Below are 72,089 nucleotides of genomic sequence, written 5' to 3' on the forward strand. Positions count from 1 at the left end.
AGAGAAAATATTTGTTAACCACATATCTGATAAAGGATTAATAGGCAAAACACATAAAAGACTCATATGACTCATAAAAAATAAATTAAAAATGGGCAGAGGAGCTGAATAAATATTTTTTTCAAAGAAAATCTCCAAATGACCAACAGATAAATGAAAAAAAAATGCTCAATATCACTAATTATCAGGGATTTGCAAATCAAAACCACAAGGAGATGTCACCTCACACTTGTTAGAATGACTATCATCGAGAAGACATGTGATAGGGCAGCCCGGGTGGCTCAGTGGTTTAGTGCTGCCTGCAGCCCAGGGCCTGATCCTGGAGACCTGGGATCAAGTCCCATGACGGGCTCCCTGAATGGAGCCTTCTCCCTCTGCCTGTGTCTCTGTCTCTGTCTCTCTCTCTCCCTCTCCCTATCTCTCTCTGTCTCATGAGTAAATAAATAAAATCTTAAAAAGAAAAAAAAGAAGACAAGTGATAAGTGTTGGTGAGGATGTAGAGAAAAGGGGACCCTTTTGCACTGTTGGTGGGAATGTAAATCAATTCTGTTACAGTAGAACAGAGTTAAAATGTTAAAAATTTTAAATTGAATTTTAAGTAAAATTAAAAAGAAAACTACCATATGGTCCAGCAATCCTGCTAATAGGCATATTTCCAAAGGAAATAGAAATAGAATATAAAAAGATACCTGAACTCCCATGGTCATTGAAGCATTTTTCATAATTGTCAAGATATGGAAACAATCAAAGTGTCTGTGGGTGAATGGATAAGAAGATGTAACATATACACACATCCCTGCGTGTGCGTGCAAACGCACATACATGTGCATGCACACAGGAATATCATTCAGTCATGGAAAAAGAAATCTTGCCATTTGCAACAATATGATGAAACTCAAGGACACTATGCCAAATGAGATAAGTCAGAGAGAGAAAGACAAATAAGGTATGGTATCACTTATGTGGAATCTAAATAAAACAAACTTTCAGAAACAGAGAGCAGAATCGTGGTTACCAGAGGCTGTGGGTGGAGGAAATAAGGATATGTTGGTCAGAGAGTACTAAACTCCAGTTAGAAGATGAATAAGTTCTCGAGATCTGATCTACACACATGTGGTTACACTCAACAATACCATATTATATTCTTCAAAGTTGCTAAGAGTCTAGATCTTAAGTGACTTGACCACAAACTTGGTGACTAATCATATTGCAATATATACATGTATCAAAGCAGCACATCTTATATCTTAGACTTACAATGTTGTATACCCATTGTATTTCAAAATTTTTTTTAAAAAGGTGTGTGATTTTTTATGATATAAAGGCAAGGCTGTTTACAGGGTAACTATATTAAATTTATTGGAGGTGGAATTAGGAAGAGCAACTAGTGACACCTACCTAGACAATGTACAAAAAGATTATTTGGAACATAGAGGAAATGGGATGTAAAGTGAGCCATGGTAGAGAATAGGGATCAGCCTGAGCCAATCTGAACTCCACACAAGGCCCCACTGTTGGCAGTTCATTAATGTGACCTGACATTGCCATTATTTTATTCTGCTAGAATGCAAGCCTCATGAGAGCAAGGAATGTGCCTGTTGTCCTCACTGCTTTTAATCTTATACCTACAACAGAGCTTAATTCTTGGTGCAAACATGAAGGAATGAATTGGACCTTCTCTGGAATGGTGGCTATATTTATTCATTCATCTGCATCCCTCACAGCTTTTAACACGATGTCTAGCTTATGCTAAGTGTTCATTAGTCTTCCTCTGAATTTGACTACTAAAGTCAAATTTAGATTTTATTGCTGTTTTGTTTTGTTTTGTTTCGGCTCTCATATATTATCTGCTTCACTGGCTCATTGATTTGCATGGGTAATTGAGAAGTGACTTATAAGAAAAACATTTTAACAGTTCAACCCCACTATAGGGTTTATTCATCATAAAATATAACAATCATTATTCCTTACTTTTCACCAACGTTGCATCGTTACTTACCTGGAGTCACTGGCACAGGTTCTGAACCTGACTGCTCTTTAGTCATGGACCCCTCTCCGTCCTCCGGACCAATCAAATAAAATGGTTTGGGGTATAGATAGATTCTGGATATACTTTAAAAGATCTCTAGGTTCTAAAAATGTTCAGCCACAATTGAGAACTGTAGATGTGTTACAGATATGTTATTGCTTTCATATTACTTTGCTTCTCTCTGGCTGGGACCTGGGCCATCTATCTAATCCTTCTGTTCACAATAAACTGATTCTACAGCAAGGTCAGGGGCCACCTTCATTAGCAAATAACAGAGGGGTACCCTTGATGTGTGTTTGCAGCTTCTCACCAGTTATTCCAAGATCCAGCTGTTTGTTCTAAGCATTTGCTTAGACTGACTTATTTAAGATCCATAATCCAAGAACCATAGCTGGGTTCGGTTCTGGGACATAGGCAACACGAGGGAGAAAAATTGGGGTAGCAGGATTCAGTGCAGCCATAAAGCAGTCTGCAATAATCCTGTGAAAGCTTTACTCCACCCTATTTGGGAGACAGGGAATAAAGAACATTTAGATAGAATTAATAAATGGAACATCGGGAAGAGCTAAAGTAAACACTTCACCTTGCACTGCCCTCAGTCCCAGACATATTGAGCTAGGGTGGGCAAGCCTGCCCAACGGTGTGGGCAGACTCCTAACAATCTCAGGGAATCATTCCATTGGAGACTAACATGAATAGTGATAGAGACATCATAATCATCAAATCTGCTGTGCTGAAGTGTGAATTGGTTCCTGGTAACTTCTATCCATGCGCCATCTTAGTTCTAACAGACACCTCAGTACCTTGGTCTGAGAAGGGCAGCTGGCAGTAATAATAACTTCTCCCTCTGTCTTCTTCTCCCTCTTCTGTTTCTTCTTCCCACAGTTTAGCAAGTGTGAGAACCCAATTCTCTAAAACCTTAAGGAAAATTCAGTTATCTACAGAACCACGTCCCATCTTATCCAAAAGCTTGTAGAGACAGAAGAAAGACTAGCAGGTGGCACTCTCAGTGTGGAGCCTGATGGGGAGGAGATATAGCTGGGGTGTTCCTGGGGACAGGGGGCGGTACCCAAACATCCCATTTTTTCCTAATATTGCTGCTTGGGAATTTAACATTCTAGGTGGTGGGGATCCGTTTGTTTTAAGAGCATCTTGCTTTTGTCCCACATCCCCAAACCCTGCCCTCGCCTGGACATCCACATCGAACAAACTGCTTGAAAGATCTTTCTGGAAATCTCAGTAGAGCAAAAGTCCCTTGACCTGCTACCAATGGTTTTCCTGAAGTGGAGCATGAACCCAGATCCCCCTTTTTCTTTTCATAAAGCTGCATGTTCTTTGGCACCTGCAGCCCCTTCCCCTTTGCGTCCTTCTCTCAGGTCTCCTGGAGGTCCCCTGTCTCCTCCCCCTGTCTTCCCGTGCTGTGTCTCAAGCCTCCTCTGCAAACCCCAGAGAAAGAGAGGCTTTCATGTCAGTCACATGCTTAGAAGTTACATTGTTGCTTCCCCTAAAAGCAGCCTTATCAAATGTGGAATCAAAGACATTAAGGAAGTCAAAAAAAAAAAAAAAAAACAAAGACATTAAGGAGATAAATTTGTCCAGATAAAAATTACAAAGCTGGAGATTTTCCCTGGGCTGAAGTAATAATCTCAACCACTGCTTTGTATAGAACGGCTCTGTTGCTGGATGGTGCTCCCCCACTGCCCGGAACAGTTACCTGGGTAAGCAACCTGATAGAAATTTCTGTATGTGTTGAATAAGATTAGACTTTGGGTAAATAAGTATTCTGATGATAGGAGAGTGGAATCTTTTGTTTATTTATTTTGCTTTGCTTTGCTTTATATTTATGCTCAAATGTCAGTTATTGCTTGCATGTCTTGCCAGCTGCCTAGGTGTTAACTTCTTAAAGCATACCTAGATTGTTGATGCCACCGTCATGTCCACATCGTGGTGAGACCTCAGAAAAATTAGATGGTAAGAAACAAACAAACAGAAGCCCCAACTTTATGATGGTTGGAGATTTTCTAGACTCTATATTATTGTTCAAAGTGCTTTCTACTTCTCTTAAAGAGTATGAAAAATCAATGTCCTTTCTTCTTTCCTCTCTCCCTTCCTGTCTCCTTCCTTTTTTCCTTTCCTAAACCATGCTGTAATTACTATATGCAAAGGCACTTTGGTAGGTGCTGGAGGAGAGAACACATGTCAGTCTTAGCATCCATGATGCTTCGTATGTCTTGACTGTCTTAACTGTTCTGCAAAGAAATAAAAATGCTTTGGTTTATTTCAGAAAGATCTCTGTATGTGTATGTGTGTGTATTTTGTGTATATGTACATGTATAAATATATATGTGTATAAATACATGAATGCATGCGTATATGTATGTGTGTGTATGTATATGTATATACCCTTCTTTTTATTTATTTATTTATTTATTTATTTATTTATTTATTTATTTATTTATTTATTTAAAAACTTTTCTTTATTTATTCATGAGAGACACAGAGTGAGACCAGAGACACAGGCAGAAGGAGAAGCAGGCTTCCTGTGGGGAGCCTGATGTGGGACTCAAATCCAGGACCCTGGGATCATGACCTGAACCGAAGGCAGATGCTCAAACACTGAGCCATCCAGGTCCCAGTTTTCTTATCTTTTTAAAGATTTTATTTATTTGTTTGAAAGAGAGCATGAGCAGGGAGTGGTAGGGAGAGAGGGAGAAGCAGCCCCCCCACCCCTGCCCCAGGACTCTGGGATCCTGACCTGAGCCAAACCAGCTTAACCAGCTGAGCCACCCAGGCACTGTGCAGTTTTCTTATTAAATTATTAAAAATAATTCAGTCTTATTATAGACATGAGAACAATAAACAAGCCAAATAAAAAGTGAAAATCACCCATGGCTCCACCATACACAGCTAAAGTGTAGTAATGATGTATTAATAATGTGTCTTTATACACTCCAGTGTATCAAAATATTCTAAGTCTCTCTTTTTACTTAATAGTATAGATTAAGGGGATCCCTGGGTGGAGCAGCGGTTTGGCGCCTGCCTTTGGCCCAGGGCGCGATCCTGGAGACCCGGGATCGAATCCCACGTCGGGCTCCCGGTGCATGGAGCCTGCTTCTCCCTCTGCCTGTGTCTCTGCCTCTCTCTCTTTCTCTCTCTGTGACTATCATAAATAATAATAAATAAAAATTAAAAAAAATAGTATAGATTAAGCAAAATAGTTCATTTCTGGTTTTTGAGTCAGGTGTTAAGTCTTAGACTAAGGTACAAAAATGGGATTAGAAGGTCCTTCTGAACCCCAGCTTAACCATCGACCTCCTAGGACATAAATCTCGTGTGTGGGTGACTCTCCTTGGAAGAGCTGACCTACCCCTTTTTATGATGAGCCCTATAAATATTACATGGAAAGGGCTTGCGTTTTTATCTCCCAAGTACTTTTTTAACATAGAGGGTGTATAAAGGCACATCATTAAGAACTCAGGGGAAACATTTCAGAGCTTGCCATGCCCACCAGATTAAAACTAAGGCTTTGAAAATCACCCCTCTCTGTAGGATATGACTAATCTCTCTCACACAGATGTACTGGGTGAAGCCTGCACAGAAGGAATTACTATATGTTGGTGTGTCTGATACAAAATTGCATTGAACATTTTTAAGATTTGGCAGGATACGGAAAACGCATTAATAATTCCCTTTGAATGAGCAATTCTCTCTCTCCTTATGAGCTGGCAATCATTCCTCCTCCTTTTGCCCCATTTTGGCTCAATAGCCTGAGCATTATTTTTTTTTCCCCCTCTTTCTGGCTCATATTAGGTCACAGCAGAGAGGAAATGTAGACTCAGAGTAGTCTTCAGTGATTTCCAGGGTGCCCTGGCTGCTCTTCCTCATTGTAAAAATGGGATTACATTTTTACAATGTGTTCTCTCCTTCTGGCTTTTGGTAAGCTACTCTTCCCTCTCAGCCTTTTGTCAACAGAGAGAGTAGCTCTAAAATGCACTTAACAGCTTCCTGGGTTCCTCCATGTTCTGTCTCTTCTCAAAGCCTCCCCTCTTTGACTGGCTTCTGTTTTTTCCCTTGTGCCTCCTAAGTAGCTGTCTTTCTTTCAATTCAGTTGGTTGACTACCCCTAAGGCCAGCTTTATGGACATGCAACCAGTGTAATCACATGGGGCCCTTCTCAGAAGGGACTCATTCTTGGATTGAATGCTCTGCAAGTCACCAACTTGAAATTATTTTTTTAATATTTTATTTATTTATTCATGAGAGACACACAGAGAGAGGCAGAGACATAGGCAGAGGGAGAAGCAGGCTTACTGTGGGGAGCCAATGCAGGACTCGATCCCGGGATATCAAGATCATGCCCTGAGCCAAAGGTAGACAGTCAACCACCGAGCCACCCAGGCATCCCACCAACTTGAAATTCTTAATAGTTTTCTCTTTGAATATGTGCTCTGAAGTGAGGTGCCTAGGGCAGTGGATGATGCACGTGGACATGGACCTTCAGCTCCTATGTTCCTGCCCTTACCTGCCTCCAAATCTTCTTGGATTGGGCTGTCCACTGTCTGCTACCTTTCCTTGGTTCTTGTGAACTGGTGACTCCTGCTACTCTCTGCTCTCCAAGGTGATGGTGGGGGTGGGAAAGGCACCAGATGTCTTGCCTGGTGCTTCCTGCAGGGGCTTGGATGCAAATATGAGGAAAGTCAGGTTTGGACATGTGTGCACCCTGCAGCATTTTAGGGTAGAGTAAGGCGGTGGCCATCCCCCTGGTTTGGCAGTATAGTGGGGTGTTTAATGACTCACTGAGGGCCATGAGGCCATGGAGTAACCCCTCTGCAGCAGCCATGGGGAAAGAAGATTGACTTCCTAAATTATTCACTGGTCCCACAAATTATGTAGTCATCCTGGGCTACCTGGCATCCATTCCTGTTTTCTTCCTTAAAAATAACTGTGCTTTCCTGCATCCATGAAACCATGTGCCTCAGGAGAAGCTGATTTTGACCATGGCTGCAAGAGTGAGTTTGATTTGCCGAAGTGTAACCCCATTCCTCCTGCCAAGATTATGGGTCCAAGAGGGATGCGTGATGCAATTATGACCACAGGGATTTGAGTGAATGTCTTTTGAGAAATTTTAGGAGGTTTTGTTGTTGTTGTTGTTTTTGTTGGCACAGCCACCAGAAGAGAGAGAGAGAGAGAGAGAGAGACAGAGAGAGACAGACAGAGACAGAGAGAGACAGAGAGAGAGAGAATGAGATTATTCTCTCTTTTTCCTTTGGATATTGTTGGGTTCAAATATTATGCATTGGCCTGATGTAGTCACAAGTACAATAGCCAGAGGATGAAGCCCTGCCTGCAGAGGGCAGAGCTGAAAGATGTAGAGAACCGGGCTTCTTGACCATGTTGTGGGAATCACTGACCTTGCCCTACCTCTGGAGTATCATTGCTTAAGACATACTGAATTTATTCTATTTAGAACTAAAATTACCCTAACTTGTAATACCCTTCCTTCCTTTTTTGCTTGACTTCTAGTTTCAGTCACTCAATACTATTTTTCCTATTGACAGGTGAGTTCTCGATTAAGTTTATAGAAATCTATATACCTACCACACATGATGCATTTTTTTAATTTGGATAATTGGCAGTTTCACCATAAAAACATCAGAAAATACACCCCAAGGAAATATATGTCAGTTTTCTTATATCCTTTCCTCTCTTGTTTCTATAAGCTGATGTAAACCATAGTGTTTGATGTGTCTGACATCTCTACCACTTGAAAAGAAGCTCTAAGAGGAAAAAACACAGTAACTCATAAGTATATACATACAAACTCTCTCGTTGGATTTTGCATGTGTGGAGGGGGGTTAAAAGGGAGCAGGTGATCCTCATATGTATGGAGCATATATGTCTGCCATATTTACCTTTTTAAAAACTCTTTCCCTCTCTACTAAATGTGACGTTTTGAAGGCTGAAATAATACCTTATTCATTTTTGTAACTCCAGTGCTCAAGAGATCTTTAGTACCTAGAAAGTACCCTGTAAGGATTTGTTGGCTAAATGGATGAATTAATGGAAAAGTAAATGAATAAATAAAATAGCAAGTGAATAAACATATACTGCATTTACTATTCATATGTTAGGATTTAACACTTTATTTTGTAATGACATTTTTAATAGCTAGGTTGTAGGTCTCCAATAAATCTTAAGTTCTTGGAGGGCTGAGGAAATTTTATACTGCTTCTTTATCATTCACTTAGAACAATTTGTCAAGCTCTTAGTGTATATTAAATATTGGGCATGTGGGTGTTTCTTATTGATTAGAAGCTTTTAAGAAAGCTGATAATTTCGTATTTATTAGTTTCATTAGATATAGGAGCCACTATGTTACCATGCCTATTTATTTGACAGATTTTTATTTTGCACCTGCTTTATACCAGGTACTGTTCTGGATTCCAGAGGCAAAATGATGAGCTAAATGTACAAGGTCCCTGTTCTCAAGAAAACTACAATCTAGCATGGCAACAAGCAAATAAATAAAGAGGATAATGTTGGATCTTTTGGTTTTGAGTTCCTGATTATAGAAGGGCAAAGCCAAAAATCTGACCAAGACAAGTGGGTGACCTGGGGGTGTAGTGTAGGGATAAAACTTCACACGTAAGTAAAAGAACTGAAGGCCAGAGAATAGATGGAGATATCCATATGGATGTTGAAATTCTCAGCATGATGATGAGAAGGAATGAAGGACAAAGACTATGAGCTAACATGGAAACTTCAATAAATGAAAGCAGCAATGGATTGTTGGTGGATGACAGACACAATGTGGCATTGAAGTGGCTTGAGTTTCAAGGGAGCAAGAGTGTGTGAAGGAAAATTGTGAACAGTGTGTTTGGATGGGGCCATGAGGAGCAAGACAAACCCACTCCAGTCTTCTGGCCCAGAGGTTTATGTCATTTGAGGGGAATTAGCTCTCTCAGGTGATAATCTTCATTTAAGACAAGACGTAAAGAGAACATTTAGGGAAAGGTTGAGTATATTAGAGAGTTTGCTAGTAGAAAAGTATAATTCCAGAAGGCACACTTCTGAATTATATAACCCCAATTCAGTATGTCTTCGGGAAGACCTAGCAGGATGGGAGGGTAGACAGTTGGGGCAGTTTCATGGATGTTCAGCATGGAGATGAATGCCCTGGTGATGGTGGTAATGTGGCGGGTATGGGTTTCTGAAGGTGCCCTAGGATAACAGCATGTGAGACAATTCTGAGCATTTACAGCAAGTGTGCCTGTCATTGTATACCAGAAGTTTTGGGGAGCCCAGGCCACTGATTCAGATTTTGTGTTCCTAACGACAATCCCATGTCTAAAGCAAATATATCTCTGCTTTGTTGTGAAGCAGAGTGATGCAATAGAAAGATTGTTATTGCAGAGGAATTCAGAAATTTGGATTCCAATTCCAGTTGTACTAACTAGCTGGGTTCACTTTGTCACATCACTTAACTTTTCCGGGCCTCAATTTCCTCACCTGTAAAATGAACAAGTTGGACTATCTCAGAGAGGAACCAAACTGGAAAATTGGTTGCCTCAGATTCCAAAGTAAATGGTTCTCTGAACTGGTTCCTCCGCCACAACATACTCATAAAGTATATACTCATTATGATTGCAGATTCAGCAGTTAGATGACGCTAGATTTTTATCTAAGTCCGAAATACTAGTTATGAGACTTAACTCTCTAAATCATTTGTAAACTCTAATTTTCTCATCTGGACAGTCTCAAGAGGTATTGTGAATAGTAAATGATTCAATGCCTGAAAAATAGTAAACACTTAATGTATTTTAGTTGTTTATTATTAAATGTGATTGATTCATTTAAACATTGAAAGTATGACACTTCCCATACACTCTAATGTTTCAATTTCAGTATAATGTTGATTGGTAAATGGCCTCTGGCACTTATGATCTTTTCAGGTCAAGAGTAGAATAACATCTAAATAGATGAAAAAGACTTTTCAGAGACATATGAACCTAATGTTTGAAGCTAAAGTTTTTTTTTGATCTTTATTTTGTCCAATTAATCATATTAATTAGAAATGTGGAAAAAATAGATGTCCCTAAGCACTGAGCTTCCCCCCTGTTTTCTATACTTAGAAAATAAATTTCGACCTGCCACTTTCTGGGTCAGAATACAGTACCTCTTTTACAGTGTTTATCTGTGGTTGTAGGCCAAAATGCATTCTTCCAACATTTCCTTTGGTTAGGACTTTAACTCTCCACAGGGAAACAACACCTATTATCATAGAAATAAATCTGGTAGGGCAGATAGAAAGATAGAGCCCTTTTGTATTAAAATGGGAAGCTACATTATTCATTATTTTCCAAATCAGTGAAATAAGGTTCATGGTATTTGTTCTCCCCTCCCAGTATTTACCCATCAATTCATATTTACCCCCAGATACATTGGGGGTCGTGGAATTTAACAGGCTCGAGAAGTTTTGAGAAAAAAAGAAAAGCAAAAATCAAACATATCATAAAATAACTACCCAGGCCCACATACCCTTGAAAAAATAAGAATCAAGCCATCCTCTTTCTATATAGGTGATAGAGAGATAGATAGATGACAGATAGATATGGATATATAGAGAAATAGATATTATATGTATATATCATATATAATACATATATAATACACATCATATCTATCATGTATTTTTTTTACTTTTCTTACTAGTATTTTGATGTTTTAACTAAAGAATAATAATAAATGTATTTAGAGATTAACTGGATTTAGTGCTGTGTTAAAAGGACCATGCTGATTATATATCTGCTTGATTGCCTGTTCATGGGTAAGGCACCCACATTCATCTAGAAAGCCTTGTCTGCCCTGCTGTAGCCTCTACCTGCTGGTGCCTGTCTCTTAGAATGTGCTTCCTTCAGGACCAGAAGAAATGGAAGCCCATTGCTATTCCCATTCTAAATGCATGGTTCTAACCCACTAGGGTTCACATGTACATAGAAATAATGATATGTTATTGGATCAGGACATGGACAGACTGAACATTAATGTGCTCGACGGTGCTGAGCCATCAACAGAAAATTCAAAGAAAAAGTTGCTCATTTGTTCCTTTGTTCAATACACAATCCTTCTGGTGCTTCCTGTGGCTGTTGCAGAAGGACCATGGTTATGAACAATGTGACATGATCTTTGTCCTTCTTGGTATGCGTAAACTTATGAAGCTGTGATTTGGAAGATGGATTGAATGTGTGTGTGTGTGTGTGTGTGTGTGTGTGTGTGTTCGTGCGTGTGTATAAGAGAGAGGGGAGCGGGATGGGATTGGAAATTTGGACTAGGTGGCCTACTTCCAGGTCTGTTATTAAATAGCTGTATAAGCATATAAATTGGGGCTATGTATATTCCCTTTCTCATTAGTCTCTGTGGAACAAAGGAGTTACTCTAAATGAAGTCCCTTTAGGTTTTTCAAAATTCTATGAGTCTCTGATTATTTGTATTTCTTGGGTAGCTCTGTGAATATATTACCAGGATAGGTATTGTGTGTCTGCCATTGGCTTCCTGGGAGCAGTGAGTTCTTCTAGGTATAGAAAAGGAAGAGTGCAGAAGGATGGAGCTTGGGAAACAAGCAGTACCAAAAGCAGCTCCAGGAGCAACAGCCTCTTGGACCTACCCTCAAAAGTCATGTGTAAGCCAAGGAAAGGAGAAACATGGTGGTTCCACTTTGATGGATACAGTTGACATGGTTTAGGAAAAAAGAAAAAAAGAAAAAAAGGAGCCATTGTCAATGTGCTGTGAAATATTAATGAATGTAATTTTGGAAATAAGATGTTTTAAGTGGTGTCATACCCATCAAAGTTTTCCAATATCTAACCAACAGATAAGTCATTTGCAATAAAAGTTAAAGAGGAAAAAGGAAACCAGATAAGCAAACAGTGTGAGGATAACATTATTTCATTACATAAATCAATACTTTTATTTTATTTGTTTTCAAAACTCATTCTTTTGTGCTTATACACATGTGTGTGTTTGTGGGTGTACACATGTGCCTTGGTTTTTAAAAAGCTCCTTCAAAGATTAAAATAGCAACATAGGGATGGATGCCAAAGCATTTAGGGATGAGTGTGGTCAAGGTCATAATCCCAGGCTTGCTGTACATTTCAAGGTCATCCGTGCTCCTGAAGATGCATGCAGGCAAGAGTGAGTACTAAAAGATAAGGGTTCCAGAAAGGTAGTAGGAAACAGCTGAAAATTTCTAGCTTTGCAGGATATGCAGTTGACATTCTTTAAAAAAAAAAAGAAAAAAAGAAAAAAAACAAATATGAGGCACCATTAATGCCTTCTAAGCTGTAGCTATACTCTGTTGTTTATCTAGATTGATGCTTAATGTTTAAATGGATTTTTTAAATGCGGATTCTGATTGAGTAGGTGTGGGGTAGGACCCAAGAGTTTGCATTTTAAACCGTGTGATGGCAAAACTGCTGATATACGGGATACACTTAGTAATAAGAATCCTGGAGTTCCTGTTGTTAGGGGGGCTTGCTTTAAAAGGACACTCTCTTAATGCTCTCCAGGAGAATTTTTTTAATTACATTTTTGTCATTTCTCCCACGTTCTCATAAACTTTATAGGAAGGAATGTCTAATATCCAATCTGAATTTTACAGACCATAGTCAGTCACATTTCTTCCCATGTCTTTCAAGGTGAAAGAAGGTTGGTTCTATTTATTTATTTATTTATTTATTCATTCATTCATTATTTTTAGTTTAGATTGATAACTATCACATTACTCCCCTGCCTCCTGCTCTGCCCAGTTTATATACCTCAAGCTTTCTTGATTCCTTTCTTTCTTTCCAATACATCTCCAAATTGATGTGGAGATATTTCTTTATTTTTTTTTTTAATTTCCCAAATTGGTTGCTTTCACTGTTTATCCCTTGACTGTCTTGGATACAGGACATTCCACTCCTGCAGAGATTCCCTGGTGGGCAGTAACACACTTCTGCATCCCCAGGCATCTACCATTTAAGGACAGAAGCATAGGAAGATACAGGGTTTCATTTATTAAGGGCACTGGGAACATGCCAACATGGGGATGCACTGGGGTAGCATTCTCCAGATGTTGAGAAGTCTGGCTTGGTTTGGGGGCTGCTGGTGACTATTTTCTATTCTAATGTAGTCACAGCACCTGAAGGGAATCTTGGGTCCCCAAGCATGAAAGATGCAAAGAAATGGTGAATTGAAAGGCCCTTGTGGGTACAAGTCTAAGTTGACTGGTTCTGACCGTGACGGTGACATTCATTTCCCGTCTGCTGCCAGCACTGAAATCATGGCTAGACAGAGGAGCAGAAGTTAATTGCCTCAGGGAAAAGGTCCTTGCGTTAATTGTCACGTTAAACTTCACACTGCATTAAAACTTGGAGCTCAGGTTTATCCTGGCAGCTGGGCTCAGAGGAGCCATGGAATCTCATGTGTGTACTTAATGACTCTTCTCCAGAGAAATTTTCCACTGCCATTGAGACTCAACTGGTAAAATGTTTAGCTTGAACTATAGTTTGAAAACTTCAGCAGGTCCAGGAAGCCTGGAGAAGGAGGAAACCGGATTTTGTCAATGGATGAGGAGTGTTGAGTGAGATGTATCAAGAAAGACTAGCCTCTAGACTCAGGTGGGCCAAAGTGATTGGTAAAGATGGTCCTGAGTTACATAATTAACACAAGACAATGACACAGATGGCAATGACACCCAGATTAATGAAGAAACTGCAAAACGCCAACATTTGATTGGTTGGCTGGGAGTAAAAGGGCTTGAAAACAGGAAGCTGCCGGTAACAAAATCTTGGGAGAGGTAGAGAACAGTGATCTTTCTACAAGCCCATAGCACACTGGAGCCATTCCCATCTTCTCTCCAGTTGATAGCCTTCCTTCCTTTCTTCGATATTACATTCACGAGGTGAATATGTAGAGTGAAAACTCACTGAAAATGCTGCCAGATAACCTGGGCACTAATTACGAGCTCAGGTTAATCCTTTAACAGCAATCATGTGACCTTGGGCAAATCATGTTGTAGCTTTGAACCTCAGATTCCCTGTCTTTAAGATGGAAATGGTATCACCCATCTTGCAATTTAGACATTTCTTTATAATTTCTAGTGTGCAGTGAAACATCGTGTATAAAGCAATCTTTAACATCAGGTAGATGGTAGGCGCTCAACAATTTTGGAAACCTGATACAAGTCTGAATGCATCATCCTAATTCATTTCCTCTGAGTGCTCCTAATTTTAAGTTGTTTAACTGTGTCTTGCTCAAGGTTTTTATATTTTGTTCTAAGTGTACAGAAGGTTTGTGGACCAAATAAGAAAGTCAAATCCTTAAGGAATGATATTATGCCATCTCCTGCTTTAAATTTCCACCAGAGACCCAGATAGCTCAGTTCAATTCGGTTTACATATATTGATCTTTCGCTAGTACCAAGGCGTCCTACTGGCTACCATGAAATGAACAACAATGAACAGGACATAGTAACTGTCATCAGGAGATATAGTATTTATTAGAGAACTAGCTAATTATATTAAAAGAGGACTGTGACAAGCACCCTAGGCAAGATGAGATTAATATCCATGGGAGTAATGAAGAAGAAGAAGAAGAGAAAAAAAAAAAAAAACCTCCTTCTCATGAGATAGGGGAACGTTTTTGGAAGAGGTGATATTTATGGCAGGCTTTAAAGAAAAGAAATGGTCCAGCCCCTGTTTCAACCTCTTGTCCTTCTGGAGGAGGTCAAAGGCAATAGCTCTTTGAATCATATTGAATTGCTGGTAGTCAAAGGTGAAGCCAATGCACAGCATTAGGTCCTGGTTTCTATATTATCACAGTATGGAAAAAGTATTGGACACTTAGTCCATACCCTTGTTTGCAAGGAAGGCATTCAATCTTTCAACACAAGTCGTTATTACTTGATTTTATACTTCCTTGCAACTTCTCACACTCGGTGTATTTGAAAACCAATTTCCTCTCACTGAGTAGGTTACTACCTGCTAAACCATTGAGATTCGAGAAGAAAATCAGCTTTTATTATTTTTTTTCATGTGGTTAATTACAGTTCCCTTTCACCTAATTTTAAAAACAAAACAGCAACAGAAAAAAAAAAAACCCTCATTAATCATCTTCCAGTGTCTTCCCTGAACCCTCTCAGCTCATCCAAATCTCCTATAAACTGAAGCATACGGAACCGGACTTGGGCACTAGGGAGGACATGGCCAGGATTTCCAAGAAAGACACTGACTACCCTCAGTGCCAGTCTACTCAAGACCTATCCATTGTTCATTTGAACACAGCAAAATGCTAGCTGCCTTAACAAAATATGACCCCGTGGATTCACGGTTTGCCTAAATTCCAAGTTGTTTCATTGAGAAAACTAAAGGATTGGGGTTGACATTTGAGATGAACATCAACAACTGGCTTTTTAAGTGTTTACCTAGGTCCCAAGATTGCATCTGAATGGATCTTCCAGCCTTCTGCGTTTTGTCTACCTGCCTCCACCGTCCCAACCCCCACACCCCTCCACAGTGGATGGAATGGGATTGAGCTGCATCAGAGCTCCCTGAGAAGTAAATCATACCTTGCTTCAATTCTGTAGGATTTCTCCCTCCCCAGTTAAATGTGTTTAACCTTTGGAGTAAAGCAGTATGATATTCAAACATCTTCTAATGAGGCTCTTAGACTCAGGGCTTTGAGATTTTATTCACCTGAGTGGTTTCCCTTAAGCCTGCAGAAAAGACAATTGCTAGGTTTAATAGCATCTCTCCTTTGTTAGGAAGCCAGAAACCAAGACTTGTCAGTCAGTTAAGAAGCCGTGATTGTGTTCGTGCTTTAGCCCCATGAAAGCCTGGACACATTACCACTTGGGCTCAGCTGGCTGTAGTCTAGGTCAACATCTCTGACAATATCACCAGCCTTTCACAGTCTCTACGAAGAACTATTTCCAGGATGTGCAGAGGGAAGTGGGAGGTTATTATCTCTGCTCATAGGTAATATTCATCATATTTATTATGCCTCTTACAGGAGTGGGGAAATCAACCACCAGAAATCAATCTTTCCTAAATAACTCCATAGGAATCTGGCTACATTTTAGGGTAAAGGCTAAAGGGGAAAAGCATCTGGGTCTGGGTAAAATATCCTGGGCTGGGGATAAAGAGACCTGCTGCTAATTAGCTAAATAACGTCTAGATGGGTTAGGTCATCCATTTGGGTCTTAGTTTTTCTTTCTGTGAAGAGGGATACTAATCTTCTAACAGTGAAGGTTACCATGAGCATTAGATGATGCAAATGATGAGGAACATCTTTGAACGTAGAAGTACTAGGAGAAATTATGTGTTTTCTTATTCACTGTTGCCCCGATGAAATGAATCAGACATATCTCTTCATCACCTTCTCCACACCCACATAAAGGTGTTTCAGGTTTTAAGATATCAGATATGGGACGCCTGGATGGCTCAGTGGTTGAGCGTCTGTGTTTGGTTCAGAACCTGGTCCTGGGGTCCTCAGATCAAGTCCTGCATCAGGCCCCCATAGTGAGCCTGCTTCTCCCTCTGCCTGTGTCTCTGTCTCTCTCATGAATAAATGAATAAAATCTTAAAAAAATATTCTAGAAGATACCTATATACCTAGGGGACTTGTCTCAAAACAGAATAATGCTTACAAAATTACTGGGCTGGGTATCCTGGACTTGGGAGGATCCAAAGACAGAACAAGTGCTTCTGCTAGCTAACCACCTCTCCAGGGATGTTGTTAGGATTAGAGACACAAGAAGAAACAATCATAGCACATGCTTCAGCCAAAGGAGACTTGGGGAGGAGAAAGTTTCTGGAATAAACCACATGGGGTCATGCATGACACGACAAGGAGCTTCTGTTTGAGAGGACTGAAGGGAAAAGTTGAGAAAGGTGATAGAATTGCAGATCAGTGTTGTTAGCATGAGGTATAAAGCTCCCTGCCCCAAATTTGACAAAGAATTGAACACTATCCTTGGTCTTCAGCATTACCCATATTTGGAGCATAATCAATGTTTCTTATGGGTCGGGGAGTTCATGAGCCTGGTTTCAGAAATCCCTGCAGGGTTTGGTTTGACAGTTCAGCTTGTTAAGTCCTACTGAAGCACACTGAACACAGGCACAGCCAACTAAGTGTTCACTGGTGCCTCAGAGGCAAGACTCTGTGCTTTTATTCCCGCTTCCATCTGATAGCAGTCCCAACCTGCAGAGGTCCTGGTTGAATGTGGATCTTTTCATACTGCAGAATTCAGAGAAATAGGGAATGGGTTGAGGATAGAATAGGGAATAGAGCCTGGGCTTTGAAGGCAGGCAAATGTAGGAACACAGTTTTACCAATTACGTAGCAAACTGCTCACTCTCTCTGTGCCTCAACGTGTCTATCTGTCTATTGGCAATAATCATATCTTTCCTCTATGGTCGTTGTGAGGATTGAAGGCACCCTGACATACATTCCAGCACAAGTAGGAGGTTTTGAGTTATAGCTCACTTCTCCCTCATGAAGTCTTTATGACTGTTTGGCACACAACGGGGCGCCTTTCTGGTGGGAACAGTGGTTATAGCTGCATTTGCACAGGTTAAAGAGAGAACATAATGTGTGCTTAATAAAATGATAGCTTGGAATATCCCTCCAGGGGCAGAAACCTGAATTTTCCCTACATGGGCAGCATTTTATTAAGCAACTTTTGGGAATCCACAACTTTGTTATTATGTTTTTATTCCTTTTTTTTTTTTTTGCTTGCTTGCTTGCTTGTTTATTTTTTTTTCTAGCTGTTAAAATAAAGATGATATTGGCATTATTATTTGGGAGACTTTGTTCACTGTGGCAAATATTGCCCAAGTATCTAAGGAGCCCCAGGTCTTTCAGGAAATTGCATATTTAATCAGCCCCAAACTATTCTTAAACGAGTTAAACAGTTAAGGTAACTGCTTAATCTGGGGAATTGTATTACATCTTTCTAGCAGAGCGCCCCCATTTTTAGAATTAGGAAAAGATGGTAATAAACTGGACCTGCAGTCCCTGTGTTGACACAGGGGTGGGAAGGAGGATTACCAAATGGATTACCACTAGTGACTACACCCCAAAACGCATCTTTTCTGGCAACCGCTTCTCTTTCCCGGTTCTAGGATTTTCTTCTCACCTCTTACTAGCTGATGATTCTTCCTCAACCCTGCCACCGGTCACCTGCATTCCTTCATCCTTTGTGGGTGAACAAGGAGCTTTAAATGCAATGCCTACTCCCATAAAGGTTGGGATCCTTCAGCTAGGCAAAGTCAAAGGTATCTATCAACTTTCAGATGACAAACTAGTATAAATAACAAGATCCAGCATGGGTGACTCTCAGATAAGTAATGATACCTCATTTGAGGAGTAGAAAAAAACTGTTCTAACCTGGGTCAGATTTAGATTTAAATTCTCTTTCTTCCAGTTAATGGTTGTGTGGATTTGGGCATGTCACTTAAGTCTCTGACACTCAGTTTCTTATTTCAGTTTAATGTGGAGATCAAAACAGTGTCATGATTATGATGGAATATATATATTTTATTATTATTATATTATATTAAATACTATATATATTGTGGTGCCCCCACAGCAAGCCTTTAATATGCCTTGGCTTATTTTTGTCTTTATTTACTAATACAGTTAATACTTTTTGTGATATGAGCATCTGTTGCTGGCAGTTGGAATGGAAAGTCAGTATGGTAGAAGTTCTACTGAAGAAGGAGGGGTTACAATGATGGTAGAGTCTAAGAAATCTCCCAAAGATTATAGGAGGGAGGTGAGGAGAGTAATAATGTATCTAAAGACTGATATGAGAGGATGCTTTCCATTGAGAGTTAAAGAAGGGGTGATGTATATATGAAATTCAGTGAATGTATGGGTTTCATGGACTAGAAAGTCCTGCTGATGACACTGAACCATTGTCACCTTCCAGACTTGGAGTCCTAAGAGCCTGAGGCACAGATTTTAAGACTCAGAGGTAAAGAGAGACCCTGTAAGATGTCTATTTTGGCTTTCCAGACGTGGGCTGAGTTGGTCTCTGGAGACCTTCCGAGATAATACACAGTTTCAAATCTTCTTGGATTTCCCATGTCAGGTTCTCCAATAGGGTGATGAGTTGAGAAGGGATGGAGGAAGGATAAATGGAGATTAGAACTGATAGGGCTTCAACCAAAAGCTCACCTTGCTATAGGTCCCAGTATTAAAGCAAGTCCTCTGATGTTCCCAGACTCAAACATACAGGTTGTCTCTGCATAACTCTGAGGGATCAGGAAGTTCCCCCACAGTATCTTGAGACTTTGGAAAATTTGCATAGCTTCCAATAATAAGTCTTCTTAACAATAAGTGCCCCTTGGAGATAGTTATACCTGGGATTTGGTATACTGGGTTCAAATCCCAGTTTTGCTCCTTGCAGCTGTGTAATCTCATACAATTTTTTTTAATTCTTATGGATTCTTTTTTTCCACCGAAAAATGGAGATAATGTTAAAATAATACATTGGGTCTTTGAGACAACAAAGAAGATAATACCCTTACTGTACTCTAGTGCCTAACACTCAATACACAGGAGCTGTTGTGGTTATTGTTAACTTGTTATTAGAATTGTCTTTAGTCTGGATCTAAAAGGAGCCAACCCATTGCAGAGATTAAATCTATTAAAGAGAATCAGAAACTGAGAAGCATAATGGGGAAAGAGAAAGTAAGGCTTAGGAAAGTTGAGTGGGGTAAGCTAGTCTACTGGTAGAGTTAGTGAAAGGCCTTGATAAAAAAAAAAGGGGGGGTGGTTAAATCCTGATGTATTTTGTGGGAAGTAGCGCCACAAGGCTTGGAGGGGGGATGAAGGGAAGAGATGTCTTTTAAACCATAAGCAAAGCAAGCTCCTTTAATATTTCCTACCTTCCTAGTCTCAGTGGAATTTGTAGAATTAATGAACTAATATCTACAAAGTACTTAGAGACTATCAAGTGAAATAAATATGGAAATCCCAAGTAGTATTATAATTTTATTAAACATTTATTGAACATGGTACAGAATATATAGGTAACTATACTTTCCACACAGAGGGCTTAGAATATAATTGCGATGTTTTTATTAATCATCTTGAGGGCAGAGGGAATTAGCTAAACAATACGTTTGAAATATCTCTGAAAAATTCAGATGGATATTGCATCTGGTCACCGTAATTTGCTCCCTGAATTTTTAGAAGGTAGTTGTAGTATGGTCATTATACAACAGTAATGTTGATACTGATATTCATGATAATAATAAAAGCCAAAAAAATAACATGCCAGACATTCTGGTAGTACTCCATATGTTATCTGTAAATTTGATAATGAATACTGAGAGTTAGGATTAATATCCCCATTATATATTTGAGTAAGTTGAGGCTTGGGAAAGCTATTCAATATTACGTGGCTCAGAAGTGGTGCATTTGACTTTATAAGCCATCAAAGACTTGCTCCTGTACCATGTTTTTCCCATCCTTATTTAAGAGAGTTGGATATTCTGGGAGTATAAGAGCACTGTGATGCCATCTGTGGTCTTAAGCCAAACATTCTTGACATAGACTCCATACACTCTCTCTGAAATGTTCATGGAATGCCATGAAATTCTTTACAGACTTATATATAATGTGTTTTGCATTTTTCTGGAGAGTAGGTCTAGAAACTTCCATCAGGTTCTAATTATAAACTCTAAGGAGTTTATAATCCAAATAAGGGTAAGTAAGTACCACTGGGCCCATCTTGGGCCAACTCTAGATGGTGGACAGGGTCTAGGAGCATGCTTAACATGAACCTAATCCTTAACTACTTAACTTAGAAATCACAGCACTCAAGAATATGTGTGTGTGTGTGTGTGTGTGTGTGTGCGCGCACGTGTGTGTGTATGGACAGGAGTGCCAGAAGTGGGTATGGGGTGGAAGATTCGGGATCTATTTTGTACTTTTCTTCTACTGATGTCTATACTCCCTGTTTTTTAGTCTTCTCTTATGAAGCAGAGATATTGTAGAAACTCCCAAGGTCTCTACCCAGCCTAGACCCAGGCCCATCTTAAGTGCTAGCTCTTCTGTTATATGTTCCCTGACTTTCACAGAAAAGTTAACTATACCTTCATTTGTGTACATCTCAGTACAAACTCCCATTCAAAACATTACGTTGCATAGTAATTACTTGTTTATGTATTCATTCCTTTTGTCAGACTTTGCATTTCTCTTGGGTAAGAACTATATAATATTCATCTTTTTATTTATTCTAGACATTATGTATGGCATAGTGCCTAGAATATAGTCAGTACTCAATGAAAGCCTAAGAAATAGACAACTTATTGGATACATAGATGGATAGATGGACGTACTGACAAGTGAATACCCTTGTTATAGTCTTGAAAGCTAGGATATTGAAGGGCATATATTAGTAGGTAAAGATTCACTAATTTTAGGCTAGCTTATACATAGACCTATGTTAGTTAAATTGGTGATGAGTCAGAGAAGGGGATCATACATGGATTCGTGCTTCTCTTATGCTTATGGCTTTAGAAGGATGATTTGGCATAATAGAATTTTGCAAAGAGTATAACTTTTCTATTTAGAATAAAGTTAGGTGATTGGAAAGCCATAGCATGCTGCAAAGCTTATATCAGTTTTCCAGCCTTCTGCAAAAGGTACTCTATAGCTGACTTTCCAGCTCCTGCTTTATGTAATTTGGCTTAATAGAGAGTGAAAGCTTTTCATGCTCACAAAAGCCTAATATTAGCATCTCAGTAATGTATTCAAGTTGCCACCTACCCATATGGGCTACATATCCTTGGAGGAGCCAAATAGGACAAGAGAATTCCTGCTATTTTAGAGTACCTTTGACAGCGAAGAGGATAATCATTTTAAACAATCTATCAGGCTTACATTGACTGAAAATTCCTGGCTTGTTAGCCTGGCTCATCTTCCTGGCTAGCCTGAGTTATCTGTGTTTGAACAGAAAATGCTGTTATCTCTTATCCCATCTATTCCTGTGGTGAGCAATGGGTCTGTACCCACTGCTGGAACCAGTCCTGATGATATCATGCTCATCACCATGGGAACACTGTCCTTTTTGCAAAGATGAGAGTTAAGCCCACCCTAAAAAAGTCCAAGGGCTCTCTTGGAGAAGTATAATCAGAATTCTCCAGTGGGATTTAGGTATAATCTGTGAGGGGTGCCATGAAAGAATAAGTATTTATGAATTTTACTGAAAGTCTCCTGAATTCGAAGACTTAAAAAAGAAAATCCTATCTTCAAATAAAGAGATAAAAGAAGTATCCTCTTGCAGAAGTAGTTGAGTATTTACCCAGTACGATAATCTGTGTTTTTGTACTTTCTAGGGTACACTAAAATATCCTCCCAACCCTCCAATAAGCCTTGGTCCCTGGCGTCTCGGGAGAATAAAACCCAAGGACAAAGAAAAGTTGTCTGTGATATTTTGGTATAACTCCCTTGATCCTCCTTGCTGTAAAACAAGAGTTGTACATTTGCTACTCTTTGGTAAAGCATACTGCCTTCATGAATATAAGGCTCATTTTCATTCCCCATTTGTTCTGTGAGGATTATAGAGGAAAGTTCTGAGATTTCCACCGAGGGGGGAAAAAAAAGATTTGTGGCGTGAAAGATAACACTTCAGTTCCTAAATGGACATTTTACACATTCCTTGAATCCAGTGGTCCCTAGAGAAAGCCCTGTCTGTGTCAACACTGAGGCTATAAAGATAATTATGTTTTTTTAAGGCATTAGTCTATCACTAAAGTTACATGTTTGTGGGGAGACTATTTGTCCTGTTTTTTTAAAAAAAATTATTATTATTATTCTGCAATGTCAGAAACCATGGCTAAATCCATGGGGACCTGTCAGTATTGATGTCACCATTTTCTTTTGTTTGTTTTTTGTTTTTTGTTTTGTATCCCAAGAAATTTCCTGGCAGGTGGTTTCAATAGCCAGTAGAATCCTGACAGAGATGACAGAGTGCTTGGATGGGGAGAGCCATGCTATTTTGCAGAAGCCAAAGAAAGGGAGAACAAAGGGAGACCTACACCTTCTGGATTACAGGATCCTGATTCTGAGTCAAGTATCAGGAAAAGCTGACCGTTTAAGGAAATAAAGGCACTTTTAAAAGGTAACATGTCATTGCCATCTTGTGTCTGCGAACATTGTCCCCCAGACTCAAGCTGAGAGAAGTGCAATAATTTACTTAGACACATAGAACCGATGGGTTTTGGAACTGGATGTAACTCTGTACTCTAAGATCCAGACTACAAAATTACTGTCATTTTTAGCAAAAAGACTAGAAGCTGTTTAGAGTTGTTCTTGAATTTATCCAGGTATCACTCACTTCTGTGGTTGCTTACTATACAGTTCCTTTACCCACCATCTGAACCACACCCTGTGCTATTCTTTTATCTTCCCAAAGAACATGACAAAGTCAGTGAAGCAAAAGTTCATCTTTTCTTTGGCAACATTTTTTTTGCAACATTAATAAGAGACAGTAAAGAGCAGTCAAGGTATATCCAGCAAACTCAATCCTAAGAAAACCTAAACTTAACTTCTACAGTGAATCCAGCTCAGTTTTTAAAACCATCTCATTTGGGGAAGCTTTTGAAATTTTGCACTTACTTGAAGATTATAGGGAATTGAATTAAGAGGCTCTTTGACCCTCTGCTAGCTGGGATATAGATCAGGGCTCAGCCTGGCTGCTGCCTTATGTTGGCAAAGTAATTTGGACAATTCATCCACAACCTGCCTTTTGATCTGTAACATAGAAGTATGAACCCATGATTGGTTTAGTCTCATTGATTGGGTGCTCAAGTGCATGTGGAAACTTTAATGCTGTGATACTGCAGACACAGTTCAATACCCAGTCCACAGGGTTGCTAAAAAGGAATCCTTCTAGGATGCAAACCTGGTTATCACCCCCATTCCCCATCCCCCACCCTAACACCTTTTAGTGGCTTCCCCCCTTCCCCCCATTAGAACAATGTCAAAGCCTTCTTTCTGACATTTAGGTTGGATACAATCTGGCTCCTTCTCAGACCCATTTCCTACCCTCCTACTACATAGACTAGCAGTTGCTACTTAAATGTGTTTCTTATGCAAATGGTAGACGCTCCACATGGAATTTCATCCTTCTAGCCCCTCCATTTCCAAGGTCAGCAATTCCAGGAAGCCTTCTCCCTGTCTCATGTAGACTATGTTAGAGCTTCTCCTATACTTTCGTAGCACTTTATATACAATCCTCATCACAATGTATTGTGATGAGTGATTTTCTTATGCATACTACCATCTTTTCAGGACCTTTTTTGATAGCAGGAACTGTCTCCCATTCAATTACATATTCCAAGTATCAAATTTGGTATGTAGTAAAACATTAAGTGTATACTCAGTATTTGTGCTTTAAAAGGCGATTAGGAATGCAAAATAGATGACTTACTTGACACAATATCACAATTTTTAATCTCAGTTTTTGAAATCTAAGTAGCTTATATGCCATACAAACACACGAATGCTTACCAGGCATGTTTTGTGACTCTTGAAGTCTGTAAGCTGGGCGTTATGGTTCAGTGATGGTACAAACTGAATTCCCAGCTGCTGAGCTATGGCAAGAATGTAGGTGAATAAAAAAGAGCAGCTGAATACAGATTCTAGAAGGTAGCAGGTCAAACTCAAAAGGTTTCAGCTGGTGAGCTGATTGGTGGGAACTGATCTCCAAGTCCAAGAAACCAGTTCAATGTCAGAATCAGCATGTTAGTGAATAACAGAGGGAAATGCACTATTTATTGAGAAAAATCCCTATATAAAAACTCCCACATAGACACTTAACAGACTGAAGAAATCAGAAAAGTCATAGCTATTAAAGGCATGATTTTCCCTCCCAAAACAAATTCACTGGTTTTCCCTATAAATGATTTTTTTTTTTTTTTTTTAGATTTTTTAATCAGTCCTTCAGCGTACCTCCATCTTGCCAGTCACCTAAAAATATACAGCTTGGAGACTTTGGAGCATTTTGTATTCTTTTATTTCTAAACATTAATGGTAATGAAAATAAAAATGGTAATAATAATAGTAGCTGTAAGTAGTGTTTATTGATACATACTACGTTCCAGGCACCATGTAAGTTTCCACTTATTTGAGAAACACAACAACCCATTTGAAATTGATAGTCCCATTTTTATTTATTTTTAAAAGTTTTTATTTGAATTACAGTTAGTCAACATATAGTATAATACTAGTTTGAGGTGTAGAGTGATTCAACACTTCCATAAACACCCAGTACTCATCATGATTAGTGCCCTCCTTCATCCTCATCACCCCCCCACACACAAACACACATCCTCTCTGGTAACCATCAGTTTGTTCTCTGTAGTCTGTTTCTTGGTTTGCCTCTCTCTCTCTCTCTCTCTCTCTCTCTCTCTTTTCCCTCTTTGCTTATTTGTTTGGTTTCTTCAGTTCCACATATGAGTGAAATCTTATGATATTTGCTTTTCTCTAACTGGAGTCCCACTTTTAAATAATAAAAACAAACTTAAGCAATGAAATAATAAATAATTCTCTCAAGGTCACACATTTAATAAATCCTGGAGCAGAATTTGGACTTAGGCAGTCTGTTTCTAGAACTTGTGCTCCTAAGTGCTATAATGTACTGCCACTAGTTCCTACTTATTTTTGTGCTAAAATGTACCCTATTTCTTTTCACAGGTTGACAATTCCCACATGCACTGATCTTGTTACTGTCCTGCTAGCCAATTTCTGGGTCAGCCTTTTGCCCTAATCTCCCTCTATTCTGGTTCATCCTTCTTCATAATCCCTTGTGTGATTAGGAGGGCAATGTGGTATTGGTGGAAAGTGTATGGGCTTGAGAATCATGACAGTCTAGGTTTAGGCTGTAAATCTAATATTATTACTTACATTTATTTAATTTTCTAATAATTCCAATTATTTACCTCATGAGTTTTTGTAAGAGTTAAATAAAATAATGCAGTGAATTGCACTTGGCATGTCATAGGTTATCTATAGATTGTAATTTCCTTGCGTTTGAAACAAATGATATGTGGTAAGAATAAATAAACAACTTGTGTTCCACCCTCATTTATATTCTTCTCTGCATAAGAAATAAATAAATTCCACTCTCTTTACCATAGTACTTGGGATCCTCTGAGAGCTAAACTCAGCTAATCTTTCTAATTTCATTGTTTAGTTATTTAAGGTTGCTTATTCTGTAATAGTATCAAATTATTTCTGAGCTATCCCTTTAAATTTACCCTATGCCATGGTTTTCCTTATCCAGTTTTCTTTATGCAGGATACAGCCTCTTTAAATGCTATTAAAATTCCAGTTGTTCTTCCAAGTCTGTGTCCTTTTAAAATTATCATTCTTGACCATCATAGTGGCCTTCTAAATCCAAGTATCTTCAGACATACTCCCTAAAACCTGTAAGTTAAACAAGGGGCAGAAATGAAACACATGATCCACACATTTGGTGTTTTTTAGGAGACAGAAAATTCAAATTACTTTTAAATAGAGAAATTAACATTAAGTTACAAGAGTTCCCACCACAGCCATAGCCTGTGAAATAAAAGGCAGTGGAGGGAAAGGCTTAAGAGGCCATATGGAAAAAAAAAGAGCAGAGTGGAAGACCTAGATGAGTCACCTCAGAAAGAAAAAGTACAACACTAAGTGCAATAAAAAATCTGGACTGTGGTGAACATGGTTGTTCACAGAATTGGATACAGGGAGGTTACTTATTTATTATTGGAATCAGAAGTGGTGCCTCATAGTGATGTTGCTTTTTTGACTAAAAAAGATAAAAATGAAAGGATTGGTGCCCCTTGGAAGTGAACCAAAATGCAAAAATAAGGAAGTAAAGAGGGAATGTTAGAGATCCTAAATAAACAAAAGAGAAACCAGATATATGAAATCACTTTTTATTTCTCTCCCCAACTCCTATGCATCACATATTAGATTAATTGCACTTATGCATAATGGCAGAGGAAAGCAGTCTTAAATTAAAAACCTATCTACAAAATGCCTTAGAATAAGAAAAAGAAAATCAAATGAACTTCAACAAAGTCATGGTAAAATATGAATGCAGAAAATATGAATAAAACCATTTTGGTTGATTAAAATGCCCCCCCCCAACTGAAAATGAAACAGTAGAAAATGATTGCACAATTATCCAAATTAAAGTAAATATTCTGAAAAAAAATATTGAGAGATTTTAGAAGATAAACACATGGGTAGAATTAGAAATGCAAATCTCACTACTCCTGGAACTAATATTACACTATTTGTTAAAACTGGAATTTAAATTAAAAAAAAAAAAATGAAGCAAAAAGAAAGAGAAAGGGAGACAGAGAGAGAGAGAGAGAGAGAACACAAAATAAAGAAGGAAAGAAAGAGCAAATCTCAGAACACAAGTGGACCATAAAGAAAAGCAAGTGGTGGGAAAGGGGGAGGAAATGAGAATAGCCAAGTGCCTTAAACTAAGGGGAAAAAACTGTAGACAAAAATAGAACCATCTCTTAAGTGGAGAACAAATTACAATATGCATGAGGGTGATTATGTAAATGAAATTTTAGTGAGGGACAGTGAAGAAAGACATGAAAACAAAGGACTGGAAATGAAATGAAAGAAGAGTATCAGAGAGAAAGGGACAATGAAAGCTAAGCAAGGAAAGTCTAACAAACATATAATTGGTGTCCCTGGAAAAGCTAAAACAAACCAATAGAAAAAAAAATTAAATTAAAATCCAAGACATGAAATAAATTGAATTTAAAATTTTAAAGGTCCCACTGTATACCTGATAAAACTGATCTAGAACAGTGAATTTTGAGAAAATCTTGCAAAATTGGCCTTTATAGAAAAAAAAAAATCCACATATTTCCCAAGCAAAAAGATGAATTCCTTATGAGGATTAAAGGAAAAAAATGAGGCAGACATCAAACTTCCAAACAGCAATGTAGATAGCAAGGCTACACTGAAGGAGCTTTTTTAGGAAACTCAAAGAAAAAGTAGTGTCAAGATTTTATATCCAGCCAAGTGGTTCTTTGCATATATAGGCTATGAAAAACAGATTTAAGAATGTAGTAACTCCATTAAAGACTCAATCTAAGAATTCTACTGGAGCATGAACGTCATCCAAACAAAAGATAACCAGGTAGAGGTACCTGGGTCATCCAGTCTGTTAAGCATTTGACTCTTGGTTTCAGTTCATATCATGATCTCAGGGTCATAGTATTGAGTCCCTCATTGGGTTCTCCACTCAGTGAGGAGTTTGCTTGAGATTCTCCCTCTTTCTCTCCCTCTGCCCCTCCTTCACCCTACCCGTACTCATGCTCTCTCTCTCTCTAATAAATACATTTTTAAAAAGATAACAAGGTAAACATCAACAAATAATTCATAGTAATGTGTGTGTGCATTCACATGTGCATGGATATGCATTATATATTATATATTTATTATATATTATATATACAGGCATATATACACATATATTATATTTTTATATATCATGTGTTATATACTAGTGTATATATACACTTACATTGTATACATACATGTCGCATATAGTACCATAAAGGTAGGAAGTCTAAAACAATATAGTATAATGAGTGGAATAGTAGTAGGTAAATGTTATATTTTCTGAGAAAGATGAAAAGATATAACTGAAAACAACTAGCTGAAAGAAAAGAGAAAATGGAAGAACAACATTGACTGCTATAAGGTTAATAGGTGAGAGTCTAAACTATTTTTTATAAGCAAATAATGAAGGATTAAAACCAGATGATAAAAAATTAAGAAAAACCAAGACTAAAGATATGATTAGAGAGAAGAATACAAATATACCCGCTGGAGAAAAAAAAAAAAAAAACTTACCAGATACTAAAATAGGTTTTAAAATGGCAAGAAGAAAAACTCCATAGAAAAAGGAATATTCCAAATATAATCAGTAATAATAACATAAATTATATGGCAGTTTTGAGATCAAACATAACAATCCTATGATATAAAGATGAAAGGTTTTAATTCACCTACTGTTATAGACTGAATGTTTATACACTCCCTCCCCACCCCAAAAAAGAGAGAACCCTCATATGTTTAAATCAAATTTCCAATGTGATGGTATTTGGATACAGGGCCATTGGGAGGTGACTAAGTCATGAGGGTGGGGAGCCCTCATGAATGGGATTAGTGTCCTTATAAAAGAGGTCCCAGAGAGCTTCCTCTGTAAGGAGACATGTCTATGAACTAGGAAATGAGCCCTCACCAGACACACTGTCTTCCAGGGCCTTGGTCTCTGAGTTCCCAGTCTCTAGATCTGTGAGAAATAAATTCATGTTGTTTATAAGCCACCCAGTATATGGTATTCCATTATAGTAGCTGGATAAGCTAAGTTACCTACTTAAATGAAGTAGATTTTCAAGTTGGCTAATGAAGCAAAACCCAATTATTCTGTATACAGGAAATGTAAATATCTGGAAAGCTAAAAAAGAAACGTGGAAAATCTGTACTAGTCAAAGAAAAACAAAAAAGAGGCAAAAATTACAATCTTGATATCAGACGGAATTGAATTCAGGCAGAAGTATTGCACAAAACCTGTATGTATATGTGTAATGTTGAAAGCTACAGTTCACAATAAATATTTGATAGTTATGATTATGTCTGCAACAAATAAGAGAGAAATAGCTGATATAAAACACAAAATAAAAAAAATTGCAAGAAGTAGTTTAAAAAAACATTAATAATAATATACATCACTCTTGAGTGCCTAGGTGTTTCAGTCAGTGGAGCATCTGCCTTCAGCTCAGGTCATGATCCCAGAGTCCTGAGATCGAGACCCACATCAGACTCCCTGCAGTGAGTGACCGCTTCTCCCTCTGTCTCTCCTCCAGCTTGTGCTCTCTCTTTCTCACTCATTCTCTCTCTCAAATAAATAAATAAAATATTTTAAAGAGAAAGGATACATCACTCTCAGATGATGACATCAGTGAAAAAATGATTAGATCTAAAGATCTAATCACTTTGATGGGAGAGAATATGCCTTCTTTCCAAGTATACATATGGATCATTCATAAGGAAATTGGTCATATGTAGGATCACAAACAAAACCGCCATAAATCTGGTAAATTAGAAATATCAGGAACACAACACTTTTATTAGAATGCAAGATAACCCCAAAATCCATTAATAAAATACAAAATTTTAAAATAAAATGACGTCCACTTTGAAAGCAACAAAAAAATGGACATTTTTCATCCAACAACTTTTGAGTGAAAGAAGAGCTTCAGAACAAAAGAAGAGACTTTAAGAAAAATAATGACAATGAAAATAGTACATAACAGAATATATGGGATACCCAACACTTAAGAAAATAAATATAAGAAACAAATAGTAAATAAGTAATATCTAACAAGAACAATAAGGCAGTGGTGAAGAAAACATGACATTTTCCTTTACCCTTAAACCCTGAGCTATCTGAGCGAGCTGAGGGACCTCAGCAGCAGGCAGAGTGGCCGCTGCCCCTCTCGGATTGCCTCTTCCCATGGCCTTGCCTTCCCGTGGCCGCCTACAGAGCTGCGTGTGGCCTGTGTACGTCCTACATCATATGCTGGCCTTGGCAGAGCCACCAGACCTATTTCCAGGAGAGGATTCGGTTTTGGGTTGATGAAACTGGATGTGAAATCGAAGTCATGCCGTGGTGTGGAATTCTCAACATCTGGTTCATCTAATACAGACACTGGTTAAGTTAGTGGAACAGCAGAGACCAAATATACACAGTGTGAGTCTGGTCTGACTTTCACAGAAAAATGGAACATGGATAACTCTCTGGGAAATTACAGTTCAAGACCAGATTTATCAAGGTTTGAAGCTAATGTTTGATACCCTTTTCACCAAACGTGGGCAAGTAGTAAAAATGAAGTCTTCTTACAATAGGGGGTTTTATCAACCTTGGTAGGGACATCGGCTTTGGTTTTGCTGGTTTAATATATCTTCAGTTATGAGGGCTGGTTTGGTGGGTACCAGAAGATTTTTTGACAGTGCCAAATCGAAGCTGACAAGAAATAACTTTGCAGCAGGCTACAGAACTGGCCTTCTAGGTACACCCTTATGTCAGTATTGGGACTGGATTTAGAGGATCGATTTATCAGAAAGTATGTGAAGATCCTGACACTACAATAAACCTTGCTTGGACATCAGGTATCAACTGCATTCATTTTGACAGTACGGCCAAGTATCAGTTGGATCCCGTTTCCATTTCTGAAAAAGCCAACAACACTAGTTTAATTGGAGTGGGCTCAGACTCTGAGGCCTGGGGTCAAGCTTCCACTGTCTGCTCTGGTAGCTGGGAAGAGCATTTGTGCTGGGGATGCCAAACTTGGGCTTGTTCTGCAGCTGGAGACCTGATCCAGCTGAAAGAAACCTCTGGGAATGGATATTGGAAGATTTCACTTTCATGTATTTCCAGTGTGACCAGCAGGTTCCCCCTCCCCAATCCCCCCCCAAAAAAAGGTTATCAAAACAAAGTATGATCTAAACAAGAGCTGTATTTTAAATATTTAAGAGACTTACTCATTAGCTGGTTTCTAGTTGAATTGGTTATCTCATCTAGGTAGCAATGCTGCAGCCCTGCAGTCCCCTATATGTTACTTAAATTTATCTGTTAAATATGTTACTCTGAAATAATGAAATAGACCTTTATGAATGCTGCCCAATGTGCGCATGTTTGCCTTTATGTCCCTATTAACATTGCAGCAAGATATAAGGTAAACATTAAAAAAATAATAGGATTCACATATACATAATAGTAAGTATTAGAAAATATAATTGAAGAGAAATCCCCATTTACAATAAGGAAAATATAAGGATAGCATACTTAGGAATAATCAGCAAGACAAAATTTATCTGCAGAAGGCTGTTACATGCTCCTGAATGACACAAATGTAGACTGGGGCAGATGGACAGACGTCTCTTCTTGGTTTGCATGACTTGGCATCATCAAAATGTCATTTCTTTCTAGGTAAGTGTATGAACAATGTGATCTTAATTTAATTTAAATTATTTTATTTTATTTTTTAAATTTATTTATTTATTTATTTATTTATTTATTTATTTATTTATTTATGATAGTCAGAGAGAGAGAGAGAGAGAGAGAGAGAGAAGCAGAGACACAGGCAGAGGGAGAAGCAGGCTCCATGCACCGGGAGCCCGATGTGGGATTCGATCCCGGGTCTCCAGGATCGCGCCCTGCGCCAAAGGCAGGCACCAAACCGCTGCACCACCCAGGGATCCCTAATTTTATTTTTTAAAAGATTTTATTTATTTATTCATTCATGAGAGACACAGAGAGAGACAGAGACATAGGCAGAGGGAGAAGAACGCTTACTGCAAGAAGCCTGATGTAGGACTCGATCCCAGGACCCCGGGATCACACCCTAAGCCAAAAGCAGAAGCAGCTCAACCATTGAGCCATCCAGGTGGCCTGATCTTAATTTTAAGAAGAGCTTTTGTGGAGCTGGTCAAATCAATACTAAAGTCTACACACACACACACACACACACACACACACACACACACACACATAATAATTAAGGGAAAAAAAATAAAACTAAGGAAAGAGAAAAAAATAACTGTGAAGAAGTAGCCCTAAGAGATGAACAGAATATATTATGAAGTCTCTATAATTAACATGTTTAAGGGGCACATGGCTAAATTTATCTATATCTAACCATCCCACAAATGCACTTAACTCTTGAACTTAAAATTCCACTTCTAGGAACTTACCACAAAACACACATTTAACAATAAAAAAATATACATATATGGTATTTTCCATTGTAGTATTATTTGTAACTGCAAAATAATTGGAAACTATGTGCTCAAAGATAGGAAACTGATTTGGATAAACTTTGGCTTATACACACAGTGGTGTATCATGCAGCTTTAAAAAAAAATAGTGAGAAAGATCTCCCCAAAATAATGGAAAGTTGTACTTAAGTTATCTGCTAAGTTTAAAAAAAAAACACACAAAGTGCTTCTTTTTGCAAAGTGAATCATAGCAGACACAGAAAACAGTAAAACTGATTATCTATAAGCAGGGTAAGGGGTGGCAGGGTGGCCATGGGGGAGTAAAAGGGAACAAAGTAGAAGAAAGAAGAAAGTATTACATTTTTTTCTGAATATTTTTTAACAGTCTTGACTTTTGGAAGCACACTAATGTTATCTATATATTCAAACAAATTAAGCCAAGATGGGAATTTTAAAAAAGAAAAATCTAAATCTAAATGTCAGCGTACAAATAAAACACATAAATATTATAACACACCGAAAGAAAGTGGGGGGGGGTGGAAGCTAAACTAAGTAAGTTTTTTAACATGAAACTTTGACTACACAGCCTTAGTGTAGTGGAGAAATTGGTCTCGGTTTCTTTTCAGTAGATTAGGGTTTCTTTTTAGTGGTATGGACGTAGCAGTTCTAAAAATTATTTGATGTGCTTAACAAATTGCAGAATTGAACAAATGCATAATTGCATTAATATTTCTGGAATCCGGCGTTTTTACTGTGGAAGGAAGATAAAAAATATGCAGCAGGGAAGGGCCAGAGACTGTGAGGTTGAATTAGCCCTGAGGGTTGTGATGTAGTGAGAACCCTGAGTCTCATATTTTGAAGATTTTTGCCCTGTTGAGGATAAGTTTTAGTATAAGCATACAATATTTTTAATATTCTTAAGTTTGTATCACTTAAGAGATAAACTTGAGGTACACTGGTTTACTCAGTCCCAAAATATTTCCTTATTCCCCAGACGGAGTGATGGAGAGGCATGGGCACGGTTACTCTGGGTCTGTCCTAGACAAACTGGGACATGTGTTCTCACACACACACTCCTCAGGCTGCACCGGTCATCTCTGATCTTTCTTCCCCTTTTACCAGATTTCACCTTGGAAGAACTTGGAGAATAGGGAAATGCAAGCCTGAACGGGTTCACTCATCTGCCCTTGAAAAATGGCCCTTTCTGCTCAGAACCAGCCATCATAGGAGGCTCACCTTATCCTGAACATGTATCTTTGGACTGGTTAAAATTGTGTGCCTGCAATTAACTGACCAGAGACTCATTTCTGTCATTTATAAAATAGGAGGAATAATAACTTGCTAGTCGCTGTAAATTAAATAAGTAAATCTATTATATAAAGTACCTAAAGTGATTCACTGAGTTCAGTATTATTTTATTATTATTATTTAATTGTTGTTACTCTTGTTGTTACTGTTTTTCTTTAGCATTAACCTCCAATGTTTGGCTTGAGAATATAATCTAATTTTCATGAATAACCCATTACAGATCAGTCATGTATAAATTTAGTTAAACCTCTTTAGGAAGTATAATTCCTGTTTCACTTTTTAAAGTAATGAGTTCCATAAACTTTATTTCCTGCTGTGAAACATGGCATTTTGTTTAAATTGTTTTAACTTAGCTCTTCCAAGCATCAATGGATTCCTCACAGCTCTAAAAACCCTGTATTTTGTACATAAATTGGTTTTGATCTAATTCACGCCCTCAAAGGTTTTATAGGTGCCAGTCATAGCCTTTGATGCTCATCGTTATTTTAGAACCCAATAATTTTGTGTTATTTTAAAATCCAAATCTTGAATCCAGAAATCTGAAACCTAGCCATAGCTTCACGAGTGGCCTGGAGGTGGAAGGTCATTCCAGGGCAGGACCTATTCTGTGGTGTTCCCATTTATGGTCTCCGTTACCCAAGCCCTTAGAATGGGGTTCTCAGGGTCTGGACGCTTTTTGTCACTAACTTGGTAGATGACTGTAGAAAAATGATCCCTAGCATGGACCCATAGAGTGCTATTATTATACTATTAGATCCGATGGATCTTCTCTCTCAAAACGAAAGGAGATTTCCTAGAACGTTTCTTTTATACGTTTACCTTTTTATTTAGGCCTTGTCTGAGTTTCAGATAAATCATTGTTCCAAAGAATACAACAGCAGACTCAGTAATAGGCATTTTCTGGTGCATTGTAGGGATTAGCATGGCTCTGTCTCTTAGCAAGAGACACAAAAGAAACATGAGGTTCATAGATTTGTATCTTTGTGGACCAAAAAATTAAAGGTGAGCTACACAAAGACATATAAAAACTAGAAAACAAGACATTGCAGGCTCCTTGGTGCTGAGCAAGCCAGAAAAAATTAGCATAAAGAAGAAACTGATGTATTTCACTACTGTACTCAAAATCCCTGGCAAAGGAAGGAATCAAAGAGGAGAAAATATGTATAATATATATTATTTTTATCAAATATGTATATGCACAAATTATTTTATAAATTTTAAGTACATCGCTTAAAAATCAAATAGCTACCAAAGGATTGTGATTTAAAAAGCAGCTCTCCACGCCACCCCTCCTCTGTACCAATCTCAGATGCAAATCATGCTCAACTCTTAGAGTTTTTTTTTCCTAATATTAGCCAAAATATTTCAAAACAAGATTTTCTAAACAGATTTAGATACATCTGATTTCTTTCTTTCTTTCTTTCTTTCTTTCTTTCTTTCTTTCTTTCTTTCTTTCTTTCTTTCTTTCTTTCTTTCTTTCTCTTCTCTTTCTTTCTTTCTTTCTTTCTTTTTCTTTCTTCTTTTTTTTTTAGATTTTATTTATTTATTTGAGAAAAAGAAAGAGCACAAGCAGGGGGAAGAGCAGAGGGAGAGGGAGAAGCAGACTCCCCACTGAGCAGGGAGCCCGATGTGGGCTCCATTCCAGGACCCCAGAAACATGACCTGAGCTGAAGGCAGTTGCTTAACCAACTGAGTCACCCAGGCGCCCGTAAACACACCTAATTTCTATCTGTTTCAGTTTTAGATAGGTTTTATTGACTCTCCTTTGTAAAATGGGGATTTTACTTTCTGAAAACTTTCTACACACATATTCTCACACAGACACGTACACTCTTATTCATACACACTCATATCACACTCTTTTTACATCCCCCCAATATAGTTAGGCCATAATTTTTACTGAAAAATGTAGTTATTTAAATATTTATTGCTGAACCAAGCAATGTTCAATTTAACTTTCCTTTAGTAAATTGACGTTTACATTTTATTTTCTGCTCATTTTCTTTTCCTTGGGGTTGACAAAAGAATCAGTCTCTGATCCCTCTCCATCACCTTCTTCCTCCTCTCTTTCCCTCCTTACTCTCCCTCTCTCCTCTCCCCACTTCTTCTCCTTCTCCCTCCTCCCTTTCCATTTTCCAGGGACCTAATATCCATTTATATACAAACAATCTTCCAAATATCCTCTCAAAATACCCTCCTAAAATTTCAGCTACTAAACTCAAATCTGTCCATTTTTATTTCTTGGAGATATCCCTCCTCCGGGTGCTCTTCCTCTTCATCCTCTTCCTCCCCAGTGTGGCCTGGTGCTCTCCAGGCTAACTTGACACCTCTTATCTTCAGATGGCCTTGGTCATCACTTGGGAATTCCCTCTGCCTCTCTCTCCTGTAAAGATTTTTTTAAAATTTTCTTGGATATCATGTCTTGCTTATTCTTGATTCGTTCCCTCATTTTCCAGAAGCGCTCCTTTCATAGCCTCCTTAGAAAGAAAGAGTACTTGGAGAGTCAATGTGTGAGTACTTACACATCTAAGCCTGGTTCTTGTTTGACCTCATACCTGTTTCATAGTTTATCTGTAGAGAATTCTCAGCTGGAAATTACATTTCCTCAGTACTGTGTGAGCCTCAATACATTTTCTTCTTTCTTCCAAAACTGGTGTTGACAAACAGGATTGCTTTTGAAACTTGGTGATAATATGCTTTGGCATGGTTCCTTTATTTTTTCAGCTATTATCCTGGGTGTGTATTGAGCTCTTTAATCGAAAAACTCGTGTTCTTCAGTAACAGGAATTTGACCTTACATTTTTTTTAATTCACTTATGTTGCAGGTTTCTTCTATTTTTTTTTTCTCTCTGCTACTTCTGTTAGTAGATACTGGAGACTTAAGTTGTCTTATTGTTTCTCCTATTTTCATAACTCCATCTTATTTTACTTTTCTATTTTCTGGAATATTTCTCTAGATTTAGTTGATAGCTCCAAGTTGAAGGTTTTATATCTGCTATCATATTTCTAATCTGTCAGAATTTTTGTTCTCTTGAGTCTTCCCTTTCTACCTTGTTTCCTTCTTATCTCTGTAATTAGTGAGTTGAATCTTGTCACTCTGAAGACTGCAATTTTTTTAAAAAATATTTTGTTTATTTATTCATGAGAGACACAGAGAGAGAGAGGCAGAGACAGAGGTAGAGGGAGAAGCGGGCTCCCTGTGGGGAACCTGATGTGGGACTCGATCCCAGGACCCTGGGTTCATGAACTGAGCCAAAGACAGATGCTCAACCACTGAGCCACCCAGGTGCCCCAAGACTGTAATTTTTTAAGTTTTTTTTTTCTTGATCCTTGAATTGCTTCTCTCTCTTCCAACTGCCCTTTTAAATATTTGTTTTGATCTTTGTCTTTCATATGAAAGGTGTTGCTCAAGTATCTGATGTGTCTTAGCTAATGGCTAATATTTAAAGAGTGAGTAACCAAAAAAGCTTACAGGGTCTGTGGGCCTTGGAGGTGCTTCTTCCTGCTGTGGGTTTAGGTGGCTGGGAGAGAGGCCCCATCCTATTGGGAGGGGTGCAAGTCTCAGTTCAGTTTCTTAGAAAGGAATCTCCACCTCCAAAGCTCTAATCAAGAAACAGGACTTTCTTAATATAATGGGTTCAACAACAACAACAACAAAAATGGGTTCGACATACACCCAAAGTAATGTCCTATAAGAACCTTGTAAGCTTGGTTTTTGACAAGTTGAGGAAGGAGACAGGATGTGATGCGGTACAGGCTCACCATTCCTCTAGAGACTTGAGTCAATGCCCGTTTTTCAGTAAGTAGTCATTTGGGTCTGTTGATCAAAAGTCCAAATTGTTTCTAGATCACTTCTAGAAGTAAGTTTCTAGCCTTCTGTCTGAAAGGGGAGGGCTGTCTCCACTCAGTGCTGGGTGGGGGAAGAGGTTTGGGGGCCAGGGACTTGAAATAGTAGAGAGCATGCAGTTAAATCTGACTTTAAGAGAAACAGCACTTTTTCTTATATAGATTATGACTTAAATATAATTGGTTGTTTACCTGAAATTCAAATTTAACTGGGCATGTGCACTGTTATTTGTTAAGCCACATGAACCTCATCTGGAGTAACTATAGACTTTCAGCTACTATTATTGATTTTAGACCAATCTCCTCTTCTACTTTTTGAGGTGCCTGGCTGGAATGAGTAATTTTGGAAGTTTTGTGAAGCTTCCGTGGTAAAAGTAAGATTGCTGTTGGCTTATTCTTACTCTACCCCCATCATTGGTTTCAGTGTTCTTTATATGAGTGAGCCAGCATTATTATGTAGCTTGTTTCCAGATCCTAAGTTGGTTTGTTTGCCCTCGTTTTATCTACAATTGAGGGTTTATATTAAAGCAAACAAACAAATAAACACCTATACCCACAAAAACTCTTTACTTCCATTTTGGTGGAATTTCATATGTTTTGCAATTCACTATGTTTAATCAGTTTTCTTCAATAATATTGCGAAATGTGTGAATATTAAGTGGCAATAAGATCATTTCATGGTTGTCTGGTTAAACATAGAAGATTTTCCACAAGCATTTATCTTCTTTTTCTCTGCAAGCCCCAGCAAATGATGCCCCCAAAGATTTTGAAAACCTAACAGTTGTGAGAGAACACTTTTTGAGTCCTTTTTGGAAGACAGGACAGATGAACGAACTGTCTTGAATGGAGGAAAATGCAGCTCAGTGTCTGGACATGGAATGACTGTTAAGCAGCAGGTTTTCCCCTCACCTCGAGACTCCTCATCCTTGCAAAACACCAGGTGCCACAGCAGTTGGGGTTGATAGGTGAGGTTGACAACAAGCTTATTAGTTTAAAGTCTGTATGTGGAAAAGCCCTCAGACACCATCCCATGTGCTGGGCATCCAGATAATTCTCTCTCTATCCCATCCCCACTGTGAGTCAGGACTGATCATTTTCTGAAGAAATTGAAATGGAAAAGGCCCATTATGTACATCAGCATAGAAGATGGCATGGGTGCTCTGTGAGGTCCAAAGCAAGGAGATTGCTTGAAAATTAAGAGAGAGGACCTCAGTGTCCTTCCCTCATCTTGCTTCCAGGATTCTCCCAGGCATATATCTTATCATCCTCCCACATACAAGATATTAGGAGATTCTCTGCAGACAGAATGGCCCAGAACAAAGATTTCCTTCCATATACTGATTTTGAAGGATCCTCTAATGAGAGGACAACTCATGACTTCATTGTCCTTAAGTGCTACCCAGTGCCCATTAATATCTACATGGAAATATCAGCCAGCCTTTTATGGCCTTGCTCTTTGATATGAGCAGATTTTAATATGAACAAACATGGATTACCAGACTTCAGACTTTTGAAGAATGCCTTGGTTATGAAGGAAAAAAACAAATAGGAAAAAGGAACTCAGAGAAAAAAGAAATACTACATGGAGCACAAAAACAAAAAACAAAAACCTTCAAGACAATTGTGATTAATACTTCCTAAGAACAAGCAGAAGGTATTGAACACCCCCCACACACACAGAGTGCTATAAAATGAACAAAACAATCAAAAGGAAGAGAAGTTGTAAATTAAATATAACAAATATTAAAGGTAGAAAGGTAGAAATTTAGGAAATCTTCCAGAGAACAAAACAAACTCAAAGAGAAAGATAAAAATACTAAGCATAAATTAAAGTACAGACAATCCAATATTCAAATCAGAATTTAAGAAAAATAGAGCAGAGGAGAGAAAACTAAGAGAGAGAGAGAGAGAGAGAGAGAAAATTCCCAGAACTGACAAATCCTTGTGAGTGTCCAAAGCAATAAATCACATATAAACACACATATGCACACACAGGGGCACAAAAATATTATTATGAAATTTCGGAACAAGGGAGGGCCAAAAGAAAGTTTTAGGAGACCAAAAAAGAAAAGATTGATCACACCAAGAAACTGGATTCAGAATAGTGATGGGTGTTTGCTCAGCAATCTGGGATTTTAGAAGAGTAGTATTCTTAGGAAAAATTATTTCCAGTGAGGAAATCTATCTCCAGCCCAAACATGTATTCATGTTTAGAGCAGGATTCTCAAATGTCAGTGGGTGTGCAAATCACCTGGGGATCTTGTGGAACTATAGCTGGTCCTTCACTTGGTTATATTCAGAGACTGAGAGTCTATATTTCTAACAGATTCCTGGGTGATACCAATGCCCCTGGTCAGTGACCCACACTTTAAGCAGCTCTAAGGTTTTAGAAAATGCTGAAAAATTAAGGGGCGAAACCAGGTAAGAATATTGGAAACAGGTGAATAAAACAGAAAATGGCAAATGGAAAATCCAACAGCATGAGTATGCACAAAACCTAGAGAACAACTAGTTGAGACTACAAAGATGAGTGGAGATATATGGAGTTTTTCACAGGAAATCATTAAGAAATGCATATTTTCACAAATTTGGGAAGCAAATTATCTTTCCTGTGCAGGAAATAACTAGATTTGGAATAATAAAATAATCTTAGGTACATAGAAAATAGACACATTTAAAACAACAAGGCAATTATTAATTCTAGGGGAAAAACAGTTGTACAAGAAATAAAATATCTGCAGAGAATAACACTTGGCTCAGCCTTGAACTATAGTTGCAAGGTTATTATTTCAAGCACAATTCCTGCTAGTTAGTGGAAGGACGGTCGAGATTGCAGACTATGTGTTGGTGTAACTAGCATAAACAGAAGTAAATGGATTCTATCTAATGTTAACAAAAAAGAAACAGCAGTGTAAGGGTATTTGTTGAAATATAGAGAATAATGAACAAAATAAGTGGCCAAATACTTTGAAAGAGGTTGTTTCTGGGGCAGAGGAATAGAGGTTATGAAGGATCAGGGCAAGGGACTGCTGGCTTTTGCATAATAAGCCTTTTAGTACTACTGAGTTCAAACTTTATACGCAGTACTTTGAAAAAAAAATGAGTGTTCAGGTATGCACATGCGTAGCTCTATTGTGACTGTCGAATAAATGGTAAAACCTTATTTTTTGTGTTCATCCTGCTGGATGGTGGCTCTATGGCTAATTCTACCATTTGTTACTATTTGAAGGAGCCTGGAGGCTTGGGGAAGTAGACGCAGTGCCCATTCATTGCCAAGTGTGACGAGGGTACTTCTCACCTTCCATTCATCTCAACCAGCAGACCCATCTCAGGCCCCTCAGGCCCACACGAGTAGATCAAATCAGGAGTGACAACCTGGTCTTGCCTGCGTCCTTTATTCATTCTGACAAGCCACAAGGAAGGGTCCACTTGGTACTTTTTAGCAGGCCAGTTGCTAGATCCAGGAGGGGGGGATTTTCATCAATTGTGAAGGGTGGGGAGTGCTGTTGTTTTACAAATCCATGAGAGTGGGCAAAGGTTTTTTTTCTTTCATGAATCATTTAGAAACCTACATGGTAAATGTGAAGCAAGAGAGACTATCTACATTTTGCCAAAAACTTGACCCTCTCTTAGGGATGCTCTCAGCCAGAATCACTGCATACCAAGCACTGCATAGCTGTTCTCTGTTATACACACTGTATGTATAATGAAGAAATGTAGTGAAGTGGATAATCCCAAATACTTCATAACCTCCAAATAATCATTTAAACCTTCCTTTGAGATTCACTTATTTTTCTCCAGGATTTCTTTTTCTAATTATATTTTGATTGGGCTAACATTTGTTTGAACATCCCGATTTTACGCCTCCTCCATCACTTACAGAGCTAATAGCTTGGGAATGGGTGCAGTTCATAAATCTGTTGCAAGTGGGAAAGGAGGAAAATTAGCCTTGGCTTAATAATTTGTTATAGATAATTTATATAACCACACATGAATATTCATTCATGAGTTCTCCTTGTGCCTGTAATGGAGAAAATTCTAATTAAGATCAGAGACTTTAACTGAAATAATAGTTCCAACATGTAAGAATCCTCTATATTAGCCAAATACCCAAAGATTAGTTGTCCTTTGGATTCATTCATCCAACTATTCATCCTTTTTAAAAAAAGATTTTGTTAATTTATTTGAGAGAGACAGAACAAGTGGTAGGGAGGGGCAGAAGGAGAGGGAGAGAGAGAGGGAGAGAAACAGGCTCTCCTCTGAGCAGGGCGCCCAATGCAGGGTTTGATCTCAGGACCTGGAGATCATGATCTGAGCCAAAAGCAGATGCTTAACCACTTGAACCACTTCGGCACCCTTCGTTTATCCTTTTATTTATTCCTTTACTGCTTTGTGTATTATACATTAATTAATTCATTTAGTAAATACACAGAAGCACTACCATATCCAGGGTCTATGCTAGGAATAGAGAAGATAAAGAGTAACTAATATATATTGTCTTTACCTTTACAGAGCTTTTGGCTAGTTTAGCCCAGTGACCCAGAGATTCATCTAGTAAGGTTATCACAAATGGTTCAAACAATCTTTGAATCTCACTTTGACAATCACTGGGTGGAATTTTTCCAAATGTCATCATGGAAGTTCAGGACTTCCTGGTGGGAGAGCTCAAGGACAGTCCCAGGGTCACCAACACTGTCAGTACAGTTACCTCCCACTGCTACCATTGTCTCTGCTGCTTGTCCAGCCAGGCCAAGTGCTGTCCTGGGGTGCTTGCTTGATCTCTCCTGGCTGCTCCAGCAGTGTGCCAGCATTGGTCTCATGTGGGCCTAAATAAGCTATGGCTGTTACTGTGTTACAGGGCCAGGAGTTGGACCCTGCTAAAGGGGGCTTCCAGGATAACATAAAGGTGAGCCAGCCAGCTGCAGCTGCAAGATGACACTATGATTTGAGGGTACTTCCCATGGAGTTCCTGGTGGATTACTGCAAAATAAACACCAGAAATGCATAGACTGGGGGTAGAATTTCTTCAGGGGCCAGAATCACTTGAAGTACCTGTTAAAATCAGATTTCTGGCCCATAGTTCCCAAATGTTTGATTCAGGATGTCTGGGATGGGATCTGAAAACTTGTAATCCTAATGAATTCCTGACTGATGCTTGCTGCTAGACGGGGAACCGTACGTTGAGAATCTCTGAGCTGGTGTAGCCAGGCATCTGTGCACTTCAACAAAGTAGACCTTAGAACGCCTCTATTACACATTCTTCTATGAAGGGGACCACCCAGATTCAAATAACTGTGGAGTCTGAAAATGCCACTTGCAAAAGAAAATAAAAAAATATTTTCTATCCGCAAGTCTGACACTAATTTCTGCAGCAAAGGGAGACTGTAGCAAAATTACAAAGCCCACATATCTTGCACATACTTTCCCTTTTTCCACCACTGAACTGGGAGGTTGGGAACAATGTTATCATTATTTTTAATAAAACCAGTAAGTTCAGTTCTTTTTCCTAACAGCTCAAATAAATAAATACTTGGAATTAAACTCTAAAAGAAGGTTATTTATAAAATATGCCTTCTTACCTGTTTTTCCTTGTTTTTAAGTTAAAAAGAGTTATAAACCCTGTCACTCATTTTTAACAGCTAAGTACTCTTATTCCCTAATTATGAAGCTAACAAATACTCATTTAAAGATAGAACATAAAGTTACAAATAAGCTGTATATTCACTTAAATATTTTAAATATTTGAGGGGAGTTTTCTGCATGTGGAATTCTATCACAAGGATTTTCTTATAGTGTTAAAATATTTTTGGGGAGGAGATAAAAGCCAGATTCTATCCAAAGGACAAAGTAAAATAGGAAAAATGGAGCTGCCCCAAACATAGCTGTATATGTAGATAGGAGACAAGGTGAAGTTGTAGATGGAAATTAGCTGTTAAGGTTTCATCAAACTTCACAGAAATGCAGAAATGGAAACCCAAAGTGCAATTTCCAAAAGGAAAGTTGCCCTAAGCTCTCATAGAAATGCAAACAATTACATTTTATCAACCTACAACTCCCAGGAGAATTAATAAATGTGTCTCGCTACTCCCCAGTCTAACTTTTGTTCCTCTGTTAATATGTAAATATTGCAGAGCTGCTTTTTTTCTATCCTAAAGTTGTCTTCTTGACCTTCTTCCTCCACCTAATAAATATAGCATCTTAATGCCACACGCTACCTTCATAACCAAGAATCAAGCTATTATTTGGGTTAGCCAAATAAAATATTTCTCTTTCATTAACCAAGATAGTCTTTTTAGCGGTTTTCAATTTTGGCTACATAGCAGAAACATAGGGGAGTTATTTTATTTTATTTAATTTTTAGTTTATTTTTTTAATTTAAATTCAATTAATTAACATATAGAGTTTTATTAGTTTCAGAGGTAGAGGTCAGTGATTGATCAATCCTATACAACACCCAGTGCTCATTACATCATGTGGCCTCCTTCATGTCCATCACCCAGTTACCCCATCCTGCCACCTTCCTCCCCTCCAGCAAGCCTCAGTTTGTTTCCTATGATTAAGAGTCTCTCATAGTTTGTCACAAACCACAAGGAAGCTTAAAAAAAAATACTGAAGCTATAGACTCATCCCTCAGAGATTTTTTTTTTTTTCAGTTTTTTCCCTTCAAGTTTTTATTTGGATTCCAATTGGATGGGGTGCCTGGGTGGCTCAGTCTGTTAAGCATCTGCCTTCTGCTTGGGATCAAGCCTTACATTGGGCTCCCTGCTCAGTGGGGAGCCTACTTCTCCCTTTTCTCCCTGCTCTTGCTCATTCTTGCTCTCTCTCTCTCTCTTTCTCTCACTATCCCTATTTCTCAAATAAATAAATACAATCTTTTTTTAAAAAAATCCAGTTGGTTAACATACAGCATAATATTAGTTTCAGGTGTAGAATTTAGGGATTCATTACTTCCATACAACACCCAGTGCTCATCACAAAAAGTGCCCTCATTAACACACATCACCCATTTAACCCATCCACCTGCCCGCCTTTCCTCCAATAACCATCTCTCTAGTTAAGAGTCTGTTTCCTGAGATTATTTTTTAAGAATTATTGGGTGGGGGGTGGGGAGTGATGGGGTGGGGAGGCCCCTGAACAAGCAGCATTGGCATTACCTAGGAACTTGTTAAAAATATAAAATCTCAAGCTCCACCTTAGACCCAATGAATCAAATTCTGGGGGAATGGGACCCAGTCATCAGTGTTTAACAAGGCCTCCAGGTGATTGATGTGCCTATTAAAAGTTTAAAAGCCATGACCCTTTCAACCATTTTAAGTTTATCTTTGTGTATGGTGTAAGAGATTGGTCTAGTTTCATTCTTCTGCACGTGGCTGTCCAATTTTCCCAGCACCATTTATTGAAGAGACTGTCTTTTCCAGTGGATATTCTTTCCTGCTTTATCAAATATTAGTTGACCATAGAGTTGAGGGCCCATTTCTGGGTTCTCTATTCTGTTCCATTGATCTATGTGTCTGTCTTTTTGCCAGTACCACACTGTCTTGATGATCTCAGCTTTGTAGGACAGCTTGAAATCCAGTGTTGTGATGCCCCCAAGATTGGTTTTCTTTTTCAATGTTCCTCTAGCTATTTGGCATCTTACTGGTTCCATACAAATTTTAGGATTATTTGTTCCAACTCTGTGAAAAAAGTCCATAGTATTTTTATAGGGATTGCACTGAATGTGTAAATTGCCCTGGGTAGCATAGACATTTTCACAATATTTATTCTTCTAATTCATGAGCATGAAATGTTTTTCCATCTCTTTATGTCTTCCTCAATTTCTTTCATAAGTGTTCTGTAGTTTTTCTTTTTGTTGTCTGATTGCTGAGGTTAGGATTTCTAGTATTATGTTGAATAAAAGAGGTCAGAGTGGACGTTCCTGTTGTCTTCCTGATCTTAGGGGAAAGGCTGTCAGTTTTTCCCCATTGAGAATGATATTTGCTGTGGGCTTTTCATAAATGGCTTTTATGGCATTGAGGAATGTTCTCTCTATCCCTATCCATCAAAATCCTAGAGGGAAACACAGACAACACCCTTTCTGAACTTGGCCACAGCAACTTCTTGAAAGATACATCTATGAAGGCAAGGGAAACGAAAGCAAAAATGAACTGTTGGGACTTATGATAAAAAGCTTCTGCACAGCAAAAGAAACAGTCCACAAAACTAAAAGACAACCTTCAGAATGGGAGAAGATATTTGCAAATGACATATCAGAGAAAGGGCTAGTATCCAAGATCTATAAAGAATTTATCAAACTCAACAACCAAGAAACAAACAATCCAGTCATGAAATGGGCAGAAGACATGAACAGACATTTCTCCAAAGAAGACATAGACATGGCCAACAAGCACATGAAAAAAAATGCTCCACATCACTTACTATCAGGGAAACATAAATCAAAACTACAATGAGATACCACCTCACACCAGTGAGAATGGCTAAAATTAAGAAGACAAGAAACAACCAATGTTGGAGAGGATGTGGAGAAAGGGGAACCCTCTTGCACTGTTGGTGGGAATGCAAGCTGGTGCAGCCACTCTGGAAAACTGTGCAGAGGTTTCTCAAAGAGTTAAAAATAGAGCTACCCTTCGACACAGCAATTGCACTACTAGGTATTTACCCCAAAGATACTGATGTAGTGAAACACTGGGACACCTGTACCCTAATGTTCATAGCAGCAATGTCCACAATAGCCAAACTGTGGGAGGAGCAACAATGTCCACTGGCAGATGAATGGATAAAGACATGGTTTATATATACAATGGAATGTTAGCCATCAGGAAAGACAAGTACCCACCATTTGATTCAACGTGGATGGAACTGGAGGGTATTATGCTGAGTGAAATAAGGCAATTGGAGAAGGACAATCATCATGTGGTTTCACTCATAAATGAAATATAAGAAATAGGGGATCCCTGGGTGGCTCAGCGGTTTGGTCCCTGCCTTCAGCTCAGGGCATGATCCTGGAGACCCAGGATCTAGTCCCACGTCGGGTTCCCAGCATGGAGCCTGCTTTTCCCTCTGCCTGTGTCTCTCTGCCTCTCTCTTTTTTTCTGTGTCTCTCATGAATAAATAAATAAAATCTTTAAAAAATATATAAGAAATAGTGAAAGGGATTTTAAGGGAAATGAGGGGAACTGAGTGAGAAAAATTAGAGAGGGAAACAAACCATGAGAGACACCTAACTCTGGGAAACAAACAAAGAGTTGCAGAAGGGGAAGTGGGCCCGGGGCGTGGGGGGTAACTGGGTGACAGGCACTAAGGAGGGCACATGATGAGATAAGCACTGGGTGTTATCTTATATGTTGGCAACTTGAATTTAAAAAAAGGGGGTACCCCTGGGCGGCTCAGTGGTTGAGTGTCTGCCTTTGGCTCAAGGTGTGATCCCGTGGTCCTGGGATCGAGTTCTGCATCAGGGTCTCTGCATGGAGCCTGCTCCTCCCTCTGCCTATGTCTCTGCCTCTCTCTGTGTCTCTCATGAATAAATAAATAATTTTTTTTAAAAGTTTGGGAAAAATAAATGAGTGAATGAATGATTGAATGAATGAATGAATAAATACATACTATGACCCTACATCATCAAATCGTGTAGATACGAAAAAGGGGGGGGGCAAAGTATTTGTGAAGAACAAATACTTCACAGATAATTAAAAACCACTAATAGTTAGGAGCACTTATTTTGCACCAGGCACTGTACTAATAGTTTTACATGATTTTATATTGATCATTTCAAAGACCCAGTGAGGGGGCACTGTTATAATCCTCTTATTTCAGTAAGAAACCTGACACAGGGGTGACTTTATTTGCCAAATTCTAATAGGTTTAAATTCAAGCAGCCTCATTCTAAAAGCTCAAGCTCTTAGCATGATAACAACACAAATGTATGCTTCTATTCTGCCCTCTGTGTTGGCGATAGCACCTGACCTCCAAACTATCAAAATGTTAATTGTGGTTTAAATATACAACCCTTTGTAAAAAATAGCCTTTGCCTAGCTAGGGCCTCCTTGCTATTTTGAGGGTCACTGTAGCAGGGAAGTCAAGGTATATTTGTGAAGGGGAAAAAAGATTCTAAGAGTCTGATGCATCTACCATCCAGATCATGCTCCCCTTTGTCTGGATCAGAAGCACAGTTTCTGGAACTGAAGTCTTTTTGCGTTTTAGTCCAGTGTCTCTTCAGATTCTCATTTGGACTTGTCTTGGTTTCTGGTCATGAACTTTGAGCTGAAGCAGTGATGTCCTAAATAGCTCCTCAGTGGTCTGGTTGGTACTCCTTTCTATGCAATAAGTGATATAATGGATGGGAAGGTGTCCTATAGTACAGCTGTCAGACATTACTATTAAGAACATGTACCACAAGGGAGAGATGTAAGCAATTAGGGAAAAAGTCTGGCTTCTTTAAAGGAAGACAGATTCTCCATAAAATAATTTCAGATGATGAGATGGACTCTTTCCATCTACTTTCTGGCAAGACACAGGACACTGGGGATACCACTCTGCATCTTTAGGTTGCAGTATCAGTTCTGCCCTGATATTAACATTCTTATAACTGGACCTGACAAGCCTCTTTTCTTTCCCTGATTTCCTGAACCATGCTGCAGTAGAACATTTTTCTTCCTTGTTTCTACAGTTTTTTTTTTTTCCCAAGGAAGATCCCTAAGTGGGCTTTCCTCTCTTTCCATCATTTCTTCCTTCTCCATGGCCTAAGAGCCCATTCTTCTCCCAACTCACTCAAGAGGCACATCTCACCCTCCTCCATGTGCCTCATGAGTTGCTTCTGGCCCCTACTAGCCCATGTCTTGCTGTGCTCTTGATTATTTCAACCTGGTTCAACCAAAGCTTTCAATGAGCCAGTCGTTTTCTTACTCATGGGATACTTTGTGCTCAACCCAGAGAATTGCTTTTTGGCAATTCATTTGCAAACAAATTCTTAAAGGTAAATTGTTTTAAAAAGCTGGGTATAGTAAGTCCAGAAGATAAAGGGAAGTGGCTAATATGATTTAATGCCAAGTAGGAAGAAAAGGATTCAGAGATTTGTTCATCCAAAGGTAATTAGAAGACTTAGTTCTCTCCTCTTCTGCTTTGCTGTCATCAGAATCTGCACCTTGAGTTTTGATTGCCTTAATTTTATATCTGAGCTGGGTTTTTTATCAAATCAAAGAGTTCTAACCACTATCAGCCTTTTTATTGTGTCTCAAGGCCATGTGAGATCACTGCAAAGAATAAAAGGAAACATCACTAGCCTAATACCTACACTACATCCTTGCACTAAGTAATGTGGTCAAGGAAGACATCTTGACAATTTCTACATGAGATGAAAAGTAATTAAGCAAAACTATGCCAAGCAAATTTTGCAAAACCTTCCCGTTACAGTTCTTCTTCGACTTGCGATGAGGTCGCATTCCATAAACCCATCACAATTGAAAATATCGTAAGTCAAAAATGTATTTAATACACCTAACCTACCAAAGATCAGAGCTTAGCCTACCTTAAACATGCTCAGAACACTTATATTAGCCTACACTTGGACAAAAATCATTTCACACAAAGCTTATTTTACACTAACACATTGAAAAGCTCATCTAACTTCTTGAATACTGAACCGAAACCAAAAACCAGAATGGTTTATGTGTACAGAATGAGTGTAGATATATCGGTTGTTTACCTTTGTGACCAGCTGGCTGCTACTGCAAACATCACCAGAGACTAATGCTAGCCCAGTAAAAGATGGAAATTCAGAACTCAGAGTATGGTTTCTATCGAATGCTATTGCTTTTGCACCATCATAAAGATGAAAAACCCTAAGCTGGTACAGTCTGCATTTGTTAATTCAAGGCTTGGGAGAATGGATTCCACAACTGTCCAGTAACTTGTGATCCTTGAATAGTGCCTAGTTGTATATATGTGAGACTGGCCAAGCAGTGAAGCACTTGCTTAGGTATGTAACAGAAATCAAAAGGCTTTCTTCCTACTGGAAAGGTAAAATGTCTGTATAGTTTTGCCAAATGCAGTACTTCCATACTTCAATTACCCACATGATAAGATTTATCATTGTTTGAGACATCTCCCAGAGAATGGAGCCGAGGGAGTAAGAGATAGAATCATCACATCTCTTTATCTAAAGGTAGAAGCTACAAACTCGCATCGGAAAGGAAAAATTAGGTGAGCTAAATGGGAGAGGTAGAAAAAGCTTCTTTCTCCTTAAACATCTTAGCTTCAATCCAATTAAATTTGTGTGCTTAAAACAAGATCCACCCTGTTAGGTCCTCTCTGCTTATATATGACACCAGAAAGAGAAGCAAAACTAGGGATATGAAACATGCCAGGGTGCTGGAGGAAGAAAACTCTTTCTTCTAAAATGAGCAACTGAATTAAAACAGAATGTGGTTTTGGTGTTTTATTTTGTTTTGTTTTTTAACCCCTGTTAGCTTTTGAGATAGATTGCCTTTAACTTTTCTTTCTCTCTGATTTTGTTCCTTTTGGCCTTGGCATTCCTCAGTTATTCTTCTAGTAGCCAACCGTTGACCTTATTAACTTTTCTCCTAACAGTGAACTAGCCATTGAGTAGTACCACCTATGTTTTCCTCCTAGTCCAGACTTCTAGTCCACCCACAGATTTCTGGCTCTGTCTTTCCCAAGCCAGAGTTGACAGCTCAAATATAGGAATGAGTGCTGCTAATACACCAAATCCGACTGATAACACCTTTTGTTCTGCAGCTAGAATCTATTAAGTGGGAAGAAAGGATCTATGGATTAGCCCTATTTAGTCTGCTGCCTAATGTAATCAGATAAGATTTTGCTTAAAAAAAAAAAGGAGGGGTGGCGCCTGGGTGGCTTAGTCTTTTAGGTCTTGAACTCTTGACTTCAACAGCTCAGGTCATGATCTCAGGGTGGTGAGATCAAGCCCCACATCAGACTCCATGCTCAGAGAGGAGTCTGCTTGGGATTCTCTCCCTCTGTGCTTCTCCTCCCCCTGCCATTTTCTTGCTTTCTCTCAAATAAATACATTTTGGGGGAAAAAAACAAAAACAAAACAGCAGATTTAGTTGGATTAAAAACTCAAACATTAGAAAAAAGAACTCTACAGAAAAAGAAGACATGGACTTTGGCACTAAAGAAACTCCAGGGGACTGATCTTTCATTGCAACATGCGATGCTGTATATCATCCTCCTGACTCTCATGCTATGTTTTGGAACTCTCATTTTCCTCCTGCCCATTCTTCATGTGCAGCAAGGGAGACTCTGCCATAGGGAAAAGTGTGATCTTCCTCACTCCTTGATTGGAATAAAGGCACAGCCTGGGGAAAGGAGATACATTCAGGCTGCTTATATGAATTTTAAATCTAGGTTTTAAGCCAAGAAACAAAAATTGTCTTGGGTTGCATGAGTCCCAGCCTAGATCACATCTAAAGATCACACAGGATGGGGGCCGAAGCCCTACACAAAAACTAAGTAGTGGAAATTCGAGAACATTCATTTGCTGGGAGTATTCTTGCGTTTGGTCAATTCACCACAGGGACCTGAAACCATACTAGGTAACCAGTGGAATTGGGAGGCTTCATCATCCTGGCCTGGATTTCCTTTGTCCTGGCTAGTTTGAAGTAAGTGAAAGCATAGTTGCAGCAAAAACAATCTCTTCGAACAGCAGAGGGTTTGTTTCTAGTTTATACTCCATCATTTAATAAACAAGTGACTTTGAGCAAATCAGTTGATGTTTCCAGTCTAAGTTTGATAGTCACCAAATGTCCTGTTGTATTTGTTGCTCAGGTGAGACCGGATATGTAAAAATGTTCAGAGAAGACAAAATATTCGGAAATCCTGGGTGGCTCAGTGATTGAGCATCTGCCTTTGGCTCGGGTGGTGATCCAGAGGTCCTGGGATCGAGGCCCACACTGGGTTCCCTTAGGGAGCCTGCTTCTCCCTCTGCCTATGTCTCTGCCTCTCTCTCTCTCTCTCTCTCTCTCTCTCTCTCTGTGTTTGTGTCTTTCATGAATAAATGAATAAAGTATTTTTAAAAAAGAAAACCAAAATACTCCAGAACTCTTAGAATGGTGACTTTTATCTGGCTATAGCATGTCTTTCCTATGAGGTGATAAATCTCCTTGAGTGGAAATATTTGCTTTGCATTTGTATTCGTTTGCATCCCACACCAGAGGGGCCTAGCACCAGGGCTATGACCTAATAAGCATTTGAAAATTATTTGCAGACAGATTGCCCAATAAATTCCATGACCTTAAGCCTAATTTCACCATTGCTTTTGCTAAAAGAGGATTTTCACAATATGGGGTTTTTACTTGCGAAGGGAAATTCTAAGCCATTATTTAATAAGATGATCAGCTGTCAGCTTCATCTCTCTTCCGAACGAAAAACGACACCCTCCCTCCTTCTCCTGAACAAAGTTTTATGCAGACTATAAAACAATTCCAGGGGGTATGGTTCTAATGAGACAGCCACCTCCCTGGGGCTTCACAGGCATTGGTTATGAGCTCAGACTTCACCCCAGGGGTATGATTACATCTCCATAACCACCCCCGCTTCTCCACTCAGACCCCATCCCAACAGTTCAGACATCCTTTCTGCTTACTTCATTTAATAGAATGATAATTTTGAAAAAACTTGCAAAATTGCAAGTTCATTGCATCTTCTATTTGGTGTATGCAGATGTTTCAGGGGCTCTAATCCCCTTCTCTTCGGCATATTAGATAAGATGAGCTGTCCTTAGTTCTACCCCTGAGATAACAGACTCAGTGACCAGAAACCCTACAGGAGATCCCAGCTCCAACAAAGGATGCAACTCAATTAGCTCCGATCTTTACAGTTTTACAGCCTGAATGGACAGCAGCAGATCCCAGGAGTCCCTCCCAGGGAATCAGGATATGCACAATGATGCGGGAATCCTGAGATTTATAGGGTCACTTCTCGATTACTGTTTAGGATGGGGTGCAAATGGCTTTGAGGAAATGGAACCCTAGAGAACACTTACTGTGAGTGGGATGATCAGAACCCCGGCGACGGTGGTGGTTACTATGTGATCCACAGAGGTCACTGCAAGGACACTGCTCATCCCATGTGGAAATGTGTCGAGAACCAGATGAAGGAGGGCCTCCCTCTTTTCTGATTTCCAGTATTGCCAAAGCCAAAGCCAATGCACAAGTATTCTAAGCATTTCCCACTTTTCTTTAGAAATTGATATCATTCAGGATACATTTAGGTTACTTTTCAGCTAGTCCACACATGCTTTTTGGAGCAAAGCATCGTGCAAGTAAGCATAAATCAGGTAGTCAGGGACTTAACCATTTGGGAAACACCAAAAGGGAAACACTGAATGAAGACCAAAAAAAAAAAAAAAAAAAAAAAGGTGACTGAGAAAATATGTAACTCCCTTCTTCCCCAATAAGTGGTAGATTTCATGAAACTAGGGATTAGGAACATTTAATTTTTTAAAATTTATTGTCCTGCTTCTCTCAACCCTGTGTGTAAAGCAGCAGTTGCCACGTAATAGACATTCTGTAACTGTTAAATGAACATATGATTGAGTGGTAAATAGTGTAGGGCAGACTGTCAGCACTCCAGGAGTTGGGTGCTTGAGAGAAGTATTGGCAGCTAAAGGAGAAGAGAATCCGCAAGAGTTTATGGTAGGGAACTGGCCAAACATCGAAGTGCTGCTTTGTTTTTTTTTTTTGTTTGTTTGTTTTGTTTTTTTTTTTAAACAGCTTCACTGAACTATAATCCATGTACCATCCAATTTACCTATTTAAATTGTACACTGTAATGTGTTTTAGCATATTCTTGAAGTTGTGCAACTGTAATCTAATCTTAGAACATTTTTGTCCTCCTTAAAAGACACTGTCTCCATTAGCAGTCACTGTCCGCTTCCCTCACCCCAACCTGGACTACAGAGAATCACTAATCTACTGCCTGTCTCTCTAGATTTGACCATTCTGGATATTTTGTCTAGACGGAATCATATAATAAATGGTCTTTGGTGACGGCTTCATTCACTTGACATGGTTTCAAGGCCCATTTGTGTTGTAGCAGGTATCAGTACCCCATCCCATTTTTGTAATATGGGATATATTATTATAATATAATAATATCACATGCATATATCATATTTTATTTATCCGTTCATCAATTGAGAGACATTTGGATTATTTCCACTTTGTTAGTATTAGGACTAAGGCTGTTGTGAAAATCTGTGTACAAGTGTTTTTTTGTAGATCTATATTTCCATTTCTCTTGAGTGTATACCTAGGGATGGAATTCCTGCGTAATTTGGTAATCCTGTATTTAACATCTTAAGGAATTACATAGTTATTTTCTATAGTGGCTATACTGTTGTATAATTCCACCACAAATGGACATTCTAATTTCTTTGCATTCTTGGGAACACATTTTGTGGTCAGATTTTTTTTTTCTTAATCATAGTTGACATACACGGTCAGTCTTTTTTATTAGAGCCATCCTATCCTAGTGGGCAGAAAATGTGATCTCATGATTTTGATTTACAAGTTCTTTAATGCCTAGTGATGTTCAATATTGCTTCAGATATTGATTGGCCCTTTTTAAAAGTTTCTTGGAGAAATCTATTTAAACCTTTTATCCATTTTTTTTTTGCATAGGCCATTTGTTTTTTTCTTGATGAGTTATAAGAATTTATTCTATATACTGGATACAAGTTTCTCAACAGATACATAATTTTCAAATATTTTCTTTTAATCTATGGGTTGTCTGCTCACTTTCTTGATGATATGCTTTTTAGTATAATAATTTTTAATTCTGACATAGTACAATTGCTTGTTTGCTTGATGAGTTTGCTGTGCTTTCAGCTATGCTGTATGTAAAAAACCAAGGTTTCTTAGTTCCGTGACTAACTTGATTTCATTCACAAAGTGAGAATCCTTCAACTTGTTTCTTCTTTTTCAGATTGTTTTGGTCATTCTAAATTCCTCACATTTCCATATGAATTTTAAGATTTGCTCATCAGTTTCTATAAAAAAGCCCAGCTGGGACTTTAGTAGGTATTGTGTTGAATATGTAAATCAATTTGAGTGGTAATGACATCGTAACAGTATGAAGTCTTTGATCAGTGATGGACCATAGGATAGCTTTCCATTTATTTACATATTATTTTATTTTTTTAAATGTTTTGTAGCTTTCAGGGTATAAGTCTCACACTGTTTGTTAAATGTATACTCAAATATTTTGTTATTTTTGATGGTATTCCAATTATCACTTTTTTCCAAATTTTATTCTCAGAACTTTCACTGCTAATGTAGAGAAATACAATCTTTGTGTATTGATCCTATATAATCTACATCATTCCTGAACCCCTTCATTAGTTCTAATAACTTTTACAGTTTATTCCATCACATATTCTGTTTATCACTATGTTTCTTACAGTTTTTACTTGGGTGTGGCTCCTCTCATGCCTGCCCACATTCAGTTGTCAAAACCTATAACCTAGATAAGCCTAAAGTGTTTTACACATTCATCCCATCTTGTAACACAGAATATTAAAACTGTGAGTACTCAGAGGTCAATATTTAGTAACAGTATGAAGACACTCTGATGTAGAACTTACCTTTTATCCCATTTCTTTCCTTTTCTTGAAATGCATGGCAGTGACTACCCTGGCCACCAGTGCAGTTTATATCCACTTCCCTAATTCCTAGTTTTATCACAGCTTTTGAGTAATTAGTACAAATGTCAGCCCAGTGAAAATGAAGATATTTTAGTATTAACCTCTGAAAGGGGGGCAGCCCGGGTGGCTCAGTGGTTTAGCGCCGCCTTCAGCCCAGGGCCTGATCTAGAGACCCGAGATCAAGTCCCACGTTGGTTGGGCTCCCTGTGTGGGGCCTGCTTCTCCCTCTGCCTGTGTCTCTGCCTCTCTCTCTCTCTCTCTCTCTCTGTATGCATGTGTCTCTCATAAATAAATAAATAAATAAAATCTTAAAAAAAAAAAAACTCTGAAAGTGCCTCAGAGACTCCTGTGTCTGTGGACAACATGTGGAAAACCAGTGCAATATACCATTGAGGGATGTTAAAAGAGAGAGAGAAAAAATAATAATAATAAAATAAAATAAAATAATAAAAAAATAAAAAATAAAAGAGAGAGAGAGAGGTGATTCCCCAACATGAGCAAAGACGAAAAAAGTATGTGTGGGCACAAGCAACATGCACTTATCAGACTTTAAGGAAGATGACTTTGCTAGAGAGAAGACTGACTATTTAAAAAGATCCACTGGAGAAAGAATGAGGGCAGTAAAACATTCAAAAGATATTAATTTAGCACAGCAGGAAATAGAGAGCATTGGAAGTTTGGCGATTGCACTTAGGCTCTATGTAGTGATTTTAGTGTTGTTGTTTGGTTTGTGAGGCTTGTTTTGGTTTCTGACTGCTGAGTCAAGTGCAATTAAGTGGCCCAGGAGCCACTTTATCATTTATTAACCCAGGTTGAAGATCTTTATACATATACAATGTATTGAGGAGTTGGCATAGATGTTATACATTGTACAGTATTATGTTTCATATTATAAGTCAAGAAGCACCAGTTTTATGCATGAGTGCAGAGAGTGAAGGCAAACACTAAAGGCAGATTTACCATGAAGCTAATGAGATTTGTTTCGCAAGACCACTCACTTCAGGGGCACCTGGCTGGCTCAATTGCTAGTATCTGACACTTGATCCTGGAACCATGAGTTCAAGCCCCCCATTGGGGCACAGAGATAATGTTAACAAAACCAAAACTAAAAAAAAAAAAAAAAAAAAAAAGTCACTTTATTGGGTGCCTATAAAGATCTTGCATCTAATTTTGTATTTGCAATTTTGCATTGCTTTTCTTTAAGAGGTTACTTCAAATTCTGTAAAGTTTAGGGTCACAAAGCCCAGATATACCCTTGGTGGGGACTGTTCTCCATGGACCAGGTTTCCTTTGCGACTTAATCTTTATCTGTATCCTGCTTTTCTTACTCTTGTTGTGAAGAGATATAGCCTCTTCAGAGTCAACCAAATTCATCACAGATAATGGGCACATATAAGGAAGGCCCAGGAGCTATAGCAAGGGAGGGCCCACTGAACAGGGCAGGGCCTGTTCGGTCTACTGTCTTCAAGCTAGAAAGCCCTTCCTAGAGTGAGAGAGACTGATCATTTTCCAAGTTTGGCATGAGTATTATCCTGAAGAAGCCAGATGTGAACCTTCGAACGATAAAAACTTGATATCCTAATAATTTGCAGGCGCATTGTTTATTTTTTCTTTGTTTTTATGGAGTCATCTGTGAGCCTCCAGTCCACACTGTCTTTCCTGGCTTTGTAACCTAAACTGGAAGAGTGACAGAGGCCTCAGAAGTAACCCATGAGCTGTAAGGACATCCCTTTGGGCCTCTGACAAATAGTCATGGATTCACACTTTGTTTATGCATGAGGTAGCTGGTTTAATTCAAAAAACAAGCCAGCATTCAAATATGAGGTTCAAAAAAGCATAAAGCTAGATGATAAGGGACATCCAAACCTGGACTCCCTTCCATAGGGAATAAACAAACCCAGAACTGTCAATAAAATGAAAAGAAAATACATTTTAATGAGAGAAAAACACCTTGCCATTTTTAAAGAAATAAAACCTCATTTTATTCCCTGTAGAGCTCTATATGGATCCAATCACCTGATGGCATCCAGCCCTGTGGATTTGATGTGGGACTTCAAAACTTTGAAAAAAACTAAATCCTTCTTTCTGTAACATAGCCATAACTCACCCTATCAAGATACATGAATTCTCCAGAGGGACCCTGCAAGGGATAGTGGAAGAGTGAAGAAGGATGATGTCTTTCTCAGGTTATTACATACTGAAAGTTCTAGGAAGGGCTGGATGTACAGTAGCCTGTGCAATGGCAATGGGAACTCCTTGTTGATGAGAGTGATATCAGATAACCCGCATTAGAGACATCTGTTGTCTCTCATTCCATTTCTTTTTGTCCACCTGCCTATTCAATTAGGTAGGAGGGGTCATAGTCTAGGGTTCTGACTATTTGTATAGCATTTCTATTTGTGTTTCTGTAGTCAAGCAGCAGCAGACTATGCAATTTGTGTTAATATATTTCCCACTGGGTGTGCCTGGGTGGCTCAGTCATTAAGCATCTGACTCTTGATTTTGGCTTACGTCATGATCTCAGGGTTGTGAGATGGAGCCCCGTGTCAGGTTCTACGCTCAGTGTCAAGCCTGCTTGAGATTCTCTCTCTCCTTCTCCCTCTGCCTCTGCCCCTCCCCCGCTTGGCTATATATATATATATATATATATATATATATATATATATATATTACTTAAAATATATATTTGGCCAACCAGCTTCACCAATCTGGAGGGAAAAAGCTGTGTCTGCAAGCTAAGGTACTAGCCACATGAAGATATATATATTTTTAATATTTTCCCATATTTACTCGGTACAACAAACAAGATCAAGAGTACATAATCCATCTGCATCCCGATGATGTACCATAGAAGGCCGTCTGCCCAGTTTGAGATTATCTTGAGATCATCTCTTTAAACTAGGATAGATCTTAGATTTCCTTTCATTGTGTCCCTGGTTCCCATTTTCCTTTCACTGGTCCTTGATCCACTTTACCCAGTCAGATCACAGAGAAGCTGGGACAGGGATTTCATTGTAAATCCTCCATAGACCATTTACCTTTACTTATCAAAACTGATAGAGGGGTAGTCCTCAGACATAGGCATCACCATCCTGTTTTCGGGTATTCGCATTCTGATATGAGAACACTCTCAAGAGATTAGCTAATGTATGAGGAATAGTTAGAAGTTGCAAAAAGTAAGTAAGATCTATCAGCTTTACCCCTGTGGTTTCTTACTGAACTGGATATAGTAAAAGAAGCAAAGAAGATTATTTTTAAAGGTTCACCCCTGCCCTGTCCCCTGCAGAATTAAGGGTGGTTTTGCTAATCTAAGGATCACCTAGGAGATTCCCAAAGGTCAAACAGCACCTTGCTTAGCTTTTCTGGGTCTCTCTAATTTAGATAGAGGCAGGAGTCATAATCTCTAATATGTATGTTGTAGGCTAAATGTGCATACTGGCACTATAGAATAGCAGCACAAGAACTGGCCTTTGAGTCAGAATGCATGAGCTCTCTACTGCTTTTATTTATATGATTTAAATTCAGTACCTCAAAGGTAAAAGTAAGCCAAATAATACATATTTCAAAGATTTGTCATGGTGAGAAAGTAAGATGAATTAAAGGGTTGATAATGTAAGAATAATTAGAGAATCTCTGTTGTGAAGGATTTCTGAAGAAGCATTTAGAAAGATTTGTCAGCCCAATTTATTCTCCTCTTGTAAACGTGTAATGGGGGTTCCCAGGTGGGCATGTGTTCTCATGTGGAACTAAATGTCACCTTTTCTGCAATTCCTGTCCATTATCTCTATGCATCCATTGATTCACACAGGAGCCAGGATATTTCTGGCTAGGACATTCTTGAATCATGCACACGTTTGGGATCCAAGTACATGCATGGTTAAAAGTGAGAGTCCCTCCAGAGATTTCAGGGTCTCTGAAAAAATCCATCATGGGGAAATGAATCAAGCAAAATAGATGTACTTGGGAGCCAGAGAGGAGAATAAAAAGGTGAAATGTTTCAAATAACAATATGGTGGCATTAGCGAAATTCCACCCAGACTCAGCTCTGCTCATATTTCATATGTGCCTTAGGGAATGAATAGCTGTGTATGTGAAAATTGCACATTTCAGGGCCCAAGCAAACCTACTCAAGAGTCCCTATAGGAGGGCAAAGCCCAGAGGAAAGAAAGTTGTTTCCAAACTTGAAAAAAGACATGCTAGCAATTGTGGCCTGAAAGGCAGCAACAGTGAGTGCCACGGGCAGCCCCAGGGCACTCTGAGCAGTGGGCACCAAGAGTCCAGAGAGAAAGCTGAGGATCGTGGGGAATCACTCCATGCCAGTCCATTTCTATAGTGCTCTTGGTACCTTACAGGAGCAGCCAGTGCATAGTACAGCCAGGAAATGCTGGAACCAATATGAACAGCAGACCAGAGAGATCAACAGCCCAGCACTCCATGGCAACATGACCAGCAGGAGCTCATGCCAACCAGAAAGCAGTGAGCTGTTGTAGGCAATAACAGCAGCACGGTCAGTAGCCAAACAAAATGTCCAGGGAACAGCTCTGAGCAGAGTGGCAACAGACACTCAAGATGAGATTCATGACCCCTGACCAGAGCGGAGTAGGATACAAAGTCTTAGTGTAGGCAGAAATGACTTGTGAGTACAGGTGAGATATTTATGGAAGACTTCCAGGTATATGACAGGGGCAGAGCCTCAAAACCAAGGACACAGGTGATACAGGTGACCTAAAATTATACATCCAATTAAATTTGGCCTGACCAACATGTATTGTTTACCTATTTTGTATAGTTGCTGTGTAAGCAGATCCAGAGAAGTACAGCTCCTGCAGTAAGTCGTGTGAAATGCTTATTACCTATCTTCCTTCACAGAGGATGAAAGCTCCCTGAGTTCTGTGACCTTATCTATCTTATACGCTGCCATACCCCAGGGCCTAGAACAGTAGCCAGTATACAGTAAGTACTCAATATGTACTTGTGGGATGAGGGACTAAATTAATGGATAAAATCACAAAGGAATATGATAATGTGGAAGACTGCAGAGAAAGCAGTGAAAATATGATCTGTTGAGAAAATCGAGGGTGTTGAGGGAAGCTTTTCAGAGGAGATAATGAGTAAATCAGTTTTTTTTTTTTAAAAAAAAGCAATAGGCAGGGGATTTAAAAAATAGAGCATTTCATGCAGAAGGAGTAATATTTACAAAGGTTTATACCTAAGCAGTTACTAGAGCAATCACCTAAGATTTCACTGATTGTAGAACTTGTAGTAATTGCTTTGATAACTCCTGAAATCATACCAGCCTAGAGAGGTCCTTTGGTTGCTGTGTATTTGGTGACAATCCACTGACTGCTGATGGGATTGATTTGTTGGTTCAAAGCACTGATTTTAATTCTTTCTGTTTCCTGGAGGAACCCAAGTTCAGAGAAAGAAAATGCCATTCGCTGGCCCACTGAAAACTGGTTTTTGAGATTTGGAAGGAATGCTAAGCTGTCTAGCTTTCTAGTCCTGAGTCTTGGATTGCAGTCAAATCCTATTGTGCATCAAGTTATGTGTGTGCTTTTCCAAATTCTGGGTGCAATTATCCAGAATTGCCATTCCCAAAAGGATTTTCTCCTTTAAAGGCTTTGGGGACATTTATCACTGTCTCTTGTAAGACACCATGATTGATGTGGTCAGTTCCTTGGTGTGCAAGATTATTAGCATGGGCATTCCTTTCACCTTTCTTGATGGCCCACGGACTTATTTTTTTTTTCTGAAAAACAGGTTAATACAGCTCAGATCGCACTCCAAAGTATAGCTAGTACTACCAACAAAGGGAATTCAAGTTCAACTAATTTCCTTGTCTGATTTATACAATTCTAGAGGAATTTAGTTTGATTTCTCTAAAAAAGAGTGTCAAACTGAAGAGAGAGCCTATAATAATATTTGGGAAGTAGTTTGTTATTATGGTTTCTGTATTCTGTCATTTCCCGTTTTACTTTATTTTACTTATTTTTTTAAATTTAATCATGAGAGACACACAGAGAAAGGCAGAGACATAGGCAGAGGGAGAAGCAGGCTCCCAATAGGGAGCCCTATGCGGGACTCGATCCCAGGACCCCGGGATCACAACCTGAGCCAAAGGTAGACACTCAACAACTGAGCCACCCAGGTGCCCCTCCCCTGTTTTATTTATGTAGGTATAGACCTTACACTCACCATTACTATCTCCCAATTTCCAATTCTGTAAATTGGAAATAGATCTTCCTTATGACCAATGATAGGATGATAAAACTGAAGCCAAGATAAGTTGCCAAAGAATGGACCGTGCAGATATTAACTGATCATTTCTCAGATTCATTTTGATACCAGTGAAAGTTATTCCTGGTAAAAATGAAAGAAGGAAGGAGATTCTGAATTTACCTCCTCAAAAATTTGGGTGGAACCATGAATACAACAGTACCATGTACCAAGAACATAACCCAATTTGGGAGATTTTTGAGATTAGAGATTGGGAAGATGTGTATTCCTGAGACCATGGTCTGTAAGTCCTTCTGATTCTTGTCTTCAAGATAGTGCTGATGATAGCCTTTTGTAGAATTATTATTCATAGTCATACCATAGAATGTGGAAAGAATGACTAGAATTTTCTCAGGTGTCATTGGTTCATGGGTACAGAGGAGGTCCACCAGCAGTAATTCAAACTTCTGCGTCACCGTGAACAAAAGACCATAGTCACTCAAATCCATCTTCTGTAGCACACAGAGGTTTTTCCCTGATATCACCTGGAGGCCTCCTGGGTATTACACATCTCATCACAAGGAACCCTATAACATTTTCCGACTCCAGCCTTCTTCAATTTCCTATTGATTTAGGAAACTCCTCTATGACCAGGATAATGTTATCTAAGAAGAGGGTTAAGACCTGCCTGTGTTTCGATGTGCCAAGACCAGAATAATTAGCAAATGATCATTAGGAGATCAATAGTGTCTGTAAACTTTTGGGAAAATGTATTTTTACACTTAACTTTTCAATTCCTTCGTCTTTTGTTGTTGTAACTGTTATTGTTTGGTTTTGATATATATTTTTTTGGTTTGATTTAGTTTGTTTTTTACCACGAAGGCATATAGGATTTGTTCTTATATACACTAAGGTAATTCTATACTGGCCCTCACACCTGAAGAGACAACATAGTGTGTCTTACGGAGATGGGGATGTCATCTGCCAATGCAAAGGGGGATAGCTATGTGTATGAATTGTGCCAAGCACTTACGTAGTTTTCACTTAAAAATGACAGCTGAAAAAGGGAGCCTTTTCTTCCTAATTGATGCTGTCTCTCTTGCCCTTCTCATATTTTTACACAGACTCATTTGCACACACAGACACCCACAGAAGCACACTGTGGAGGGTAAATCATAGGTTTTCCATTATTCAAGAGAAAAACTGGGTCAGGGCTTTATCATATGCAATCCTCTGTGCCCTATCCTACTCATTTCCATTTTACTTCCTCCAATCCCTACATCTCTCCCTCTAGGGGTCAGGTAGCCTTCTGAAAATCCCTAAGATGGAAATAAAAATCCTCAGGGGTAAAAGTGAGGACCTCCATAACTTTTTATGAGGACTCCCATCCCACACAAGAGTTGGGGGTCACAAACACCTTGTCAAACCAGCAGATGCACTGGACCAGAGATGGGCCTCTTCCACCCCACACCCGCTGCAGATTTTGCAGCAGACTCTTCCTGTCAAGAGAATGCTCCTTAGGTCTCTAGGTAGGAAATTAAAGTGTCACCTAGAAGTCAAGACAGTGGGAATCAGCAGCTATGAAATACTCCATGGCAAAGTCAGTATTTATGTACCCTAGGGGTATGGGAGAGGGAGGAGGAGGAGAGAGTTGGGAGTGAGAGTAGCAGAGAAGTCTGCTCAGTTAATTTATCTCTCTGATTGTCATATTATTCTGATGGAAACCAGCATCACTGATGCCTTCTCTCTGAACCCACTCTCAACTAAAATGGCAACAAGGGGACGATTGGTAGTCTTACCTTGCTTGTTTTAATTATTTTAATATGGTTTACACTATTTTTACTTTTTGCAATTAATATTGCTAATAGATTTTAAACTATCCTCCTCATTTATTATAGTTTATTGGGGGGGGGGGGCGGGCAATGGCCTCGTGCCTCTTTCCGAGACTTGCCAAGAGCCTCCAGCAACTGCAACACAAACCTAATTCCTACATTTGCAGGGAGGCTGGATCCGAGGCCTCCACAGGCCATTTACCTCAACTGGATTTTGGAGGCAGAATCACACTTGTTCAATTCAAAAAGCAATCTTTGTGCTATTACACCTTTAAGTTTTTAAAGCTTTGGCTTTTACAAGATACTCTACCTTCTACTTTGTCTTCTCTCGGCTACACTCTTCCTTTTCCCAGAGCACATATCTATTTATACCCCCATCTGGCAGGAAGGTACCCGAGGAAAGCCTGTAACCCAGATAATAACTGCTGGTTGCAGATTATTCAATTATGACTTCTCTTATTTCTCTAAGGATTACTTAAGACTTTTTCTTGGCTGCTGTTTGGTTCTTTATGCAATCATTGCAGGCAAGAGGGTAAAATGGCAATGCATTAAATTTTTTTAATAAAAATAGAAATGAAAGACAATCCCTATAGCTTCATTTCCAAAAAAGGGTAGAGGGGTGAACTTTTTAATAGCCAAAGAAAGCTCACTAGTCAGGAAACTAATGGCTTGATGGTAGATGATGCTATAATACAGATCCCCAGAAAATAATAGAGAGCTTCTGCATCAAGTAAGGACTCCCAGGAATGGGGAGAAAAAGGTACGATTCCCTTATATGATCCATTAAAAAACTTTTTTTTGCCCTAAATTATCAAGGCCTTGTCCCTCCTCCTGATGGGAAGCGCGAAGGTGAAATGACACAGGAAAAATGAAGCTATAATGAGGGAGAGAATATGCCAGCAAAATCAAAAATTTGCACTTTCCATCTCATATTAGCCAAGTTCTTGTTGCGTGATCAGAGAAGCATTGAAGTCTTCTTATTTTGCAGCAGTGATACCTTTAGAAAGGCATGCTAAGAAATTAGGAAATTTTAAAGTCTCCTTCTGTCCACTGTCACTCTCCTTTCTACACTTTATTTACTCACTAGCTCTCGTTTGTCTTGCTTCTGCCTTGCTTTTATTTTTTCTGAGTTGTCTTCCTCTGCAAACCAGGCATCTGCAAAGGCAATAAAGGAAAAAAAGAGATCCACATTCCCAGCTGCCGGGAGAAAGAGTTAGCTTATAGACTGCAAGGAAAAGTCAGGGTTGATAAAGATTTAATCAAGCTGAGAAAAACAGGCTGGGACCAGAATGCTAAATGAATATCTATAAACGTGAAGTCTCGCATACAGGTCAAAAATCAATTCCACTAGTTAGAGATAAAGGAAAAAAAAATCCTTCATTAGCTGCAGGCAAAATGGATGGGGCAGTGTTAGTTGATGTTAAATATAATATGAGTCATCAGTCTGATGTGTCTTATGTAAGAACGAACAGTGCCTGGAACAAGGGAGAGAGAAAGCGTGTTTTGCTCCATGCTGGTCAGATTGTATCTGGAGTACTTGGGACACGTTGCAAACATCAAGCTTTAAGGACACTGACAGAGAAGACATTAGATTTTACAAAAGAGAGTCTAGAGTGGACATCCTGAATCAGGGATTTTTTTTTTTCACATGATAATGAGAAGGCATAAATTGGGGCAGGTGAGAAACATCCAGAAACTTGAAAACAAGTTTTCATTAGTTCCTGGACTGTCAGATCACCAAACTGGTGCTAAAGACTACAGTTCAGGCCAGGGGTGAAGAGTTCTGAATTTTTTTTTTTTTTTAAGTTCTGAATTTTAAAATGCTGTCTTTTAGACTAGGAGAATCCTCCCACTCAAAAAAAAAAAAAAAAATCCATGAGTCTAAGAATCAAGGTCATGATTTTTTTGTTCCCTCCTTTGTGGTCAGAAGGAAGTGGGTTCCTATTTTAATACCTCAGGTTTTCCATCATTGAAGTGAGAATCAATGAACCAATCTTCTTTGTTTTCGTATATTCCACATTGTAAAATATTCTGGAGTGAGCAAAATGGCATGTATATGCTCAGAATTAATTAGCAGCGGCCTCTGCACGGCCGTGTTTACCCCAGAAAGGCGTTGAAGGGTCTGAATCATTGCTCCACAGAGGTGGCTGGGAAGGCGGGCAGTAATGAGAAGGTGCTCTGCACTCTTCAGGCACATTGGCACTTTTCAATTATTTATGCAATTTAATCCCATTGAAAAAGCACATTCTCCAAAGAACACCCCCAGGTCCTCTGCATGCTGGAACTGGCAAAAAGCAATATGGGAAAAATGAGAGAGAGGACTGCCCTTAAGGGAGCTTGTCTGACCTTCCTAGAGACCCTGGGTATTAAAACAGGTACTTTGCTTAGCTAATAATAACTATGCCCAGGACTTGTCATCTTCAAAGAACTTTAATTAATCCTCATAACACCCTGGTGGGCTCCAGAAGGTGTTATTATCTTTACTTCACATGAGGCAAAACGCAGACACAAACAGAGAAGGGAAGTGGTTTGTTTGAGATAGCAAGTGTATAGTTAAATTTAGCAGGAAGAAGTACCTGAGGCCACATACCTTCCCACTGCAAGGTCCCTTTAGTAACATATCTGGGGCAGAGCACATGGTACAGATATTAAGAGCTACAGAAGGGGCAGGTGGAAAGCACCGCCTGACCAAAATGTCTTACCTGAGACATGAAGAGTAGGAAAGGATGAAGAGTGAGAGCAGAAGAAAAATTGATCTGGGGATGGGGAGTTCCATGGGGGGGGGGGCAGAAAACAGGAAAAAGTGAGATCCTCCAGTTCTGCTCTGAGCATAGAAAATTATTAATTTCTGTGGCAAGGAGATCCTAAGGCAAAATAAAATGCTACTGTAATTTGCAAGTCTTCACTGCTCTATGAACAGACACCAAGGAGGAAATTGAGGCAGCGAGCTGTGCCAGGACAGGATTATTATGATGTCTCTGGATGTGGATGGGTGACTGCAGACCAGTGTGGATGGACCTCTTGCTTTTCCTTCTAAGTCACAGATTTCTTCTGTTATCCACCTCACACTTGTTTGCCCCTGTGATTCCAGCTTGTGGCACTTCCGATCCTCAGAGAATGTAGGTTTTCAGACTCTCTGCTTTTTCATAGAAGGATAAAAGACCCATTTAATAGTGATCATCACCCACCAGATTCTGTAGTCATAATATTAGAGCTTGGAGGACCCTAAAGAGCATCTAGTCCACAATTGTCTTTTCCAGCTGAGGATACAGAGGCCAGGAAGGACATAGGTCCTGTTCGAGGTCAACTAAATTTCCAGTTCTTCCATGAGAACTGGAAATCAGGCATTTTACCTTCTGTGATCACTCTTATGAGAGGCAATTCTTCAGGTCACACTCATTATGGTTGCGTTAAGAAACTTCACAATGAAAATCTTTGAAGGGGCTATTAAACGTGCCAAAAATATAAAGTCTGTGATCATTTACCCTAAGGAACTGAGAGCTAGAGAGCTGGCTAAAACTTACCCCTTATCTATAATTTACCAGCATAGCTTCAACTAACTTCAGTTGCCAAAGCTGGGGTCTACTTTCTGGATTGGTGAAGTCATGGTGAAAAAGGATAAAGGGGGAACTCACAGTCAAAGGTGTGCTCTTGAGGCTTTCAGAGTTATCTGATCCAGTAAAATCAACGAGTCTTCCATTGCACACTGAGAGAGGAAGTAGAACTGTGGGTATATTTCCTGAGCCATTTCTCTGAGTAGAGTAAATAAACCACATTAGGAGACTCTTAAGGAATTATTGTGTGCCTTCTGAGTTTTTAAAAATAATACTTTAAAGGAGAAAAAGAAAATGGCCAGAGAGCCCCAAAGATGTACTGGAGGAGGAATGGGAAAGAGGACCAGAAATGAGAAGGTGGATGTAGCTAGTGACCTTATGCACTCAGATCAACTGCCCCCAGGTCAGCGGATATGATTTGATTGTTTTTGTTAGGAGGGGAAGCCTAAGGAGAGCAAGAGGAGAAATCATGGCAAGTTCATATTTGGACATATCTGAATTTTGGAGCAAACAAAAGAAAACAGCTATATTTCTTAGAAGTCCCAGGAAGAATGGCAACAGACACAGAAAAGGAAGGAGTAAAGATGGCAGTCAGCATGAGAAATTGAGACAGGAAGAGCAGAATTTGACGGGACAATGTGTATGTGTTTTGTGCTTGAGTCAGTGTTTGTGTGAGGTTCGAGAGGGCTGCTGGGAGATGGGTTTTTGTCTGACTTGGCTGGTTGTTTTTCATTCATGCATGTTTGTTTTAGAATGAGGCATCTGTCGCCGTCTCTGCTGATGAGCACACTAAGTGGAAGTCATTTCTCCTAACGTGGTTTACTCTACTTCAGAGAAATGGCCATTGTATGAAATGGAAACCTTCAGAGGCAGGTCAGATCTCAGGGGCATGAGACATCAGAGAATGACAGATTTGGCCTCCACCTCTCAAGCCAAGTGGCCGCTGAGTGAGAAGCAGGCCATGCTGAGGTGATGCCAGAGGCTCCCAGAAAACAGAGGAGACTCCTGCCCACACCATTCTCATCAGAATCCTCTCTCTCTTCATGCAGTGCCCGCCCTCAACCCCTAGTGTTTAGTGTGCTTCACCTACTAGAAGAGTCCAGTGAAAGGAAGATTCAGGTGACTGCCTGGATAATTCCCCAGATGTATGGCCTTCCCTAGAGTCTACACTCACTGTCTCCTGAGGACATCCCTCTTGAGGAGGCTAAGACAAAATGTGCATGTCTCCCTCCCCAGACCAACATTCCTTTCTGTAAAGCAAATTTGAGTGAATCATACTTCTTTCTAGACGTCAGTGGGTTTGGACCGAATCAGAGATAAGAACATTCCTCACAGGGTTTGGTTTCTTATTCTTATTTGCTATGGCAGATTATTCGGTTTCTCCTCTTGTTCACTACACTAGGAAAGCCATCTTCCAAAAGCCATGCTACCCCCTGCGCCCATCTACTACTCCCACTAGTTGAAACAATTCTATTTATCCTTCAAATACTAGCCCTCATAATGTCTCCAACAGACTTAATTGTTCCTGTATTTGTCTTCCCATAATAATTTGTTGATAAAAGCACCATTAATGTCAAGTAAGTAAATGAATGAACTGATGGATGAGCACAACTGGCATATCCTATTGTGAGGGTAATGACTTTGGAATCAGAAGAACCTGGGTTTAAATCCTGGCTTCATCACTTGGTAGACCTCTGACCCTAAGTAAGCCCCTTACCTCGAGGAACCTCAGATCCCTCATCTGTGGAATGGGAATAGTAACCCTGACCCTGCGGGATGCCTGTGAGATTTAGGTGTCATACCTAAATATAATGCTCTCAGCATAGTTCACTTAAAAGGGCTCAATAAATGAGAGCTATTATTAGCTTAGTGTATTACAGTTAATTGTACATGCAATTTTATCTTATAAGGCAATGAGGAGCCATTCAAGCTTATTAAGAAGGGAAGTGGCATTAGAATGGTGTCTCAGAATCCAAACTAGGAAATGAGTAAGGAAATGAAGACCTGGCAGGTGATAGAGATAAGAAATAAGCAAAATCACAATCATCCACTTGGTTATATCAGGACCAGAGGTCACCCTGGTGAGTTGAGCAGGGGCTGAGTGAAAATGCCGAGCAACAGACAAAAGTGGTTCTGGGATATTTGCCACTTCTCTGGACTCTCCCAGCCCAAACCCTGTTCCTTGTTGCTGCCTATCTACTCCTTCTTCTGCTTCCTTCCTCTGAGCACGGGGCTCAATATCATCGCAACATTTAAGCTGAAGACCCATTCCATTCTCTCTGTCCTGAAAGAGCAGCAAAATCCAGCAACATGTAACTCACACCTCAAATCTTTAATTGTCCTTAGTTTTCCTTCAGTTTGGTTTTCTTTGCTTCTGCTTAGTTTTCTTTGGCACAAGGAACACAGCACAAAACTACGAGGTTAGGGTTTTCTAGGTGCAAAGGGCTATCTTTTTATTGTCATGTTCTTTTTATAGGGAGGAAGAGAATAAACTTGAATAAGGCATAGTTATGGAGGGATTGCCATAATACTGTTCCACTGTGAAGAGGAGAAAAGGAAGGGAGAAAAAGCAGAGATTTAAAAAGAAGGATTGGGGGGAGGGAGGGCACCTGGGTGGCTCAGTAGGTTAGGCATCTGCCTTCAGCTCAGGTTATGATCCCGGGATCCTGGGATCGAGCCCCACATTGGGCTCTTTGCTCAATGGAAAATCTGCTTTTCCCTCTCCCCCTGTCTCATGCTCTCCCTCTCTCAAATAAATAAATACAGTCTTTTAAAAAAGGAAATAAAAAGAAAGATTAAGATTGTAACCATGTTATATGGTGACAGGTGGTAACTTACACTTCGGGTGACATAGCATAATGTATACAATTGTCAAATCACTGTGTTGTACACCCGAAACTGATGTAACATTGTGTGTCAACTGTACTTTCATAAAAAATAGGAATAAGAATACATTAAAAAGGTTAGAATGAGACATGCGGAATCCCTGATATTTCAAGATGGGCACAAAATGGGTCAACTACACAGGAAAGTTCTCAGAATCTTCTTCCCTAATATGTTAATTAATAGGTGAAGGAGCCTCATACCTAAGCAGCTTCAGGTCACTAGGCTTGATCTTACTAGAACATTCTGAAGGGCCCTTGGCAGCCCTGGTCTCCTGTGCCTGTGGATGTGAACCTTAGAAGCCACACTTCCAGTGGGAAAGAAAAGCCTACCTTATAGTCCTAATCCTGGCTTGAGCTCCAGGAATCCAGGGAGATCTCAGGACTCCCAGGTTTTTCATCACTGATGATGTGCTGATGCTACTTCAATAAAATCAGCGCCCCCAAGACTTCATCATTCTACTTCCAAATCTCTGTGACCTTAGTTGGCAAGAGGATGTAGATCACAGGGAGCTGAAGTAACCCAATAACATAGCATCCTAACCATTTTAGAAGAGTGAAAACCATTTAACCCCCAATGTAATGGCTGCAGCGTCTGTCTGAGAAAGAAAGAAATTGGTTTTAACTTACGCGCTTGGGCTACGGACAGAAATAAAAAGGCACAATGGAAAGGCAAAATCGTAGAGCCATCTCTCAGATCTACCTTTTAGCAGTCTGTGACTCCAGACGCAGAAGCACTGGCGCGGGGTACACCTAATCACATTTAGACGCAGCCCTGTAGTAAATAGAGGGAAGAAGAAAGATATTACAGGACTATAATCTTCTTGAAGATGGAAGGCGGGAAGAAAAATCCAGCCAAGGATTATGAAGTTAGCTGACCTGCTGTTAAACACTGAAGAGTCACAGAGGTGAGCATGGCCTCAACAGGCCGGCACGGACCTGGCATTAACAGCGTCTTAGTGACAAAGTCTGTAGGGCCAGAGCTTGACAGAGGCTGGAAGTAGCTCAGCAGAAAGCCTTGGGCTGAATCTGCCTTGAATTGGCACCTGCAAATGACTACAAAGAAGGCGCTTGAAAGAAGGCTGTCAGCATCTGCCATACTCCTTATCCCCTCCATGCCCCTTTCTGCACTATTAAAGCCACTTGATCTCCATATGCAGGCTACAGTGTCATTCTGACATCTGGGACCAATCCTGGCCTTAATCAGTGAGCAATGGGAGAGCACTCAGTACTCCCATTAGGTGCTCAGTACTCAACCTCAAGGTGGCTTGACTGCGGATTCCCTCTGACCTTGGACTGTAATTCTACAAGTTCGATCGTTCTATTGTTCTCAGATCAGCTGCACTTATGATTATCTATGTAACATAATATCATCACGTGAGCTGTGTCTGTGTGTGTTCTAGTCTAGTTTCCCTATTAGCTGTACTTATGATTTTATATATATATATATAGCATATTGTCTGTGTTCTGTATTATTATATATGTATAATTATGTATGTATTATATATTATAGAATATGCAATCTATTACATTCTATAGTCTATAAATTATACATATATTTCACACACATACATTATATATGTTTTTTTCCTCCAGTTTTACTGAGCTGTAACTCATTGACATATGGCACTGTTTAATGTATAAGTTAATATATTCAGCATAGTGACTGTATTTACAAATATTGTGAAATAATGACCATGATAAGTTTAGTTAACATACATTGATGGTCTAATATAGATAGTAAAAGAAAAAAAAAGAAAAAATTTTTCTTGTGATGAGACCTCTTAGGATCTACTCTCTTAACTTTCAAAAGTATCACATAGCAATGCAAACAATCATCATCATGTAATGCTTGCCCTCCCCAGGACTTATTTGTCTTATAACT

The 72,089-nt window shown here is 39.1% G+C and overlaps 1 pseudogene; it reads left to right on the plus strand.

Annotated features, from left to right (window-relative positions):
• Positions 1–9,189: 9,189 nt before the first annotated feature.
• LOC129496964 (voltage-dependent anion-selective channel protein 2-like) lies at positions 9,190–42,976 on the plus strand (annotated as a pseudogene).
• Positions 42,977–72,089: the final 29,113 nt, after the last annotated feature.

This window comes from Nyctereutes procyonoides, unplaced genomic scaffold (genome assembly GCF_905146905.1).
Source record: "Nyctereutes procyonoides isolate TBG_1078 unplaced genomic scaffold, NYPRO_anot_genome, whole genome shotgun sequence".
Taxonomy (NCBI): domain Eukaryota; kingdom Metazoa; phylum Chordata; class Mammalia; order Carnivora; family Canidae; genus Nyctereutes; species Nyctereutes procyonoides.